The sequence below is a fragment of the Medicago truncatula genome, chromosome 4 (genome assembly GCF_003473485.1).
Source record: "Medicago truncatula cultivar Jemalong A17 chromosome 4, MtrunA17r5.0-ANR, whole genome shotgun sequence".
NCBI lineage: Eukaryota > Viridiplantae > Streptophyta > Magnoliopsida > Fabales > Fabaceae > Medicago > Medicago truncatula.
The window spans coordinates 54,120,250-54,177,946 of record NC_053045.1 but is presented as its reverse complement, the minus strand read 5'-3'; the positions used below and the strand labels follow the sequence as shown (position 1 = coordinate 54,177,946).

Sequence of the window (57,697 nt, the reverse complement as noted above, 5' to 3'; positions counted from 1 at the left end):
CACATGGCCTTAAATATATATATGTTGCTTGAAATAATTACAATGAATCTCTATAGGTACCGTTTGGAACTTCAAGTCAACGACTCTACGGAATCAACAATATTTGTGTTGTTTGCCGAAGTTGCTGAACAATTGGCACAACTAAAGCTAGATGACCTCACCCCGGATTTAGAAAATGTGTGTTACATTATATCCTAAATCTAATATGGTGTTTATCGGTGTTTTTTTTTTATTATTGAAAAAATAGAATAAAAGTTGATTGTTTTCTAAACTTACATTCCATTCCTTTTTGTTTGGATAGCAGACTGGACGTGACTCTGATCTGCCTAAACAGCTCCAGCATATCATTGGTTCAAAGCATATTTTTCAAGTTAAGCTGAGCTCTTACTTTGAACGTCGTGGAGTACAAAGCTTCACTGCACATAAGATTCTGAAGCCAGTTGTTAAGGTGTTTAGTTATATCATGTTTCCATTCTTTTATTCTTCACTGCTGGAAACCATTATATACTAAATTTTTGATGTAATTTAACAAATATCAGATTGAGAAAGAAGACAACATTGCCACTGCGTGTTCTTCCTCAAGTGGATCTCTTACCATTGAAATACCAGATTTGCCGAAGAAGAGGAGAAAATTAATGTAAGATGTATCATTGTCTAATGCATTTAACCATGTATATATGTAAGCTATAAATGTGAGCTAAAAAAAACTTGCGGATTTTTTCAGATTGCACTCCAACAAATCAGGTGATAAGGACCAGAATGAAGATGTGGAAGATTTAGAAGATTGAGAAGTTGGCTGCTAAGGATTTAAGAGGATTTGCTTTTGAAGTTGTTTTTCATGGTTTAGTTTATGTTTCTCTAATCAATAGAGATGTGGATTTCAGTTTATGTTTTTTTGAGGTTGTGTTTTTTTTTTTTTTGAGGACTTTGTCTTTTTTGTTTTTAACCTAGACTACATTGTTGGTTTATGTTTTTTGGATGTTGTGTTTTTTTAAGAATATTTTCTTTGGATCAATGTTACTTTGACCTAAATTATATTGTTGGTTTATAATGTTATATTGAGGGATTTTGTTGTTTTTAATGCTGACCTATATTTTGAAGACAAAGATTATGCATCTATATGTTAAGGTGAATGGTAATCATGTTTTCATTCATTTATTGTTCACTTAAAATAATGAAATACATAATTCTTATGTGATTTTACAAATTTCAGATTGAGAAAGAATACAACATTGACACTATATGTTCTTCCTCAAGTGGATCTCTTGGCATTAAAACGCCAGATTTGCAGAAATTAATGTAAGATGTATCATTGTCTAATCATTTAAGCGTGTAAATATGTATGCTGAAACAACACTTGGAGAATGATAAAAATTGCACTCTGGCAGCGAATCAGGTGATGATGACAAGATGGAATATTTAGAAGATTGATAGCTTGGCTGCTAGGGACAGAGGCAGATGGAATATTTAGAAGATTGATAGCTTAGCTGCTAGGGAAGGAAGAATGTTTGCTTTTGAAGTGCTTTGCATTGTTTGGTTAAGGTTCCTCTAATAAAGTTGTGGATTCCAACTATGTTGTATTTTGAAAACTCATGTTCCCATGTCGAGGATGTTAAAAATATTATTTCCTTTTGAAGTGCTTAGCATTGTTTAGAAAACTAATTGTATTTAGTATTTTAAGCTTTGCATTGTTTGAAGTGCTTTTCAAACTAATTGCATTTTTAATATTAATTTATAACAAGAGGAACATGAGAACTGTTTTTTATGATATAGTCTTTTCAATTATTTTTCTTTGGCCTAAATTACATTATTGGTTAATGTTTATTTACAAGTTTGTTGGTTTATCTGTTTTTCATCATAAATTTACTGAATCTAATGCCATAATAATTACACAAGTTGTATTGAGACATATCAAATTAACAATGACACAAATATAGATAGATAGGTTCTTCCTCAAAAAAAAAAAAAAAAAAAAAGGATAAATAAGTTTTTTACATGGGCCAACCAAAATAAAATAAAATACTAACTTAAATATTAACAAAAAGTGCTAATCTTTATTAAGATCCTATTATATTCTTTATACGTAACTATAAATTACTACCACGTTAATACCCAAAAAAAAAATATTATTACCTTTTGCCAAATAACTAATAAAATACAAATACTCCATCAATGTTATTTGAGCTCAATTCCAGTTGTGAGTTCTTACATTAACATGTGATAGACAAAGGGTGTGTTAGTTATTATCCTTATATTATTATATACTATACTATTTTTTTAGACCATTTAATTATGGTTGATGTACCACATATTGAAAGATTTATAATTAAAATTTACATTTCAAAAAATCAAAGAATATAAAACATAGTGAAATGTAATTATACTTTCCTCAACTTAGGCATAATATTGATATATAAATAAGTAACTAATATTTACAAGTTTTTTTCCAATGACGTTATATTTATATCTAAAAGCATGAAATAATATAAACATGTTCAATTTTATAATAATAATGATAATAAAATATTATTGTTCTTTTTGTTGAAATCAAATTAGTTCTACATTAGCACACAAAAAAGGAACATAGACATACTAATGAAAGATAAAAAAGAAAAATTGTCCTTTGAGTAGAAGTAGCACACCTATTTCAGCACAAAAAAATAAAAATATACAGCTACCTAGACATACTAATGATCATCGTATTAATTACTTATTATTATTATTATTATTGTTATTATTATTATTGTTGTTGTTGATGTATCCATTAATTTTTGTAACATATCATATTATTAGATATCAATTTTTCATCTGCATAACATAAAAAATCATAAATGTTGCATAAATAATAAATGCGTACATGTATTCTAAGCTACATTTTCCTTACATGTCACCTCACCAAAGCTCTCCCTTTGTAACCAATCTCTCATACTTATGCCATGTGGCTCTCTATTTCATTTTTTAGCTTTTTTCTTTCATTATTATTATTTTTTGGTAGAATCATTCATCTATTTACTACACATTTATTTGTATATAATATTGATGTTGATACATATTCAGATAGTTCTTCTATTATGTAACTTCTATTATGTAACTGTCAATTGTTCCACCGTCCATCTTCTTTTATTTTATTCAGGTTTTTAATTTATTAGCTAAAACAATAGGATCAGATGAACACATAGTCGTATTTCAACATTCAGAGGTGCTATTTCTAAAAAAGTTATTTCATTGAGCAGAGGTGCTAGGATTAGATCATCGTTTTATTTTTATTGTTTTTTTTTTTTTTCCCCGTCCATCTTTTTTTTCTTCTATTTTCTACATGATCTATATATTTATTGACTTCTTTATCATATAAATTGATGTGGCTTTGTAACATCAAATTCTCATACAATATCAGCAACTAAAACATTCATGTCACAGTTCCTTCTTTCGCTGCTTATATTGTTGGTTCCTACTCATGCAAACAATCATGTCAAGATTATATAATATTGTAGTTTAGCTTCATGATTACTTACATGTTCAGCCATGGTTGCCGCCTCTTACATTCTCACATCCAATCAGAATACTTTGCTTCTCTGTTCTCACATCTAAACTGAACCGCTGACACCTGTGTTCTCTTTCTTCAACCTTCATTCCTTTCTCGCGTCTCACCACCCCTGCGTTCAATACGACAACCTCCGTTATTTCTATTTTCGTTGTAAATATATGTTTTGTTTTTATTCTTTAATCAGTAAAGAAACATGAATCAAAGTTCAGGTATAGTATTTCAGACTTCTTTTGGATTCTCATATATCAAATGATCAACATTTTTTACACACATTAACATCTAAACCATCTCATGTATCTATGCTATGGTCTACATATGAAGTAATTAAACTTACAATTTTACAAATATTAATTTCATAATAGTCATGTCATACATAATGCTTCTATTCTTATTTTTTTATTGTTTAATGTATACCATAAACCAGTAAATGCTACAGAACATGTTGAGGTAGCGACATCGGAGAAACACAACAAAAGAAAGACAAATACAATGAATATCAACGACACATCAGAGAGGCATAACAAAAGAAAAAGATATGCGATAAATATCAGTGACCCACTAGAACTCCAACAAAAAAATGGTTAGTCGAAGCTATTTGGTGGACTCATTTTATATTTGTTACATTATCTATGTTATTAAATTGTTAATTTTTATATTTTTGCTTTTAATCTGTTCCATTTTATAATTCCCAATAATAAAAACAGAATATCAACACAAACAAAAACTTGCTGGGTTTCGACAAGCCAGGTTGAATAGGAAGCAAATGCTCAGTTTGAGGCGGAATAAAGGAAACATTGCTGCATTTTTCGGTGAAATATAAAATTTAGGACATACACATGGATTATTATAGCTCATGCTTTATAAAAACTCACTAACGTTATGGCCTAACGGCCAACTTATTTTCATTACTTATGTTGTATGCACTTACTCTTTGTCAGGAGACACTTACCAACAGTGTAACGTAGGCACATCAACAACCCAAGACATTAATAGCAATACTGAAAACGTTTGTGCCACGTTTGAGCTCCGACACACAAGTGGTTGGTTTTATGCATTTCATTTATCAATTTAACATTTAAACAACTTAAAATATTTTACTTTCAATCTTCTTATTTTTAATTGGTTCCATTTTATTGTTCTTAATGTTGTAAACAGAAGAACAAAATATACAACGGCTTGCAGGGTTTAAACAAGCCAGATTAAAAAGGAGACAAATCCTTGATTCAAGGCGCCGTTGCCCCACTTTTGCAGCATCCATAGGTGAGAACAAAATAAGAACTAAATAATTCATGAGTCATACATACTAACTTTGTAACTGTTCTAACATTTTCCAATTCTCGGTACATTCGAGGTGTCACATCAACACCACAAAATATACAACGCCTTGCGGGGTTTAAACAAGCCAGATTAAAAAGGAGGCAAATCCTTGATTTAAGGCGACATAGACCCACCTTTGCAACATCCATAGGTAAAATCAAAAATAAAACTAAATAATTCAGAGTCATACATATTAACTTTGTAACTGTTTTAACATTTTCAAAATGTTGGTACATTGGAGGTGTCACATCAACAGCACAAGACAGTAATAGGAAAAATGAAAACGTTTGTAGCACTTTTGAACTACGACACACAAGTGGTGGGTCTTATGCATTTCATTTATCAATTTAACATTTAAACAACTTCAAATATTTCATTTTAAACTTCTTATTTTTAATTGGTTTCATTCTATTATTCTTAATCTTATAAGCAGAAGAACAAAATATACAACGATGTGCGAGATTTAAACTAGCCAGATTCAAAAGGAGGCAAATCCTTGATTCAAGGCGACCTAGCCCCACATTGGCAGCAACCATAGGTGAAGAAAAATAAATAAAACTACATAGTTTTTAATTGTTCTAACATTTTTCAATTCTCGATACATTCAATGTGTATTTGGTGGAATATTTATGATAAATTATATTTTTAAATTAATTTTCATATATAGTTCATGATAGTTTAAATTATATTTAAATTAAATCTTAGAAAATTAATTTAAAATTTATCAAAGACTTTAATTTAAATAAATAAAAATCTAACATTTACTACTTCTATTACATCTGCTTACTCTTCGACAGGAAATAAGACATCCAAACCCATAACAACACATAAAAGGACAAATACCAAAAGTATTCACAGTACACATCGAATCCAACACAAAAGTGGTTAGTGTTATCTCTTTGCATGACCAATTTAATAGTAGCTTATAATATTTAAATACAATATTTAAATGCACAATGAAACCATCATAGCTGCATTTATTACCTTTTCTGACTCCCGGTGCTTAAGACTCTAAAAAACGACTAACGTGAACTGATAATATTCGATATATATACTCTCAACAGGAAACAACAACCAACAAACTGGGTCAGTCGCATCTAGAACACACGACAGAAGGATGAATCCAACAAATGGTTAGTGTGGCTTATTTCTTTAAACAACTTAGCATTGCAAAAACCAATAATCTTTCACTTTAAAATCTCATTTGCAGACCATGTCCAAACTTATATGGATCTCGGCCATCCAAATTTTGAATGCGAAAAATGTGGAAGCACAATGTGGTATAATGAGAGAGCTGATAAACCACGTCGACCAAGGAACCCAACATTCTCTCTTTGTTGCCTGAAAGGGGATGTCTCCCTAGAGTTTTTAGAGCAACCACCAGACTACTTGAAGGAACTTTTAGCTTACAAAGGTGGCAGACACTCCGTTAAATTTAGAGAAAAAATACGGGCATATAATTCTATTTTTGCATTCACATCCATGGGTGCTAAAATAGACAACACAGTGAACTTACGTCCAGGCCCATATGTGTACAAAATTAGTGGTCAAAACTATCATAGAATTGGTGGACTCATACCTGGCCAAGGAAAACAACCTAAATTCTCCCAGCTTTATGTCCATGATACGGAGAATGAGATCCAAAATCGATTGAGTTCGCTGAATGGTGGGAAGACTGCACGAGACCTTGATGCAGATATTGTCCGGCGCCTAAAGGATATGCTCGACATGAATAATTCTGTAGCCAAATTATTTAGAATGGCAAGGGATAGATTATCTGCACCGGACAACAAAGAAGTTCGCATAAGGTTGATTGGCACAAGATCAAATGATTCAAGACAATATACAACACCTACCGCAACAGAAATTGTTGGTCTCATTGTTGGAGATTTTGGTGAATCAAATGGACGAAGAGATATAGTTATTGAGCATAAAACAGATGGCCTGCAGAGAATAAAAGAATATCATCCAAAATTCATGGCAATGCAATATCCTCTGTTATTTCCATATGCTGAGGATGGATTTCACCTAGACATTTATTATTCTCAAAATCATGCAAAAAGAAAGAAAAAGAAAAAAAGAAAAAAAGTTACCATGAGAGAATATTATGCTTACCGGATACAACAGAGGCCCTGTGAAGCAAATACTCTTATTATTGGTGGTCGACTGTTCCAACAATACGTTGTTGATGCATTCACGGCAATAGAAGAAGAGCGACTGCGCTGGGTTAGACAGAATCAAACAGTGTTGCGTACGGATCTGTACAGAAATGTATGTGATGCAGTTGTGCGTGGAGATACAATAGCTGCTGCTACTGGGAAGAGAATCGTTTTGCCATCTTCTTTTACAGGTGGCCCTCGATATATGGTTCAAAACTATCAAGATGCCATGGCCATATGCAGGACATTTGGAAATCCTGATATCTTCATGACATTTACTGCTAATCCAAAGTGGCCAGAGATTCAATACATGCTTCAGAAAATACCAGGTCAATCTGTCGATGATAGACCGGACATCAAGACAAGAGTTTTTAAAATGAAACTTGACCAGCTAATGAAACACATAGTGGAGGGGCAATATTTTGGTAAAATTATATCAGGTAAAAGTACATGGAATAAATGTTCTCACATTCTAAAAAAAAAAAAATTAAAGATCAATTTGATTCAAATTGTTTATTCAATCTATATGATACATACATGTTATACTAATAAAGATTTGTTTTTTTTCTCTCTTTTCAAATTGACAGCCATTTATACCATAGAGTTTCAAAAAAGAGGTCTGCCACATGCACACATACTATTATGGTTGCACCCAAGCAATAAGTATCCCACCCCGGAGGATATAGATAAGATTATTACTGCAGAAATGCCATCTAAGGAAGATGATCCAGAATGTTTTAATGCGGTAAAACAGTTCATGCTGCATGGACCGTGTGGAGATGCAAATATAAATGCACCTTGCATGATTGATGGTATTTGTAGTCGAAAATTTCCCAAAAGTTTTTTCGATGAAACAACAATAGATAGAGATGGGTTCCCGACGTATAGAAGGAGGGACGATGGAAGACATGTGATAAAAGGAGATATCAATTTAGACAATCGGTATGTGGTTCCATACAATCGAGGTTTGTTGCTGGCATTTCAAGCACATCTAAATGTTGAATGGTGCAACAAGTCAAGGGCCATAAAGTACCTATTTAAATATCTTCACAAGGGCCCAGATAGAGCAATAATGGTAATAGAAGATAATGTTTTGGGCAACAGAAGCACAAATGCAACTCATATAACAATGGTTGATGAGGTCAAAACATTCTTGGATTGTAGGTACGTCAAGGTAGTTATAGGGAATACTCTAATAATGATCACAATGAATTTATAACCATTTCATCTTTTATGCATTATTCATTGTAGGTATGTATCGGCATGTGAAGCATGTTGGAGGATATTCAATTTTGACATACACTACAGAAATCCGGCTGTTATGAGATTGAGCTTTCATTTGCCAGAAGAACACTCAATCACTCTAAGAGATTCAGAGCAATTGTCAGACGTAATTTCAAAGGAAGGAGTTGAACATACTATGTTTACAGAATGGATGCTAATGAATTCAATGAGCTCGGAAGCACGTACATTAACGTATTCTGAGTTTCCCAAAAAATTTGTTTGGGACGAGACAAAAAAAAAGTGGAAAAAACGGAAAGCTGGAAGAACAATCGGAAGAATTTATTATGCACATCCAACTAGCGGGGAGAAATATTACCTCAGAATTTTACTGAATATTGTTCATGGTCCAACAAGCTATGAAGAAATAAAGACAGTGGGAGGGGTGACTTATCAGACATTCAAAGAAACATGTAATGCTCTTGGGCTATTGAATGATAACAGAGAGTGGAATGATGCATTGAATGAAGCATCACAGTGGGCCACAGGCACTCAATTAAGAGAGTTATTTGTTACCATTTTGCTTTATGGAGAAGTGGCAGATATAGGGAAACTATGGGAAACTAATTGGAAAACGTTGTCTGACGATATTGTCTACAAAAAGAGAATATTGTTTCAACACTCCAGATTGGAGCTTAATGATGAACAGATTCAATCATACTGCTTGATTGAAATTGACAAGATTTTGGTTCGTGCTGGAAGTTACCTTTCTGATTTTGATGGAATGCCGTTGCCAAATAGTGAATCCTTTGAAGCCACGGAAAACCGACTTATTGTGGAAGAGCTTAGTTATAATGTTGATGACCTGAAAAAAGAACACGAAAGATGTCATCCATTGTTGAACGAACAGCAGATTGATATATATAATAATGTTATAAATGCTGTCAACACTAATATTGGTGGACTCTACTTCGTGTATGGCCATGGAGGGACTGGCAAGACTTTTCTATACAGAACAATTATTGCAAAACTCAGGTCAGAAAAAAAGATAGTACTTGCTGTTGCTTCTTCAGGTAACCCATCACTTTTTCAATCCCTTATATAAATTTACATGTTGTCTATTTGTACTTATAAATATGTCAGTCCATACACCCTTATTTCTGCGCTTCATTGCAATATTTATTGTACAAATTACTATATGTACCAAATTAGCAACTATTATATGCTATAATCTATCTAATATTATATGCTTTTCTTCTACACAAAATATAAAAAAAAACATACAATTTTTATTCAAATATATAAATATATATATATATATATATATATATATATATATATATATATATATATATAGATAGACATAGACACACACATATGCTTGCATGCATAAATATATTTTCAATTTTTTTTTTAATTTCATTCTTGACAGGTATTGCATCCCTCTTGCTTCCTGGAGGAAGGACCGCTCATAGTAGATTTAAAATTCCTCTTGAGATCTATGAAGACAGCACATGCTCAATAAACCAAAATACTCATCTAGCTGATCTAATGGTTCAAACAGATCTCATAATCTGGGATGAAGCACCAATGACTCAAAGATATGCTTTTGAAGCTCTTGATAGGACACTTAAAGACATAATTGGTTTCAAATTTCCGGATAGGGCAGAGCAACCATTTGGAGGAATGACAGTTCTTCTTGGAGGAGATTTTAGGCAAATACTTCCTGTAATACCAAAAGGTCGAATACATGATATAATTCAATCATGCATCAACAAGTCTTTTTTGTGGGACTACTGTACAATATTTTCATTGTCCAAAAGCATGAGGGTCAGAAATACTACCTCTACAGGCAAAGAACATGATGTGATACGTGAATTCAATAAATGGCTACTTCAACTTGGTGATGGAAACATTCAAGCACAAAGCCGACGTGGTGAAGATTTTGCATCGTGGACGACGATACCAGATCAATATCTTATCCCACCAATGGGTGATCCACTCAAACAAATTGTGGATAACACTTACCCAGAATTAAAGAGCCATCTGTGGGATGAAGAATATTTCAGGGAAAGAGCAATACTCACTCCTCTAAATGAAACAGTTGATGAAATCAATAATTATATTGTTCAGTTTACTGATGGAGAAACAAAACAATACAGAAGCTCAGACGAGATTGACAAGACAACTGACAACATATCAGATCAAGAGCTCATGTATCCTGTGGAATTTCTAAACTCCTTAAATATTAATGGATTTCCAAGACATTGTTTGGAGCTTAAAGAAGGAATGCCTATTATGTTATTGAGGAATATCAATCCGGCATTAGGAATGTGTAATGGAACAAGACTTATTATTACGCATCTAGGAGAGCGAGTAATAGAGGCTAAAATAATTACAGGATCTAACGTTGGTTCAAAGGTGCTAATCCCCAGAATTGTTCTTACTTCTAACGACTCTAAATGGCCTTTTCTGTTGCGCAGGAGGCAGTTTCCAATTAAGGTGTGCTATGCAATGACAATAAACAAAAGTCAAGGCCAGTCATTAAATTATGTGGGATTATATTTGCCAAGACCTGTATTTAGTCATGGACAACTATATGTTGCCTTTTCAAGAGTCACTTCCCCAGAGGGACTGAAAATTCTAATTGTTGAGCGTGATGAGAATTATGTACAATACACGAAAAATGTAGTGTACCATGAGGTATTTAGTGGTCTTCCTCAATGTAAATATATTTGATGCACTGTTTTCAAATCTATCTATCATTCACAATAACTTTAGCAACTACGTTATTCATTGTTAACTAACACACTTCGATTTGTACCATTGATTTTTTACAATAATAACCGCGAATCCCAAGTAATCGGACTTTTTATAACAGAATTTAAACTTCAGAACCTTAATAAAGTAAAATCCTACAAACACAACAATAACCATTTGAATCGTTTCAATGGTGAAAAAACTTATTAATGGTTACAACCGTAAGTTTCTATCTACACATCAACTAATAGCATAAATGGTTCCAAATGAGCAGCCAATGTTAAACCAATAACTAAAATTATCATATCAATTGATCAATGTACCTTATACGAAGCAGCCCACTACTAATTGGCAAACACTATCGATCCTTTAACTCACATACCTAAAAAAAAAACATTTTATCAACAATTACAAAACTGAACTGAGTTCAACAAATTGAAACTAAATCCAAAACAAAATTTAATATAAGTAACATGTGTACAACAATAGTAGGAGGATGATTGTCGCCGAACTCGGTAACGAATTCAACAGACAGCTCAACGGAAACTAACCCAGAGATGAAGAACAAAATATTCAAATGTTTACATTTTAATAGTTTCTACATTTTAATATAACCATTTTAATAGTTTCATTGGTGGAAAAACTTATTAATGGTCAAAACCACAAAAAAAAAAAAAAAAATATCAAATTTACGCATAAATGGTTCCAAATGAACAACCAGTGTTGAATCAATGACTAAAATTATCATATCAATTTATCAATGTACCGTCTATGATGTGTTCCACTGCTAATTGCCAAACAACTTCCATAGTTGAACTCACATACCTAAAACAAATAACACAATTCATCAACACTGACAAAAATGAACAGAGTTCAACAAATTAAGAATACATCGAGAACAAAATTGAAAATAACTAAAAAAATGTGTAAAACAATATCCCGATCTCACTACCGGATTCAAGTTGGGCCTCAACCGAAAAAACCCACAAACAAGAACAAAAGATAAAGAAGAAGACAACTGACATCACCTTCTTCTCGGTGCTCAACGGTTCTGCGATTGAACCGTCGTTCGTTCACTCGACATCAACGAAGAACCATCTCGGATAATAACACTGCTGGCATCAGAAATAGGCACAAAGTGTTATCTGAGGATTATCTGCAGAAAGTTGCTTCTATTGGTGTCAGAAAGAAGCGTTCGTCTCATCAACATCATTCTTTTGGAACGAGTAGTGATAAAAAGGAACGATCCAACGATGTCTTGAAAGTGGTCAAAATAATACGTAGAGATAAGAACCATAACCTGTCAAAGGAAAATTTGCTGCATCAACAGAAAACGAATAATAGGTTGCGAATTGTTGTCCATGGAGGAGATGGATTGTTTGAAACATATAGGCTTTCGAAATCTCAATTTGATGGGGAGGATGTAACTTTCAACTCAAGAATTTCTGTAACGATTATCAAGAATATAGGCTTAAGAAGAATTGCTTTTTTTGAAACATATAGGCTTTCGAAGAATTGCTTTGCCTTTCCAAATTATCGAGGATTGCCGTGTTCATCTTGGTTGAAAGGAGTTTAAAAAATTCACGTTTTTAGGGATTCAGTTGTGTTCTCTTTTCTTTCAAAATCACTTTTATGTTTAAATATAAAAAAATTCCTTTTTATTTTATATTGTTCGTAACTTTTCCTTCTTTTTTTTAAACAAAAAAATTAAAAATCTTACTCTTTAATTTTGATTAGATATGTCATTAATAACTTTTTATTTTTTATTCAATCAACTACTACTTCAGTATGAAATTATAACACTTTTTGATAAAAACAAAAAAAAAAAAAAAAAAACCCTTTTCATATTTTCGACTAACAAAAATGCATCCAAGTTTTTACCCTTTTTTTTTTGTGATAGTCCAAGTTTTTACCTTAAAAATATGGACCTACAAACCATTAATTTTATTTTTTTGATCAGTAAACATCTGATTTTTTGGAACTGAAGAACTTTAATTGCGGTCAAATATAATCTTTAATGATGGAATCAATTTTTTTATTAAAGAACTCAATTTTTAATATACTTGATATCATTGTATCATTTACTTTAAATATTTGCTAAAATAATGTTATTTTAAAAATATAAAATGTCCAACATTTTTTTTATATAACTAAATAATGATCTGATGCATCAACTAAAACAATTTAATCAAACCCGTGCAACGCACGGGTTGTATCCCTAGTTAGTTTTAATTTAAAGGTTAAATGTGAAATGGATGACACAACAAACAAGTAAGAGCATGACGAACAACAATTTCCTTAAAAAAAAAAAAAAAAGTTTGTATGAAAATCATTTTGTTTGTTTGAAAACTCTCAAATGTTTATATTATTATTTATTATTTTAGATATAGAAATATAGATATAGATGATCACATGAGATTAACTCAACTGATTGGAACGTTGTATAAAGGGGTGGCCCTGAACACGGGCCAAGGGGGCGGCAGCCCAAAGCACCATAATTTTAGATATATTCATAGAAAGAGTATTTAATTAACAACCTGTGAGAATTTAAATATTTGATAAGCTAAAACATTTTATTTTAGCAGGTGTCTTATTTTTTTGCGGGACCTTAATTTTTGTAAAAATAAAAACGTTTCATTCAAAGTGGATATAATTACGGGTACAAAGTCAAATCAAATGAGCCAAGAGCACATGGATAATAATGGAATTAATTGGAGAGAAAATTAGAAAAATTCCAAATTCCACATATCAACTAATTGGACAAAGTCAGAGGCCACTTTGTGAAGCCATCACTCACAACAAAACCCACTTCCTCTAAAACGTGTACCTCAATGTGCTCCCTCTTTTTCGTTAACAAACTCTCTTTTTCAACTTCACTTCTCTTTTTTAAGTCCAAAGTTACCATTTCTCATAACACATTTTTCACTTGTATCAAAAGTACACTCACTAGACCTCCCTATAGAAAATCCAAATATGACTGCCATCTTCAAAGCTTCCTCACACACATTTTTCCTTTGCTTGATTCTTTTTTCTGCTTCCCAATTTTTGCTCATCAATTGTACTGAATTTGAAGTCGGTGGCAAAACTGGTTGGGTCGTCCCTAACTCAAAGGACGGTGATGAAATGTACAACAAATGGGCTTCTCAAAACAGATTCAAAATTGATGACACTATTCGTAAGTACCACTTCTTACCAATTTAATTTTAAGATACATGTATGTATGTTATGTTTGAGTTGAGATCATCTTCATTTCTAAATGCATGATATATTTTATTTTTGAAGGGAAATGCATGATATATATGTCACCATTTTATTTTTCGATCCATTTTCTAAAAAATTGTGATAGCAATTCTCGACGATTTTTCATACTATCAAGACTTCTTTATGTGTATAGATTGCAAAACTTATGTTTTTAATCTTTGTCGTGGACCTTTTTGTAAATGTAATATATAACCTTTATTTTGAATTTTTGGTTAGATTTCAAGTACGAGAAAGATTCAGTGATGGTGGTTAGTGAAGAAGAATATGAGAATTGCAAATCGACTCGTCCACTCTTCTTCGGAAACAATGGCAACACAGTTTTCAAATTTGAACGACCAGGATTGTTCTACTTCATTAGTGGTGTTAGTGGTCATTGTACAAGAGGACAGAAAATGATCATCAAGGTTTTGGATGTTGAACCTGAACCAACAGCATCCTCACCACAATCTGCAAATGAGAATGCACCAATAGCACATTCTAAAGCTGCTCAAATAACTCCTATTACTATCACAGCGTTCACACTCTTTGCTTTGTCATTCCTTGGCATGATTTATGCTTGAAGCACTAATTCGTGATCTTTTAATTTAGGTTTAATTCAAGAGTGTGGTCTAATTCTAGAGCTTTTTATTTTCTTGTGTTTTTAGTTGTTTAGTTTATTTTGTTGCTTTGGTCATTATTGTCATCACGATGGTATTGTTTTCTTTTTAGTTAGTTTATATTGACTTTTTTATTTCCCCCAAAAAAAGAAGTTTGTATTAACTTTTCCTATGTTTAATTAACGTGATTTACATTCTTCCTTTATGTTTTGTCAAAAAAAAAATATATCTTCCTTTATGTGAATTTTTTATACAGTATGAAATTTTTTCATAATGAATGGATGATATAATGAAATTCCTCTCTCCCTAGAGGTCACTTGGTCGAGAGTATCTCTTGCGTTGAAAAACTCGTTCAAAATTCGACACTAAAAGATGATATTATGAAATATTGATTCTGATTTTAATTAAAGAAACCAATATTTTTTTAGGGAATGAAAGAAACCAATATGCAAGTGATGGTTTTTTTGAGTGTATTAAATCATATGAAACATATTTTTATATAATGCATAAAATATGCAAGGCTGGGGTTCGAACCCCGGCCACCACAAAAAAAAATTGTCATACAAAAAATATTTCTAAATTATATATTTAAATAAGGAACAAAACCTAAGAGTATTTTAAATAGATATATAAATTATAAATCCTAATGATATCTTATTTTAAATATAATCTAAAATATATCTAAATGTAAAATCTTCAAAAATATATTTAGGCATATTATTTTCAACACTTCTCTTGACTAAATAACTTGTGTGCATCCAATTTGATCTTCAAGTTGGAAATTCATCTTTCTTCTTGTTTTCCCTCCAATTTTTTTTTGCTAATCTCTTCAAAAAAATTGTTTTGATTTACCCCTAATAGGCCAAACAAAAATGAAAATTTCTTGAAAAAAAATAAAATAAAATTGATTTTTGTTTGACCTATTAGGGGTAAATCAAAATAATTTTTTTTTTACAGGGGGTAAATTAAAATTACAGGAGGGACAATCGAAAATGACCTATATTATAGGGGTAAAAAATCTACTTATGAGATGACAATGATTATTTGGTCACATTTAATATTCATATTAGCAAAAATATATTTAATAAACATTTCAACAAATTATTTCATTGATCTAAACTATATTATTTCGTTTTAAAGTTATTTTCAATTAACCAGTCTAATCAATCACTTTTCAACAAATCACTTGAGTTTACTTGACATGCAACTACATAAAAGTTTAACAAGAGCATTTAAAAAACTTAGACAAGTGTATACACAAAATGTTAACAAGACTCTTATTTATACACTCTTTTTGTAACATATTGTAAACACATTCAAAGAGATGAAAGGAGGTGAAAGAGAAGAAATGAGAGAAAGGAGGAGAAAAATGAATAAAGAAAAGAAAGAAATGAGACAAAGGGAAACCAACAATAGTTAAAGAAACTTCAGTGTCGATGAAGAAAAGGAGAGTTAATTTATTCTCACCCGTCTAAAGCGCTACACAGTGCGTTCAAAAGCGAAAAGTATTACACAATCTATCAAATAAGAGGACACTATAACGTTGAATCTGACGCAATCATTTTGTAGCTCGTTAAACACGTTTTTTTAAGCATGTTAAACATGTTAAATGCGTATCTTAAATTATGTTTCTATTAATTAATGTGATATTGCTTGTATGTTATTATTTTTCGGTTGTTGTTGCTTTGAATTTTGAAGATAGAATCTTTTAAAGGGGTAGAATGTAACATCCCAAAAACTTAGAATCCCAATTAGTATCCAATTATAAGTGATCCAATTCCAAAGTGTATTAAAACAAAAAAGACAGGTTGTATATAGAATTAATTAGAATTGGAGACTTGTGAGCATTTGTTGGTAATTAGATACAAGAGTATGAGGACAACTTAGTAACTTAGAATTGGAGACTTGTGAGCATTTTCCAGATTTTTTTCATTTATTTTTTATTTTACCAGATTTTTTAATCATTATTAATTTTTCCTTTTTTTTAAATTTTTTTTAGTATTTTTATTAATTTTTTTTCGTTTTTTTTTTTTTTTATTTAAAAAAAATCACAAATGCCACATGGCGTTCATTTACACGCGTGGCATGAAAAAAAGTTGACACGTTACTGCCACGTAGGAGATTCTGCTGCCACATTGGGGTGAGGGGTCAATCCTGAAGAATTTTTATTTTTCAAGGGTGGAATCTAAAAAAAAAATACGGGGGCTAAAACCAAAAGTGCACTATATTACAGAGAAAAAAAACACTATTAACCCATTGTTTTATTAATGAAATTCATTTTGGTTTTAAAAAAAATGTGCCACAGAATCTCGGATTGTGATTGACTGCAGTCAGCAATTTACCGCATTCACACAGTCATGCATTCTCGGCCGTCCAATCATGACCGGATGGTCCTAATTTGAGAACAGAATTATAAATAAAAATTAAATACTTTTTTCCTGAACTGTTTGATCAAGATCAAACGGTTATTAATGTAATAAATGAGTGACTGTGTGAAAAAATTAAATGCAGTGAATCATAATTATAAAATCTCATGTTTTGGAATCTTCTCTATTGCTAGACATCTTCTCAGTCTTGAAATTAGTCGTGTTTTCTCTATAAGCTCAATTGTATAAGATACATACTTTCATAAAACATATGTTTACGTTTCATAAACCAAGACTAGAGATAATATCGAATGGTGATTGTTCTAATCAAACTGTGGGAGTTAGTTAGATGGACAAAGGTCCAAATAGTAATTTGCAATTGAACACATTTTTGTCCAAATAATTCAGAAGTTTTTATTAGAGAACCAAATTTGCAATAGTGTTTAAATTATATTAACTATAAATTTGAAAAGTGTGTAAACATATGCAACCAAAAGATATGACTCTAAACATAGATGTAATGTAAGGAGGGATAAGAACCTAAGATAGAAAATAGAAATCTTTCAACAATTTAAACTCTTTAGAGAATTGAACATCTCACAAATACACACACTACAACACAGTATCCTTGTTTCACTCATGAATCTGAACAACCTCAAATCCTCTTAAATTGAAACTTTTACAGCATAAAAAACAAGTTGTTTCTTTCCTATCAGTCATTAACCACTTCTTCTCAGCTTGAGTTTTTAACTTTAATTAATTTCTCCCACCAAACGAGCAAATTGTGTAACGAAACTACATAACCACTGAACCACTGATCCTTCCAGACTAGAGTGTGGGCGTTGAGCAACAGCTCATATTGTTCCTCAAGAGGAGGATGACAACTGCATCTTAACCAAATTGAAATAACAACAACAACAACTGAAAATAATGTGAAATCGATGAAGTAGATGAAGATGAAATTAGATGAAGTAAAATTGAGATCAAATTAAGAAAAAACTATTCAGAAATTCAAAATCAAACTGCATTTAAACCTGATTGAATAAAAGTTAATGATAGAACTTACAATAAAAAAATAATTACAAACTAAATCATAAGAATGGAGGGCTATTATTCAGGTACAAGGCAAGAGAATGTGGAAACATATGTCCAATTGTACAAAATTTTGATCTCTTGAATAATCATATGTTGACTAATTTGACTAAGTTACAAAACCTGGTTGTATAAAATTCTACCAAAACTTTTTGGTTATAATGGCCATGACATGCTTGCTTTTAATGCCTCACAAACTGCCGCTTATCATCAGCATTTCGCTTTCCATAAGGATTGTTAGGATTGAACCCATGTCTACTTCCATCAACTCTGCGAGTTTTCTTCCTTTGCTTGCTCATGTTTATGTTTAGACTCACATTTGGAGGGTTCGAAAAACAGAATGAAGCAGCAACAGCCTGCTCAAGGTATAAAAACGAACTGGTATCATGACATTGTATACATGTTTTAGAATCAAAATAATTTAAGCTCAACAAATATGATACTTTTCTCTGGCCAAGCTATCATGATCATGACTATACCATAGTACTTGATGCATTTTGGATTATAGCTTATTTGAAAGCAAAAAAAAACTATACAGCTTTCCCTGAGAAATTTTAGAAAATGAAATGATTATTTCTCCAGCCTACCCCTCAATACACAGGGGCGTCTATGACATCTTTCTCATTAAATTAAGACAATAATTCATTATTTTTCGTGTTTCTTCAACTAATATAAAAATCCTGAATTAAATGAATCTTCTGATCGCTCCTATTAAATTAAGACAATAATTCATTCTTTTCCGTGTTTCTTCAACTATTAAAATAAAACAAAGGAAAAAAAAAAACTACGAATGGTGATACCAATTTTTTGGGATGGGATTGTCTACCTTTGGTGACTTTGTCTCTCCCTCTCTCTTAACTTAACTTTCTCACTCGTCTAAATAATTTATTTTAACCATCAATCTATCTACAAAATACACTAAAGTCACCAAATAGTAAAGGTAGAGAATCCTTTCCCCAATTTTTTCAGATCTAACTCAATCAGAGCCCTTTCCAGTCTCTATCTAGATCTACGATTGATGAACTTATCTTAAAAAATGGTTTCGTAAATGATGTTATCTTTTAACTAGGAATTCAAACATAAAAAGCTTCCTTTAATCTATATGTTGCCACTCTGATTGATTGTGTTCAGTAATTTATTCTTACCAATCAACCATTCATTTTGCCCCTATCCTTGAAGCTTTTAATCAAAATGAAAAGAACATATAGAAGTTCCCAGTAACAGGTGATTTAAATTATCAAGCAGAGGAATAAGTGCTTAACTGCAGAAGATCTATTTAGACTATATATTTCATTAACATGCATATTCATGAAAATTGTAAAATATAAAAGGCTAAAATATGGTTTTAGTCCCTGCAAATACGTCTCGTTTTGGTTTTAGTCCCTGCAAAAAAAATTTGTTGTTTTTGGTCCCTGCAAATATGCCTTATTTTGGTTTTGGTCCCTGGCTCCACTTTTGTGATGATTTGCACACGTGGCACATGATGACTAAACCCATTTATTAGAGAAATAGTCCCTGCAAAATCTTTTGATTTTGAAAAAGGTCCCTGCAAAATATTTTGTTTTTGGAAATAGTCCCTGCAAGGACTATTTTCAAAAACAAAATATTTTGCAAGGACCAAAAACAACAAATTTTTTTTACAGGGACTAAAACCAAAACGAGGCATATTTGCAGGGACCAAAACCATATTTTAGCCAATATAAAATACTCTAAGAGCTGTACCTGCATATCAAGGCGTTGAACACTGAATATATCCTTTGAAGAATGTGAATTGTATGCTAATATGTATGATTTATAAGCTTCTTTAGCCATTTTATTCAAAAAATAATTTTCAGCAACCAAATTCTCCTACACAATGCAGAAGTTCCTTTGTAACATCAGCTGCAGTTGGTTACTATAATAAATAAAATTCTATTAAAACACAAGGAAGACAGAATATACCAGGTGAGACTGTATGTTTGCCACCTTCTTTTCATCATAAGCGTATTCTTTCACAGGGACCTTAGCTTCCTGAAATAAGCATAAAATATTAAGATTTGGGATGATTCAAGAATAATTTTTTTGCAAAAAAGGGACAGAGTCCTGGGCTTAGGGAAAATAGCAATCACTGCACATCCCATTCCCGTTTATCATGTACTCTAGGCATGAAACTCTCAAGGTTTCCTCAAATAATCCCACACCTCTGGTTTTAGGTGACATCAAATTATGCCTTCCCCATGTCCGACACACATTGGAAACCAACACCCATACAACACTTGTACTTCGTGTGTGTCATTGTCGATGCTTCACATTTTAGACAATAGTGGTGTGACAGGTGTCTATGTGTCCATGTCTCATAAGTCACAATACTTAGAGTTGATGTTCTGTAAGGTAAGGCTGGCCAGTCTTAACATTAAACCAACAACAGATTAAACTCTTTTCTGGACCCGGCCATGAGAGGTCTTCATAGCACTATGTTTCCCTTTTTACTTGGATACTTTCTCAGATGAAGTAAATGTATACATTATCAACTTAATAAATTTGGGTTCAGCGTCAGCTAGCTTACTATCCCTACTGTTAAGTGAGAGAAACTGACCTTCAGATAGCGAAGAAATTGCAATTCTTCAGGAATCAGGAAAAGTAAAGCATTGCCTTTTCCATCTTCCCCACGAGCTGTTCTACCGACCCTGTGGATATATTCCTGGTAGCATAATAAAATGTATTATAGTGTGAGTCAATATATGAAACTGCTAAGAAAAATGATTACTGCTCATCAGTAGAAGAACAGGTAGTACCTTTGGTTCATCAGGTGGATCGTACTGCAAAATCCAGTCCTACAACATAAAGAAGAGAGAAAAAGATAAAAACTTTTACCTTTAATGATTTTCAATCAACAGAATATATAGCTGCATCAGCACAATAGTTCATTTAAATTTTGTTTAATGTTAACTGTATACAAATCTAAATAAATACACACACATGGAGGACTAATCTACGCAAGAATCCAAACTTTGGAAATCCAGGTCGCCTTATTAGATCAAATCTTTCATTTGAACAACAGTACTGTTTACTTAATATATTTATGGAGTAGTTCACTGAAACTTTGCAGGCAGGAACAAGTTTGTATTCCCATATTCAGAGACTGGTAGCCATTTACCTTCCATCCCCTAGCTGCTAGGTATTTCTGGTGTAGACTCATGCTTTTGTGAGTAATGGATATGTCTTGAAAGTTGTGCACACTTTCTTAAATGTCATTGAGAGCGTGCACATTGTATTGTGAAATTTGGTTATGATTGAAAAATAAAGCTAAATGACAGAATTTTCAAGTATAGCTTTTGACATTGCATCTTTTTTGCAGGAAAAGTTTATCTTCTTAGCCTCGCTTAACCACGCAGTTAGTGGTTAGAGGTTTTGTCATTAAATAAGCAGATAGAGCAACCTTTACTGAGTTAATGTGACTTTCATGTGTATTCTAATTTTTATATAGTTGTATGTGGGAAGATTTTCTATTCTTTGCTCCAATGTTTCTTTTTCTGGAGGTGTCGTAGGTTAGGTTACCCCAATATTGTATCCTTTGTTAATATTTACTCTCTTTCTCTTATACTTATTTTCTATAGGTAGTACTTAGATTAGATTATCTAACTTTATACTTAATACTAGGGGAGAAGACTTAATAAACCTAGTAGAAATCAGTCATATTTTACTATTTAAAAAATTTCATGTAGGTAGATATGAAAGATGTATATACCACAGAAGGTATGTCCAGTCCACGAGCAGCAACGTCAGTACAGAGCAAGATGCCCTTTTCTGCTTGGCAGAAGTCAACAAAAGTAGTTGTCCGGGTCTGCTGCTTTTGTTTTCCGTAAATACTTGAACAATGCAAATGAATGTGATTAAAAATGTCTGCATGGAATTTGACACTGTTGCATGAAGAGAAAAAGACCATCACTTTTTTCGATTTGTGCCTCTTCAAGAAGGAATAAAGAACCATAAATCGCTTGGCACAGGGAACAACAACATAACCCTGAAGCAACCCTTCATTTGTAACCTGCATTTATGCGTTTCTCTCAGGTAAGATAATAATGTTGATGAACAAAGTTCAAAGACTATAATAAATTCAAGTGGACACTTCACCTTCTTTCTCCCATCGTCTACATCAATATAGATAGGAGTCGTCTGAAATGACAGGCGAGCAAGATCTTCAACCTAGAATTTGAGGGATAATATGATTCAGAACCAAAACTGCAAGTATACCGCTCACTATCAAGTATCGAATTCTAATAGATTGAGCCAAAAATTACTGATGTATTTCAAGTACAGTGTGTATCAGAATTTCAAATTAAACAAAAAAACTTGTATTAAAATTCTTATAAATTGAGATTAGATTAAAATAAACTTTTGGCGAAAGAACTAGACAGAAGATGGAAAATGAAGAACAAACCTTCTTTGTTTGTGTAGCTGAAAATAAAGCTGTCTGTCTGTTCTGTTGAATGAGAAGTAGATCAATTAGCCAAGCCCACAGACATCAGTTAGAAACACACTAAATATTCACTTATAATAAGTGTAAATTATTGAAGCAAAATCAAACAGGAAATATAGCAGCACATCTCAGCCTAAAATTGTTGGCCATAATTTAAAAATATGATCTCCAAGACCATGTATTTTTAAGCCAACTGCAAGCAGCTGCTGACATTCGAAGGCAACAGACTTTTGGGTAGAATTTATAGCTGTACTTTTAATCTATGGTAAGAAATAGATAATATTTGTAAATTTTAAATTATTGAAGTCCTCTTTGCTAGGGGTTTTCTGGTTCAGTCATCCAACCCTTGTAAGGAAAATGGGCTGGACAAAGCAACTTGAAACTGCCACTATAATTTCACAGGCTCATGCATGACAGAAAGGGAAAGGAGAAGGGGGGGCAACATTATAGATACCTTTGGGAGGAGCTTGATAATCTGCTTCAATTCATCCTCAAAGTTTGCTTCCAATATCCTGTCAGCTTCATCGATAATGAGGCACTGCCAAAGAATTCAGGAATTTAAGAGTAAGAGCATAGCCTGAATCTACAGTAATATGCATCCATGCTATTTTCAAGAGCCAGTGAAGGACAAATGAAGAATGTTACAATACAACGCATGTGAACATAAAATAAAATCAGCAAGTATACATGATGAATGAACTTCTGATTAAACACTCGTGTGGACAATCTACGAGCAATGCTGGCATTACTGATAAGTGATAAGCATCAAACACTCACAAAATATTCTGATGATAAAAAATACATCAATAATAAGTACAAGATGTAAGATTGCAGGAAAATAATGTATGGTATCTTGATCTTAAAGTGTTTCAGATTATCTCTTAGGAATGTTTTTATGTGTTTATTCTATCTTTATTGGTTTTTATATTTAATTAGGATTAGGAGCCTAGAAACTATAAATATGGATCAGTGTTTAGTCTTGTAAACTATTAAACCACAATTACAAGTCAAAGTTTTTATTCTTCCTCTTCTCTCCTTCCTTATCTAAAACACTAAAACTCAATACCAGCATCAGCAATGAAATATATTCATTTTTTAGTGGAGCAAAATAGAGAAACAATTATATGAATGAACAACTCATAATCTACCTTCAGGTTATTATATATGAATCTCTTGGTATTTTGTAGATGATCCAGAAGACGACCAGGAGTAGCTACCACTATATTTATCCCTTTAGCAAGGCTTTCAGCTTCAGTTCTTCTAGCTGAACCTCCAATAACCAATCCAAGAGTTTGTGAATGACGATGATGCTTTAGAAGCTTCTGAGCAACCTCGTGTGTCTTAAAGAAATAGACAATCAGCAAATAATTATCAGCACATAGCAACTACGTTATTCATTGTTAACTAACACACTTCGATTTGTACCATTGATTTTTTACAATAATAACCGCGAATCCCAAGTAATCGGACTTTTTATAACAGAATTTAAACTTCAGAACCTTAATAAAGTAAAATCCTACAAACACAACAATAACCATTTGAATCGTTTCAATGGTGAAAAAACTTATTAATGGTTACAACCGTAAGTTTCTATCTACACATCAACTAATAGCATAAATGGTTCCAAATGAGCAGCCAATGTTAAACCAATAACTAAAATTATCATATCAATTGATCAATGTACCTTATACGAAGCAGCCCACTACTAATTGGCAAACACTATCGATCCTTTAACTCACATACCTAAAAAAAAAACATTTTATCAACAATTACAAAACTGAACTGAGTTCAACAAATTGAAACTAAATCCAAAACAAAATTTAATATAAGTAACATGTGTACAACAATAGTAGGAGGATGATTGTCGCCGAACTCGGTAACGAATTCAACAGACAGCTCAACGGAAACTAACCCAGAGATGAAGAACAAAATATTCAAATGTTTACATTTTAATAGTTTCTACATTTTAATATAACCATTTTAATAGTTTCATTGGTGGAAAAACTTATTAATGGTCAAAACCACAAAAAAAAAAAAAAAAATATCAAATTTACGCATAAATGGTTCCAAATGAACAACCAGTGTTGAATCAATGACTAAAATTATCATATCAATTTATCAATGTACCGTCTATGATGTGTTCCACTGCTAATTGCCAAACAACTTCCATAGTTGAACTCACATACCTAAAACAAATAACACAATTCATCAACACTGACAAAAATGAACAGAGTTCAACAAATTAAGAATACATCGAGAACAAAATTGAAAATAACTAAAAAAATGTGTAAAACAATATCCCGATCTCACTACCGGATTCAAGTTGGGCCTCAACCGAAAAAACCCACAAACAAGAACAAAAGATAAAGAAGAAGACAACTGACATCACCTTCTTCTCGGTGCTCAACGGTTCTGCGATTGAACCGTCGTTCGTTCACTCGACATCAACGAAGAACCATCTCGGATAATAACACTGCTGGCATCAGAAATAGGCACAAAGTGTTATCTGAGGATTATCTGCAGAAAGTTGCTTCTATTGGTGTCAGAAAGAAGCGTTCGTCTCATCAACATCATTCTTTTGGAACGAGTAGTGATAAAAAGGAACGATCCAACGATGTCTTGAAAGTGGTCAAAATAATACGTAGAGATAAGAACCATAACCTGTCAAAGGAAAATTTGCTGCATCAACAGAAAACGAATAATAGGTTGCGAATTGTTGTCCATGGAGGAGATGGATTGTTTGAAACATATAGGCTTTCGAAATCTCAATTTGATGGGGAGGATGTAACTTTCAACTCAAGAATTTCTGTAACGATTATCAAGAATATAGGCTTAAGAAGAATTGCTTTTTTTGAAACATATAGGCTTTCGAAGAATTGCTTTGCCTTTCCAAATTATCGAGGATTGCCGTGTTCATCTTGGTTGAAAGGAGTTTAAAAAATTCACGTTTTTAGGGATTCAGTTGTGTTCTCTTTTCTTTCAAAATCACTTTTATGTTTAAATATAAAAAAATTCCTTTTTATTTTATATTGTTCGTAACTTTTCCTTCTTTTTTTTAAACAAAAAAATTAAAAATCTTACTCTTTAATTTTGATTAGATATGTCATTAATAACTTTTTATTTTTTATTCAATCAACTACTACTTCAGTATGAAATTATAACACTTTTTGATAAAAACAAAAAAAAAAAAAAAAAAACCCTTTTCATATTTTCGACTAACAAAAATGCATCCAAGTTTTTACCCTTTTTTTTTGTGATAGTCCAAGTTTTTACCTTAAAAATATGGACCTACAAACCATTAATTTTATTTTTTTGATCAGTAAACATCTGATTTTTTGGAACTGAAGAACTTTAATTGCGGTCAAATATAATCTTTAATGATGGAATCAATTTTTTTATTAAAGAACTCAATTTTTAATATACTTGATATCATTGTATCATTTACTTTAAATATTTGCTAAAATAATGTTATTTTAAAAATATAAAATGTCCAACATTTTTTTTATATAACTAAATAATGATCTGATGCATCAACTAAAACAATTTAATCAAACCCGTGCAACGCACGGGTTGTATCCCTAGTTAGTTTTAATTTAAAGGTTAAATGTGAAATGGATGACACAACAAACAAGTAAGAGCATGACGAACAACAATTTCCTTAAAAAAAAAAAAAAAAGTTTGTATGAAAATCATTTTGTTTGTTTGAAAACTCTCAAATGTTTATATTATTATTTATTATTTTAGATATAGAAATATAGATATAGATGATCACATGAGATTAACTCAACTGATTGGAACGTTGTATAAAGGGGTGGCCCTGAACACGGGCCAAGGGGGCGGCAGCCCAAAGCACCATAATTTTAGATATATTCATAGAAAGAGTATTTAATTAACAACCTGTGAGAATTTAAATATTTGATAAGCTAAAACATTTTATTTTAGCAGGTGTCTTATTTTTTTGCGGGACCTTAATTTTTGTAAAAATAAAAACGTTTCATTCAAAGTGGATATAATTACGGGTACAAAGTCAAATCAAATGAGCCAAGAGCACATGGATAATAATGGAATTAATTGGAGAGAAAATTAGAAAAATTCCAAATTCCACATATCAACTAATTGGACAAAGTCAGAGGCCACTTTGTGAAGCCATCACTCACAACAAAACCCACTTCCTCTAAAACGTGTACCTCAATGTGCTCCCTCTTTTTCGTTAACAAACTCTCTTTTTCAACTTCACTTCTCTTTTTTAAGTCCAAAGTTACCATTTCTCATAACACATTTTTCACTTGTATCAAAAGTACACTCACTAGACCTCCCTATAGAAAATCCAAATATGACTGCCATCTTCAAAGCTTCCTCACACACATTTTTCCTTTGCTTGATTCTTTTTTCTGCTTCCCAATTTTTGCTCATCAATTGTACTGAATTTGAAGTCGGTGGCAAAACTGGTTGGGTCGTCCCTAACTCAAAGGACGGTGATGAAATGTACAACAAATGGGCTTCTCAAAACAGATTCAAAATTGATGACACTATTCGTAAGTACCACTTCTTACCAATTTAATTTTAAGATACATGTATGTATGTTATGTTTGAGTTGAGATCATCTTCATTTCTAAATGCATGATATATTTTATTTTTGAAGGGAAATGCATGATATATATGTCACCATTTTATTTTTCGATCCATTTTCTAAAAAATTGTGATAGCAATTCTCGACGATTTTTCATACTATCAAGACTTCTTTATGTGTATAGATTGCAAAACTTATGTTTTTAATCTTTGTCGTGGACCTTTTTGTAAATGTAATATATAACCTTTATTTTGAATTTTTGGTTAGATTTCAAGTACGAGAAAGATTCAGTGATGGTGGTTAGTGAAGAAGAATATGAGAATTGCAAATCGACTCGTCCACTCTTCTTCGGAAACAATGGCAACACAGTTTTCAAATTTGAACGACCAGGATTGTTCTACTTCATTAGTGGTGTTAGTGGTCATTGTACAAGAGGACAGAAAATGATCATCAAGGTTTTGGATGTTGAACCTGAACCAACAGCATCCTCACCACAATCTGCAAATGAGAATGCACCAATAGCACATTCTAAAGCTGCTCAAATAACTCCTATTACTATCACAGCGTTCACACTCTTTGCTTTGTCATTCCTTGGCATGATTTATGCTTGAAGCACTAATTCGTGATCTTTTAATTTAGGTTTAATTCAAGAGTGTGGTCTAATTCTAGAGCTTTTTATTTTCTTGTGTTTTTAGTTGTTTAGTTTATTTTGTTGCTTTGGTCATTATTGTCATCACGATGGTATTGTTTTCTTTTTAGTTAGTTTATATTGACTTTTTTATTTCCCCCAAAAAAAGAAGTTTGTATTAACTTTTCCTATGTTTAATTAACGTGATTTACATTCTTCCTTTATGTTTTGTCAAAAAAAAAATATATCTTCCTTTATGTGAATTTTTTATACAGTATGAAATTTTTTCATAATGAATGGATGATATAATGAAATTCCTCTCTCCCTAGAGGTCACTTGGTCGAGAGTATCTCTTGCGTTGAAAAACTCGTTCAAAATTCGACACTAAAAGATGATATTATGAAATATTGATTCTGATTTTAATTAAAGAAACCAATATTTTTTTAGGGAATGAAAGAAACCAATATGCAAGTGATGGTTTTTTTGAGTGTATTAAATCATATGAAACATATTTTTATATAATGCATAAAATATGCAAGGCTGGGGTTCGAACCCCGGCCACCACAAAAAAAAATTGTCATACAAAAAATATTTCTAAATTATATATTTAAATAAGGAACAAAACCTAAGAGTATTTTAAATAGATATATAAATTATAAATCCTAATGATATCTTATTTTAAATATAATCTAAAATATATCTAAATGTAAAATCTTCAAAAATATATTTAGGCATATTATTTTCAACACTTCTCTTGACTAAATAACTTGTGTGCATCCAATTTGATCTTCAAGTTGGAAATTCATCTTTCTTCTTGTTTTCCCTCCAATTTTTTTTTGCTAATCTCTTCAAAAAAATTGTTTTGATTTACCCCTAATAGGCCAAACAAAAATGAAAATTTCTTGAAAAAAAATAAAATAAAATTGATTTTTGTTTGACCTATTAGGGGTAAATCAAAATAATTTTTTTTTTACAGGGGGTAAATTAAAATTACAGGAGGGACAATCGAAAATGACCTATATTATAGGGGTAAAAAATCTACTTATGAGATGACAATGATTATTTGGTCACATTTAATATTCATATTAGCAAAAATATATTTAATAAACATTTCAACAAATTATTTCATTGATCTAAACTATATTATTTCGTTTTAAAGTTATTTTCAATTAACCAGTCTAATCAATCACTTTTCAACAAATCACTTGAGTTTACTTGACATGCAACTACATAAAAGTTTAACAAGAGCATTTAAAAAACTTAGACAAGTGTATACACAAAATGTTAACAAGACTCTTATTTATACACTCTTTTTGTAACATATTGTAAACACATTCAAAGAGATGAAAGGAGGTGAAAGAGAAGAAATGAGAGAAAGGAGGAGAAAAATGAATAAAGAAAAGAAAGAAATGAGACAAAGGGAAACCAACAATAGTTAAAGAAACTTCAGTGTCGATGAAGAAAAGGAGAGTTAATTTATTCTCACCCGTCTAAAGCGCTACACAGTGCGTTCAAAAGCGAAAAGTATTACACAATCTATCAAATAAGAGGACACTATAACGTTGAATCTGACGCAATCATTTTGTAGCTCGTTAAACACGTTTTTTTAAGCATGTTAAACATGTTAAATGCGTATCTTAAATTATGTTTCTATTAATTAATGTGATATTGCTTGTATGTTATTATTTTTCGGTTGTTGTTGCTTTGAATTTTGAAGATAGAATCTTTTAAAGGGGTAGAATGTAACATCCCAAAAACTTAGAATCCCAATTAGTATCCAATTATAAGTGATCCAATTCCAAAGTGTATTAAAACAAAAAAGACAGGTTGTATATAGAATTAATTAGAATTGGAGACTTGTGAGCATTTGTTGGTAATTAGATACAAGAGTATGAGGACAACTTAGTAACTTAGAATTGGAGACTTGTGAGCATTTTCCAGATTTTTTTCATTTATTTTTTATTTTACCAGATTTTTTAATCATTATTAATTTTTCCTTTTTTTAAATTTTTTTTAGTATTTTATTAATTTTTTTTCGTTTTTTTTTTTTTTATTTAAAAAAAATCACAAATGCCACATGGCGTTCATTTACACGCGTGGCATGAAAAAAAGTTGACACGTTACTGCCACGTAGGAGATTCTGCTGCCACATTGGGGTGAGGGGTCAATCCTGAAGAATTTTTATTTTTCAAGGGTGGAATCTAAAAAAAAAATACGGGGGCTAAAACCAAAAGTGCACTATATTACAGAGAAAAAAAACACTATTAACCCATTGTTTTATTAATGAAATTCATTTTGGTTTTAAAAAAAATGTGCCACAGAATCTCGGATTGTGATTGACTGCAGTCAGCAATTTACCGCATTCACACAGTCATGCATTCTCGGCCGTCCAATCATGACCGGATGGTCCTAATTTGAGAACAGAATTATAAATAAAAATTAAATACTTTTTTCCTGAACTGTTTGATCAAGATCAAACGGTTATTAATGTAATAAATGAGTGACTGTGTGAAAAAATTAAATGCAGTGAATCATAATTATAAAATCTCATGTTTTGGAATCTTCTCTATTGCTAGACATCTTCTCAGTCTTGAAATTAGTCGTGTTTTCTCTATAAGCTCAATTGTATAAGATACATACTTTCATAAAACATATGTTTACGTTTCATAAACCAAGACTAGAGATAATATCGAATGGTGATTGTTCTAATCAAACTGTGGGAGTTAGTTAGATGGACAAAGGTCCAAATAGTAATTTGCAATTGAACACATTTTTGTCCAAATAATTCAGAAGTTTTTATTAGAGAACCAAATTTGCAATAGTGTTTAAATTATATTAACTATAAATTTGAAAAGTGTGTAAACATATGCAACCAAAAGATATGACTCTAAACATAGATGTAATGTAAGGAGGGATAAGAACCTAAGATAGAAAATAGAAATCTTTCAACAATTTAAACTCTTTAGAGAATTGAACATCTCACAAATACACACACTACAACACAGTATCCTTGTTTCACTCATGAATCTGAACAACCTCAAATCCTCTTAAATTGAAACTTTTACAGCATAAAAAACAAGTTGTTTCTTTCCTATCAGTCATTAACCACTTCTTCTCAGCTTGAGTTTTTAACTTTAATTAATTTCTCCCACCAAACGAGCAAATTGTGTAACGAAACTACATAACCACTGAACCACTGATCCTTCCAGACTAGAGTGTGGGCGTTGAGCAACAGCTCATATTGTTCCTCAAGAGGAGGATGACAACTGCATCTTAACCAAATTGAAATAACAACAACAACAACTGAAAATAATGTGAAATCGATGAAGTAGATGAAGATGAAATTAGATGAAGTAAAATTGAGATCAAATTAAGAAAAAACTATTCAGAAATTCAAAATCAAACTGCATTTAAACCTGATTGAATAAAAGTTAATGATAGAACTTACAATAAAAAAATAATTACAAACTAAATCATAAGAATGGAGGGCTATTATTCAGGTACAAGGCAAGAGAATGTGGAAACATATGTCCAATTGTACAAAATTTTGATCTCTTGAATAATCATATGTTGACTAATTTGACTAAGTTACAAAACCTGGTTGTATAAAATTCTACCAAAACTTTTTGGTTATAATGGCCATGACATGCTTGCTTTTAATGCCTCACAAACTGCCGCTTATCATCAGCATTTCGCTTTCCATAAGGATTGTTAGGATTGAACCCATGTCTACTTCCATCAACTCTGCGAGTTTTCTTCCTTTGCTTGCTCATGTTTATGTTTAGACTCACATTTGGAGGGTTCGAAAAACAGAATGAAGCAGCAACAGCCTGCTCAAGGTATAAAAACGAACTGGTATCATGACATTGTATACATGTTTTAGAATCAAAATAATTTAAGCTCAACAAATATGATACTTTTCTCTGGCCAAGCTATCATGATCATGACTATACCATAGTACTTGATGCATTTTGGATTATAGCTTATTTGAAAGCAAAAAAAAACTATACAGCTTTCCCTGAGAAATTTTAGAAAATGAAATGATTATTTCTCCAGCCTACCCCTCAATACACAGGGGCGTCTATGACATCTTTCTCATTAAATTAAGACAATAATTCATTATTTTTCGTGTTTCTTCAACTAATATAAAAATCCTGAATTAAATGAATCTTCTGATCGCTCCTATTAAATTAAGACAATAATTCATTCTTTTCCGTGTTTCTTCAACTATTAAAATAAAACAAAGGAAAAAAAAAAACTACGAATGGTGATACCAATTTTTTGGGATGGGATTGTCTACCTTTGGTGACTTTGTCTCTCCCTCTCTCTTAACTTAACTTTCTCACTCGTCTAAATAATTTATTTTAACCATCAATCTATCTACAAAATACACTAAAGTCACCAAATAGTAAAGGTAGAGAATCCTTTCCCCAATTTTTTCAGATCTAACTCAATCAGAGCCCTTTCCAGTCTCTATCTAGATCTACGATTGATGAACTTATCTTAAAAAATGGTTTCGTAAATGATGTTATCTTTTAACTAGGAATTCAAACATAAAAAGCTTCCTTTAATCTATATGTTGCCACTCTGATTGATTGTGTTCAGTAATTTATTCTTACCAATCAACCATTCATTTTGCCCCTATCCTTGAAGCTTTTAATCAAAATGAAAAGAACATATAGAAGTTCCCAGTAACAGGTGATTTAAATTATCAAGCAGAGGAATAAGTGCTTAACTGCAGAAGATCTATTTAGACTATATATTTCATTAACATGCATATTCATGAAAATTGTAAAATATAAAAGGCTAAAATATGGTTTTAGTCCCTGCAAATACGTCTCGTTTTGGTTTTAGTCCCTGCAAAAAAAATTTGTTGTTTTTGGTCCCTGCAAATATGCCTTATTTTGGTTTTGGTCCCTGGCTCCACTTTTGTGATGATTTGCACACGTGGCACATGATGACTAAACCCATTTATTAGAGAAATAGTCCCTGCAAAATCTTTTGATTTTGAAAAAGGTCCCTGCAAAATATTTTGTTTTTGGAAATAGTCCCTGCAAGGACTATTTTCAAAAACAAAATATTTTGCAAGGACCAAAAACAACAAATTTTTTTTACAGGGACTAAAACCAAAACGAGGCATATTTGCAGGGACCAAAACCATATTTTAGCCAATATAAAATACTCTAAGAGCTGTACCTGCATATCAAGGCGTTGAACACTGAATATATCCTTTGAAGAATGTGAATTGTATGCTAATATGTATGATTTATAAGCTTCTTTAGCCATTTTATTCAAAAAATAATTTTCAGCAACCAAATTCTCCTACACAATGCAGAAGTTCCTTTGTAACATCAGCTGCAGTTGGTTACTATAATAAATAAAATTCTATTAAAACACAAGGAAGACAGAATATACCAGGTGAGACTGTATGTTTGCCACCTTCTTTTCATCATAAGCGTATTCTTTCACAGGGACCTTAGCTTCCTGAAATAAGCATAAAATATTAAGATTTGGGATGATTCAAGAATAATTTTTTTGCAAAAAAGGGACAGAGTCCTGGGCTTAGGGAAAATAGCAATCACTGCACATCCCATTCCCGTTTATCATGTACTCTAGGCATGAAACTCTCAAGGTTTCCTCAAATAATCCCACACCTCTGGTTTTAGGTGACATCAAATTATGCCTTCCCCATGTCCGACACACATTGGAAACCAACACCCATACAACACTTGTACTTCGTGTGTGTCATTGTCGATGCTTCACATTTTAGACAATAGTGGTGTGACAGGTGTCTATGTGTCCATGTCTCATAAGTCACAATACTTAGAGTTGATGTTCTGTAAGGTAAGGCTGGCCAGTCTTAACATTAAACCAACAACAGATTAAACTCTTTTCTGGACCCGGCCATGAGAGGTCTTCATAGCACTATGTTTCCCTTTTTACTTGGATACTTTCTCAGATGAAGTAAATGTATACATTATCAACTTAATAAATTTGGGTTCAGCGTCAGCTAGCTTACTATCCCTACTGTTAAGTGAGAGAAACTGACCTTCAGATAGCGAAGAAATTGCAATTCTTCAGGAATCAGGAAAAGTAAAGCATTGCCTTTTCCATCTTCCCCACGAGCTGTTCTACCGACCCTGTGGATATATTCCTGGTAGCATAATAAAATGTATTATAGTGTGAGTCAATATATGAAACTGCTAAGAAAAATGATTACTGCTCATCAGTAGAAGAACAGGTAGTACCTTTGGTTCATCAGGTGGATCGTACTGCAAAATCCAGTCCTACAACATAAAGAAGAGAGAAAAAGATAAAAACTTTTACCTTTAATGATTTTCAATCAACAGAATATATAGCTGCATCAGCACAATAGTTCATTTAAATTTTGTTTAATGTTAACTGTATACAAATCTAAATAAATACACACACATGGAGGACTAATCTACGCAAGAATCCAAACTTTGGAAATCCAGGTCGCCTTATTAGATCAAATCTTTCATTTGAACAACAGTACTGTTTACTTAATATATTTATGGAGTAGTTCACTGAAACTTTGCAGGCAGGAACAAGTTTGTATTCCCATATTCAGAGACTGGTAGCCATTTACCTTCCATCCCCTAGCTGCTAGGTATTTCTGGTGTAGACTCATGCTTTTGTGAGTAATGGATATGTCTTGAAAGTTGTGCACACTTTCTTAAATGTCATTGAGAGCGTGCACATTGTATTGTGAAATTTGGTTATGATTGAAAAATAAAGCTAAATGACAGAATTTTCAAGTATAGCTTTTGACATTGCATCTTTTTGCAGGAAAAGTTTATCTTCTTAGCCTCGCTTAACCACGCAGTTAGTGGTTAGAGGTTTTGTCATTAAATAAGCAGATAGAGCAACCTTTACTGAGTTAATGTGACTTTCATGTGTATTCTAATTTTTATATAGTTGTATGTGGGAAGATTTTCTATTCTTTGCTCCAATGTTTCTTTTTCTGGAGGTGTCGTAGGTTAGGTTACCCCAATATTGTATCCTTTGTTAATATTTACTCTCTTTCTCTTATACTTATTTTCTATAGGTAGTACTTAGATTAGATTATCTAACTTTATACTTAATACTAGGGGAGAAGACTTAATAAACCTAGTAGAAATCAGTCATATTTTACTATTTAAAAAATTTCATGTAGGTAGATATGAAAGATGTATATACCACAGAAGGTATGTCCAGTCCACGAGCAGCAACGTCAGTACAGAGCAAGATGCCCTTTTCTGCTTGGCAGAAGTCAACAAAAGTAGTTGTCCGGGTCTGCTGCTTTTGTTTTCCGTAAATACTTGAACAATGCAAATGAATGTGATTAAAAATGTCTGCATGGAATTTGACACTGTTGCATGAAGAGAAAAAGACCATCACTTTTTTCGATTTGTGCCTCTTCAAGAAGGAATAAAGAACCATAAATCGCTTGGCACAGGGAACAACAACATAACCCTGAAGCAACCCTTCATTTGTAACCTGCATTTATGCGTTTCTCTCAGGTAAGATAATAATGTTGATGAACAAAGTTCAAAGACTATAATAAATTCAAGTGGACACTTCACCTTCTTTCTCCCATCGTCTACATCAATATAGATAGGAGTCGTCTGAAATGACAGGCGAGCAAGATCTTCAACCTAGAATTTGAGGGATAATATGATTCAGAACCAAAACTGCAAGTATACCGCTCACTATCAAGTATCGAATTCTAATAGATTGAGCCAAAAATTACTGATGTATTTCAAGTACAGTGTGTATCAGAATTTCAAATTAAACAAAAAAACTTGTATTAAAATTCTTATAAATTGAGATTAGATTAAAATAAACTTTTGGCGAAAGAACTAGACAGAAGATGGAAAATGAAGAACAAACCTTCTTTGTTTGTGTAGCTGAAAATAAAGCTGTCTGTCTGTTCTGTTGAATGAGAAGTAGATCAATTAGCCAAGCCCACAGACATCAGTTAGAAACACACTAAATATTCACTTATAATAAGTGTAAATTATTGAAGCAAAATCAAACAGGAAATATAGCAGCACATCTCAGCCTAAAATTGTTGGCCATAATTTAAAAATATGATCTCCAAGACCATGTATTTTTAAGCCAACTGCAAGCAGCTGCTGACATTCGAAGGCAACAGACTTTTGGGTAGAATTTATAGCTGTACTTTTAATCTATGGTAAGAAATAGATAATATTTGTAAATTTTAAATTATTGAAGTCCTCTTTGCTAGGGTTTTCTGGTTCAGTCATCCAACCCTTGTAAGGAAAATGGGCTGGACAAAGCAACTTGAAACTGCCACTATAATTTCACAGGCTCATGCATGACAGAAAGGGAAAGGAGAAGGGGGGGCAACATTATAGATACCTTTGGGAGGAGCTTGATAATCTGCTTCAATTCATCCTCAAAGTTTGCTTCCAATATCCTGTCAGCTTCATCGATAATGAGGCACTGCCAAAGAATTCAGGAATTTAAGAGTAAGAGCATAGCCTGAATCTACAGTAATATGCATCCATGCTATTTTCAAGAGCCAGTGAAGGACAAATGAAGAATGTTACAATACAACGCATGTGAACATAAAATAAAATCAGCAAGTATACATGATGAATGAACTTCTGATTAAACACTCGTGTGGACAATCTACGAGCAATGCTGGCATTACTGATAAGTGATAAGCATCAAACACTCACAAAATATTCTGATGATAAAAAATACATCAATAATAAGTACAAGATGTAAGATTGCAGGAAAATAATGTATGGTATCTTGATCTTAAAGTGTTTCAGATTATCTCTTAGGAATGTTTTTATGTGTTTATTCTATCTTTATTGGTTTTTATATTTAATTAGGATTAGGAGCCTAGAAACTATAAATATGGATCAGTGTTTAGTCTTGTAAACTATTAAACCACAATTACAAGTCAAAGTTTTTATTCTTCCTCTTCTCTCCTTCCTTATCTAAAACACTAAAACTCAATACCAGCATCAGCAATGAAATATATTCATTTTTTAGTGGAGCAAAATAGAGAAACAATTATATGAATGAACAACTCATAATCTACCTTCAGGTTATTATATATGAATCTCTTGGTATTTTGTAGATGATCCAGAAGACGACCAGGAGTAGCTACCACTATATTTATCCCTTTAGCAAGGCTTTCAGCTTCAGTTCTTCTAGCTGAACCTCCAATAACCAATCCAAGAGTTTGTGAATGACGATGATGCTTTAGAAGCTTCTGAGCAACCTCGTGTGTCTTAAAGAAATAGACAATCAGCAAATAAGGAGAATTAGATGATAAAATTCGTATACTTCAAACATGATAAAACACCCAAGAGAATAGAAAGAATAACGAAATCTGAGGAACATCAAGCAAAGAAAAGAAAGAAAGAAAAAAAACAGTTTGGATAAACTGCAAAACAAGCAATTTTGAAAATAGAAAATAATATCTTGCAATAATGAGTTTTTCAAAAAACAGTTTCCCGTATAAGTTGAGATTATCTTCCAAATCCCAATATTTTCAGAAACCCTGAGTCAGTTTGATTAAACTTCACAACAAGACTGGTGAAAATTTAAATATTATAAGAATCTTGTAAAAACTATTGAGGCTTTTAATTAATAGTTTCTCATGTAAGTCAAAATGATCTTCTGTATCTCTATTATTTTTCAAAAGCACTTTATTAAACTTCTTCATATATACTTACAAACTGTAAACTTCTCCGTACGGAATTTCCATATGAGAAAGAACAGTAAAGTAAAGTTATTTTAACTGAGAATCTTCCAACCTATAAACTGGTCCAAATTGTATATCTAAAACTTAACTTGTCCATGCACACCCACAAGCTTGTCAAGACCAAAAACATATTTTAATTGAGAAGCTCTCAGAAATCATAAGCTAGAAACTGATCCAAATTGCACCATAATTCCAACAGCAAAGTTTATGATAAGTATAGCGCACGAAATATAATACCTGAATGGCAAGCTCTCTAGTAGGGCATATGATAACAACACCGGTTCCACTTCGCTGATTAAACTTAAGCTTGTGCAAAAGCTCCACAGCAGGAATTAAAAAGGCAAGAGTTTTTCCAGAACCAGTCCTTGCAGCACCAAGAACATCTTTTCCACTCAAAAGTGGTGGAATCGCTCTTGCTTGAATCTACATCAAGAACAAACTGGTCAATTCTATCTCTAACATACCACACCCTATAAGCCATAATCCACTCTACTTAAGAACTCTTTGAATTGACTAGTTTGAGTTTATCTACTAGCATAGGCACTTATGAAAACAACTTATGATATACTCATAAGTTGTTTTCAGCTTATTTCTATAAGCTCTCAATCATAGCTTATGAAAACAGTTTATAGCAAGTATAAAAATGGCTTGACTTTATTTCATCTAAAATTATAAAAATACTAAAATAGCTTTTACAATTTACATGACAAGTGATTATGCTATAAGGACTTCAATTAAGCTCTATATCAAAACAAGGTCTAATTTTTCTTCAAACACAATTAATTTAGAGTAAAAAAAATTGCTTAATACATTATCATTAGAAAAGGGTTATCTTACAAGAAATTAAGAGAAAAACGTTGATTTACTTTACCTGAGTTAAGTGTTGAAATCCCATATCCACAATAGCTTTAGAAGTATTTTCAGATAATTCAAGAGAAGAAAATGATTCAGAACTCATAATTCCAGAACCTTTGTTATTCTTCACTTTTTTCTCTTCCAATTCATCTTCTACTTCAACAACATCTTCTTCCTCTTTATTCTTCTTCTTCTTTTTTGAGGACTCTTCGTTGCTATGAGTATCATTCACAATCTCTTCGGCGTGTTCCTCTTCTTCAACGATATCACGGGTTCGCTTCTTATCGTGCTTCTTCTTCTTCTTGTTTTTGTTTTTGTTATTGTTATTGGTTTCGTTCATTGGTGAAGAAGCTTGGAGATTGATTTCAGGGTCTGCCATGAATTAATTGATACGATTTTGCTGAAACTTTGAGACTTTGTTCTTCGTTGTTTCAACTCTTTTTGCTTTGTCGTTAAACCCTAACTACGAAATGTTTCGTATGTGTGCGTGCACGTGCGTTGTAGAAGGACGAATTTGGGCCTGTTATTTTAATCAACGCCATTATTAGCAGGTTGTTATTATTTCAACCCCCGATTTACTTTTTCGTACAAAACTGAAAAATCTCTTTCCTAACTTAACTTTGAAATGAAGAATTATTTTGAGCTTCGGATAGACTTTGATACCATGTTAAACTCGTACTCCCTCCGATCTCAAATGTAGTGGAAAAAAAAAAAAGCACACCAATTAAAAAAATGAATTGATTACATTGAAGTCATGTTAAAAAATGTACAACTTTCCAATTTTGCCCTTGTCATGTTTTAGTAATAATTAATGAAAGTGACTTTTGAACTCATGGAGATAGGGTAAAATTGGAATAGTAGCATTTATTAGGTTGCTTTTACTATACTTTTTCTTACATTTGAGACCACAATTTTTTTTGTTTTTTCCCTACATTTGAGACCGGAGGGAGTATATTAAATTTAATCATTTCTGAAGAATTGGCTTGTAATGAGAGGGTGTCACGATCTGTAAATGGCTTATCATGTGAGACTAGATTTTTTTTTTCCTTTGGATAACTGTTATGGTAATTTATTAGTATGGAAAATATGACAAACGTTTTTATGAAATGAGGTGGTAACATGTAGTTGACTCGTTATCACTCAATTATCTACGATTTCCAGCAGTTTTTTTTTTTTTTTGCATCGGTTTCCGACCCATCAAAAGTGGACGACTAATCTGGCTCATGCGTAGAGGCATGCGCACTAGCCAAATGTTGTTCCCCTGGTGATAACCCGGTATTTCCCGGATACTACTCAGCAGGTTTTGAATTACACGCATTTTCTTCCATGGAGAATATGACATTATTGACTCTTTAGTGATGAGATTTGTTTGCACATAATAGCATTGATCTATTAATATTAGAAAGTTGTTAAAGAGTGTCTTTAAACAAAGAAACAATTATAAGTTGAAAAAATATTTAGTTGATTAATAATTTAGAACTAAATGGTGAGAGAGTAATGATTTAAGAACTAAGTTAACTGTTTATTTTTTATAATAAAAAAAAAAAAAGAAAATAGTCCATAATATCTAGTTCATCTCATTACTTGGGTCACAATCTTCATCATGACGACTGTGCTTCATTGTATTACTACCATTTTCCTACCCACAATGCACAGTAACCAAAATACAATTAAATATGGAAAAGGACACAAATAAATTAAATAAGAAAAGGATAGATAACTGGACAATTTTATTTCACAAATACATCACCAACAGGCAACAACATTGTTGACCCCATTACAATGTTTTCTCGTAAACCGAAAGGAAAAAAATGAAAATGATACTATCAACTGCAAAGCAATGCTGACTGCTGAGTAGTATTAAGTAATGAATGCCTACCACCATAGAGATAGTTAATCGATGGATGTTCACATAATTCATTCAATTCAATTCAACCCAAAAAAAAGTTCATTTCACTCATTGTTAAGTTTAGTGGATCAACCCCTCTCATTAAAAATAATCGTTGGATCAACAACATTTAGCATGTCCCACTAGCTTAGCTTACCCAATCAAAAGAAGAATGTTCATGGGAAAAACATTATAGGACTAATAATTGCACTATTATCTGCATAATTATTTTAGGGGGCATGAAATGATTATTATCGGTATACCTTGCTTTGAAGATTCGTTGATAACATTCAATTGTTAACTCAATCTTAAGAGATATAAAGAGGGTTGGTGGTTGGAGTGGGGGATTTAAGAAGGTCGAAAATTCAATCTCACTTCTTTTTCTAATATATTAACAATCGTTAATAATACTAACATTAGTTGTTTTAAGAAATATTTTATAGCACTCTCTCATACTTATTTATCAGTAAAGAAGAATCATAAAAGTTATCAATTTCAATTATATTAAATATTAGGGAAAATGTTAACAAGGTTTCAAGGAATTGCTTAAGACATTTTTTTTGTTGGTAGATAGAAGAGTTGGCAAATTCATCATAAATTCACACACATAAAGTGGAGGTATCGGGGTTCGAATCTCGATCATGACGTCTGATCTAATAATTTTGACATTTTTATCAGTTGAACTAGGACTGATGGGACATTGCTTAAGACATTTAATAGGTCATTTTTGTTTTTAGAAAATAATGTATTTATTACTTTGATAAGTTTTAACTTGGTGTATTTTTAGTTTTTGTGTAACGTGCATAGATAAATTAATTTTCCATCAAGTTTATTTTTTCCATTGAATTAATAAATCACATATGGTAAAAATAAGCAATTAAGAACTATGACACTGCCTTTTTTTTTTGGTCAAAGTAGCCTACTGGATAGAATTCACATTTTTTAGAGGGAATAAGTGAAGTGTTCGGGGTTCGAACCCTAACCCCACATATAAGAATGCATGTCTCAGTCAACTGAGCCATCCTCACGAAGATTAACACGATATTATCAATTGACCCACAAACACGCATGTAGTTAGATATTTTAGTTACTTTACTATATAGCTATTATGGGCTCATTTTATATATATATATATATATATATATATATATATATATATATGGGGTTTGCTAGGATACACCCACTAGTTTTTATTAAAGTGTGTTTTAGCAAAGATATAACTAAAAAATTGTTAAATACACCTTAAGGTGAATGTTGCTAAAACACACCTCCTAAAATATAAGTGGGTGTATGTTAGCAACTCCAATAGGCATTTGCTAGGATACACCCACTTATTTTTTAGAATGTGTGTTTTAGCAAGTTATAACTAAAAAGTAGTTGAATACACCTTAAGGTGGAGCTTGCTAAAACACTCCCACATAAAAACTAGTGGGTGTGTTCTAGCAAATCCATATATATATATATATATATATATATATATATATATATATATTATTGTAGGGCCTTCAATTTAATCTTGACGACAATCGTTTTATTTTTTTTAGGGAATATTGACGACAATGGTTATATGTTAATAAACACATTTTAAAGTAGACACGCGACCTTGAACTTTCGTGTAAACTAGTTAAAACCGTGCTTCGCACGGGTTGAATAACGTATTTTTTTTTTTTTAATTTAGCTCCGAACGAGAAATCTTATAAATTACGGAAAATTGTTGTCATTTATAAATGTGAAAATCAAGGCTGCGTAAACCAAAATTTTGCAACACAGAGCCTAAAGCACTACATAAAAAATAACATAACAACTATTGTAATATCATATTCCTTAAAGTTAATCCGAACACAAAATTTTGCCCTAGATTTAACCTAACTTCTTTGCTTAATTTTACTGTATTAACCCTATTTAATTTAATCAAAATGTTAACGTTAATTATTAGGGAAATCAAAATAAACAAATCACACATAATTTTTCTCCTTAATTTTACTAAACAAATTATATTAACTCTAGATTTAATTTATGGAAAATGTCATATCTTATTTATAAACGTTAACCCGTGACACAATATAACCCTAGATTTAACCTAAATTTTTCGTGTGACTTTACTATATTAACCTTATATTTAATTTATGCAAAATGTCATCTCTTATTTTTAAATGTTAACCCGTGACGCAATATTAACCCTATAATTAACCTAATTTTTTCGTGTGACTTTACTATATTAACCCTAGATTTAATTTATGCAAAATGTCATATCTTATTTTTAAATGTTAATCCGTGACGCAATATTAACCCTAGATTTAACCTATTTTTTCGCGTGACTTTACTATATTAACTCTAGATTTAATTTATGCAAAATTTCATCTCTAATTTTAACCTAATTTTTCCCTCCACACTTTTGCATTTAATGTTTTTTTTTTTTTTTTTTGGTCAAGTAGCCTAATGGCTATAGCTCACACAATTTAATTGTGGAGAAGTGGAGTGTCCGGGGTTCGAACCCCGGCTCCTGCATATAATATGCAATATCCCTACCAACTGAGCTAAGCTCACGGGGATTGCATTTAATGTTTATCTAAAGTAAAATAAAATGATGTTCCCAATTATATGCTGTTTTTTTGGAAAGGAATAACCGTTAACCCGTCTCGCTATACTTAACATAATCTATTACTTATAAATGTTAACCTGTCTTGCTATACTTAACCTATTTTATTTCTTAAAGTTAACCCGAACGCAAAATTTTGCCCTAGATTTAACCTAACTTCTTTGCTTAATTTTACTGTATTAACCCTATTTAATTAACCCTGTTTAATTTAATCAAAATGTTAATGTTAATTGTTAGGGAAATCAAAATAAAAAAATCGCTCCTAATTTTTCTCTTTAATTTTACTAAACAAATTATATTAACCCTATATTTAATTTATGCAAAATGGCATCTCTTATTTCCAAATGTTAAACCATGACGCAATATTAACCCTAGATTTAACCTAATTTTTTCGTGTGACTTTACTATATTAACCCTAGATTTAATTTATGCAAAATGTCATATCTTATTTCTAAATGTTAATATGTGACGCAATATTAACCCTACATTTAACATATTTTTTCGCGTGACTTTACTATATTAACCCTAGATTTAATTTATACAAAATGTCAGCTCTAATTTTAACCTAATTTTTCCCTCCATACTTTTACATTTAATGTTTATCTAAGGTCAAATAATAACCTTAAATAATCACGACATAAAAAAAAATTCTTCGAAAGAAAAGATGTTAAAACAACGGAACATTGTGATTCATTATAAAATATGTATGGGCTGATTTAGAGATAATATAATCAGTTTATGAGATTAGGAATTGACATAATGTTTAGGATGAAAATAATTGAAACAAAAAAGGAACCAATGATGTGTGAATTATGATTACATATTATCCAAAAATAATATTAAAAAATAAAATAAAAGGTTCCCAACGTGAATTGAAGAGAGATATTTGTGAAATAAATTGTTGAGAAATAGTTTTTTGAAGTAGCATTCAACAACTTTTGGCCAAAGCTCATTCCATTCAATTTTTTGAAGTAGCATTCAACAATTTGATATTGTATTTGGCCTAACTTCTCCTAAAAATGTAGAGAAGTTTGTCAAACGATACCTTAATCTCCCACAACAGCAATGTAGAAGCAACTGAATTTGGGGGAAAAAATTTAAAAATAGTTAAAAATATAAAAATTGGAAAATAATTAAAAGTTATTAAAAATTAGAAAATAATTAAAAAATTGGTTAGGGGCAAAAATGGAAATTCATAGGCCAACCTTTTAAAAAAAAACTCAACCAATTTGTAATTTACCAAATTGCCCCTCATTGGGGCAAAATGGTAAAATCAATGGACATTAACTTTTATATTAGTATTAGTATTAGTATATAGAAGATTTAGTCTTTAGATAAATCAACGAGTATATAATTTAGAGTGAGTTTAAAATCTTTAATGTAATTTTCATTTTCTTAGTTTTGTCAAAATTTTGATACAAGTGTTTATACCTTTTTTTTAAGAAAATAAGCGTTCATACCTTTGTTATTTTAATATTTGTTGTCTAACATTTTGGCCTTTGTTGAAGTTATAAGGTCAGAAATCAGAAATATGGATTGATAATCTGGTTGTCACGTGTTGATTATGACATGGATCGTGACGTGGTAGTAACATGGCTTTGAATCTTGATAGAGCAACTATGTAACTGTGACATATGTTGTTATTTTGCTCCCTATAAAAACATAGGTATTTTTAGTTTAGATTATTTTAGGATAATTTACACTTTTGAAAAATGGAAAAGTTATTTTGTGAAAAATTATTGGAATATTTGTTGGTGAGTATTCCCTATTACATTGATGAGAATTAAATTCATCATTTAAGAGAAACAGATGATTCTCGTGCGTTGAGATATTGTGGAAATACATGTAGGACCACTGAAATAATATGTAACCGTTTCAAAGCTCAGATTTGACCGTTGCATCCAAAGTCCAAACACTCCACACTCAGTGTAAGTGTATCATCATTCAAATCTTACCCCTCTTTCTTTCTTCTTCTAAGGCCATGTTTGGTTAACAATAATCGATTCTAAAAAAAAATGCCTGTTTCAACTCGATCTAAAATCACTTCTGAAAACGACTTAAATCCACACCATGGACTCAAAGAAAAACTCAAAACCCTCACTCTCTTATACGAACAACAGAAACAACAATCTCTCACCGCCATGCGTGATAGAAACTCCTCAATCCCTACCACAACAACCGTTACTAAAACCTTCGTCTTACCTCAACCACCTAACCAAGATTCCAAAGAAAATCATAATCTCACCGTTGGATCTGATCGCATTGTTGCCTTTTCCTATCCAAAAAAAGTTACATCAACGAAAAATGCAGTTCCAGTGGTTGCTCGGAGACTGTCAATGCCGGCGAAGGTGAAAGAGGAAGAGATAGGGAAATGTGGGAGCAGGATAATGGTGTTTGTGAGGGTTAGACCGATGAATAAGAAGGAGAAGGAATTGAATTCACGGTGTTGTGTGAGAATTGTGAATCAACGTGATGTTTATTTAACGGAGTTTGCTAATGAAAATGATTATCTTAGACTGAACAGGGTTAAGGGTAGACATTTTACTTTTGATGGTTCATTTACTGATTCAGCTTCTCAGCTACAAGTTTATGCTACTACGTTAGTTTCTCTCATTCTCTCATTTTATTTCTAAATTTGGAGTTTAATTCATAATTTACTTTCTATAATTGTAGCTATTTGCATTAGTTGTTTTGGATCAATCATTTTAATTTTAAGATAGAATTTCGTTAATTTAGTTTTATTGTTTTTAATTGCTTGCAGTTTCTATTTATGATGATGTGTCCTTAAAATTGAGGATAATAGTATCGTTATTGTTGATCATATAGTTTATAGTTTCTATTTATGATGCTGTTCACTATGAACCGTTGATAGAGACACAGACATGGACACGTCGACACTAGTGATAGTTTGAAAACGTGAATTGTTTGAATGTAATCACTTTTGTCCATGTATGTATCTGTGTCAGACACAAACATGTGTTGGCCACGTCCGGACACACCTTCAATCCGAAATGCCGGTGCTCCATAGGCTGATCATATACTTTCTATTTATGATGCTGATCATATAGTTGATTAGGGTACCTATATGTTGGATATGTATTCATAGTTGATGATGCTGTGTCTTTAGAGGTGTGTTGTATATAGGTTTAATTTCAGCTTTTTTTCAGAACCTCGGACCTTGTGGAAGCGGTTTTGCAGGGGAGGAATGGGTCGGTTTTCTGTTATGGTGCAACGGGAGCTGGAAAAACCTATACAATGCTTGGTACTGTGGAGAATCCAGGGGTGATGGTTTTGGCTATTAAGGATCTTTTTGGTAAAATCAGGCAGAGAAGCTGTGATGGAAGCCATGTGGTTCATCTTTCGTATCTTGAGGTTTACAATGAAACTGTCAGAGATTTGCTGTGCCCTGGAAGACCTTTAGTCCTTAGAGAAGATAAACAGGTTCACTTTCTTTCATTATTAAAATGAAAGTTTAACATTTCGCAGATTTTTGCTTTTAAGAAATGGTATTTACAAGTATTCGATAAATGCATCTGAAGATCATGTAAATCTTTACGTAATTTAATAAGTAATATATGACAAATTTGCATTATATTTTAAGTTGTAATTTGGAATGATAAGTTTAATGAATAGCTTGGTTTTGTTATAGGGGATTGTGGCGGCGGGTCTTACGCAATATAGAGCTTCGTCTGCAGATGAGGTAATTAATATTCTGATCGTTTTTAGAAGAGTATAACTTTAGAGGGGTGTTTCTAATCTGAACCTTGATTTAGCATGTTTTTCTTTTCTTTTCTCTGGTTGCTTCAGGTGATGACATTGCTTCAACAAGGAAATCGGAACCGAACCACAGAACCAACTCGTGTAAATGAAACATCTTCGCGTTCCCATGCAATCTTGCAGGTGAATCATTTAGGATTTTGAGGGGAAAAAAGATCCATTTAATGTTGTGATTGTGAGTTGTTGCAGAATTGTGTTAACTAACCAAATGCACATTGTTTTGTTACATCTAGGTTGTGGTTGAATACCGAGTTAGAGATGCTACAACAATGAGCATTGTTAACCGAGTGGGCAAACTCTCATTAATTGATCTTGCAGGGTCTGAGAGAGCTCTTGCCACAGATCAAAGAACACTTAGATCTCTTGAGGGTGCCAATATAAACCGGTCTCTTCTTGCACTCAGCAGCTGCATCAATGCTCTTGTAGAAGGAAAGAAACACATACCGTATCGAAATTCAAAACTCACTCAACTTCTGAAGGATTCACTTGGAGGAATTTGCAATACTGTCATGATTGCAAACATAAGCCCAAGTAGCCTCTCATTTGGTGAAACCCAGAACACCGTTCACTGGGCTGATAGAGCCAAAGAGATACGTTTGAAGGTTGAATCCCCGTACCATGTCAAGCTAATATTTATTTTGTCAAGGGCCTTAAGGCATAAGCTTGACATGCTTTTATGATGAAGTTGAATTATTTAATTTGTTCTTTGTCTGGGTACAGGTAAGTGACACCAATGAGGATCAATTGCCTATGCCCGAGACAGAAACTGACCAGACCAAGCTAGTACTTGAGCTGCAAAAGGAGAACCGTGAATTAAGAACGCAACTAGCACAACAACAACAAAAGCTCTTGACTCTAGAAGCACAGTCCTTAGCTTCACAATCCTCTTCAACTCCGAAACCTTCTGCTGCAACTCTTTCCACTCCAATTTCTTCCCAACCTAGTGAAAAACGAAGGACTAGACCCTCTTTCTTGGCTGGAACTTGTTTCACTCCAGAAATCAAGAAGAAAGGAGCTGAGGCAACTGTGAGGACACTACAACAGACGGTGAAAGCACTGGAGGCTGAGATAGAGAGAATGAAGAAAGATCATAGCTTACAACTAAAGCAAAAAGATGATCTCATTCGTGAGGTTTCTCAAAAGTGTGGAAAACAGGCATTAACAAACGGTGAAGTTGGAAAGAAAGTGGCAACCAGGGCTGCTAGCGTACAGGAAAAGGAGCCAAACAATGGTGAATTGAAGAGCCACCGGCTTCGATCACCAGCTCCAACTGCAAAGAAACGAAGCTTTTGGGACATAACCACCAATCATAGTCCATCAGTTACTACGTTAAATGGGAGAAAAACCAGAAGTCATGTACTTTCAGAACCTACAGCTACAGCACCTCCTCCATCCATGCTTCTTCAGGTAAATTGATATTTAATTCCTTCCTCATTCCTTACTTACCAAGCAAGTAACCGAAACATCTAGTTGACCATATTTTTCATTTTCATTGTTCAGCCTGGTTTTGCTCGGCAACAAGCCAATAGTTAAGAGTGTTTTATGAAGGAGTGGAAGAGGAAGTTGCCAGATTACAGGGAAGCTCTGTGTATAAAAGCTCCTCCTTTGTGGCCATCTTTTATGCAACTGCTCAAAGGATAATAGTGCAGTCATCTGCAAACCCGAGTGTCCTTTGCATGCTTCTTCATTCACCACCACTTTCATATCGGGTCAAGATCCTCCTCTCCTTTTCTCAAAAGAAATGGAGGGCTCCATTTATCTGAGAGGTAGACACAGATGAGATTGGTGTAAAACTCCAAAAAAAAAAAAAAATTCATTGTAGATGTACATTCATTGATTTTTATGACATAGGTAGATTTATTATTACAGAAAACCAGATGCCATGAGTTGGTAAATTCACGATTGCCTTGATATATAAATTATCATGCACTTACATTATAAATTTATAATAACAAATTACAGCTCTCTAATGCTCTCCAAAAATGAACTTGGAATTGGCTTGATATATATTATCATGCACTTTTTAGTTGGAAAATTCTTGCTCAACTATATCATTTTTAATGTTTATCATAAAATATAGTGGTCATTTTATTTGAATCAAATGTAAATGCAGCCAAAGTTTTATGTCCATATTATTGAACCGTGAATAAATTTTCACTGTTTCAAACACTAATTTAATTTAATTATTTAATTTTAAATAAAGAAACTGTTGTCAAGCGATAGACCTATCAACTTACTCTCAATGTTTTGCAGTCTCTTGATTGTGATTGTGTAATCAAACTTAAAACTACAAGTGACTGTTGTAACCTACATCCATGATGGAGAGTTGGAGAGTTAAACATCTAATCATCTTTGAAAATAAAGTAAAAGAAAACAGAAGTTGATAGAATCACATATTACATTTGTGGCAGATATTATACATCTTGCAAGCAATCAGTTACGAAAAGACAATATAATGGATAAGTTGTCATGTCGTTCACAACCCAAGAATGCCATCAATTTCATCTATCAAATACTAGATTTATTATGATCAATGTATTCTGTCTGCATACCCTTAACTCACGGAGTCCTCACATCGGTGACTATTGGGCAAGATGGACATTATTAAGCTTGGTGTTTAGAATTTTCAAACAAATATTAAGATCAAAATCTGCATATATTGTAAACTGTCCTGCCTAAATCCAACATTCACCATGCTGTGTAAACGCAAATATATTCCAACACTAATAGTTGGGTAAACATTTTCCAAACTCTCTTATATACTTTTTACTATTATTTTGGCTTGTGTTTTATACAAAAAATATATATCTCTATATATTATAGGAACGGATTATTTCTGAGAGTGTAAAGGAAATAAAAGAATAGACTTTCAATTTGATCATTAATCTATCGGTCTCTCAACCATTTGGTTCATGAACTATCGAAATATAATAAATAGTCATGGACTGTTAAAAATCAATCAAATCATATCAACCACTTTCAAAATAGGAGAGAGTGTGAAAGTCTAAGGACTAAATTGATGGATTGAGAATAACTCACATTCTTATAGTTTAGGAATCAAATTTGTATAACAATGATAATTTAAGTGTGAAATTGGTGGTTTATTTCGAACCAAAATGAAAGAAGAACTCTCAGTTATGCACTTTACATGATTTGAATCTTTTATCATTTTCTTAAGTGACAAGAATTTTCACCATTCAGCCTAAAATTATTTTATTTGGTAATACTTGATTTTGTAAATTTGATTTGGTTACGAGTATATTTGAAGTAAAATGACCTATGTTTGAATTTCATCCACTCAAACCAAAAGTTATATGGAGTTGCTTTACTTCTATCAAAACCACCTTTCAACCCCTAAACTTTGTTTGAAAAAATAATGTAACTGTGCTTGTAAACATTTTCAAAAATCACAAAAGAACATTTTGAGTCTTGAAGATGTGATTTGGGTCCAAACATATTGTTAGTCACTCAAGTTCAAACTGGTTAGGAGAGAAGTCCACCCTGCCCTACCAAACATAAACATACAAAAACTAACTCCTTGAACAGCATAAACCTGAGATGACAGGGAGCCTCACACTCACATCAGGGGCATATCACACATAAATAAAATAATTATCCATTAAGCTTATATTGGTTGAAATGAGAATGAAGGACCACACAATCCAATTATTAAAAATGCAAAAGATGTAACCAGTTGACCTGTGGAGATGTACCTTAGACAACCTTAATGCACTCTTTTAAATTCTATATTTATGTATCTTTTCTTATTGGTGGTGGGTTAATGGAGTTCTTGGTGCATTTTTAAGAACAATAGTGATATAAACCAGTGACCCAACTTTATGTGAAGCAATTAGCTTTTACTCATTTTGGAAGAATGATGACTATATGATTTTATTTTATTTAAAAAAAAAATAAGAAATCTTTGGTTTGGTGAAAGATATATGCTCACAACTAATAGTCCTAGCTGTAAGCAATATATCCTCATCTTTTCTTTCTCTAGTAATTACCTAATTTAGAATTTGTTTTAAAATCCCAACAAAGCTCAACATAAATCATGGAATACAAATATCACAAAATATATACATTATTACAAAATACAAATGTGTTGTCATCGGCTACAAAATAAATTAGTTCCTAGGATTTTCAACAAAAAAAATTAAGCCATATATGATTAAACTATTTAGCACCTAATCTCAACACGTTAAAATCTTTTGTGTGTCTTCTCATCCTATCACTGTTTGTCTTCCTCTTTGTGTCGTCATCGTCACCATAGCTCTATTAATTTGGTTTGGTGAAGTATGAAATCATATTGTTCTTATCTTTGATTCTAGGTTTTTTGTCATACCTCGTTGTTTCTTGCAATTGTTTTTACTTTTGGTATTGTAATCGTTTTGTTCTTTTCATTGTAATTCGGGTTTTGCTTTTTTCTGGCATTGAATTGAGGCTTATTTAGGTAGTTTAACATTGCTATGAAAGAAAATAGTTTTAAAGGTATATTTGCATCGATTTTTTTTGTTTGGACGTCCAAATGCCAATTTACATCTAGAGAGCGGTAAATATAGAAGATGTAAGAGAGGGAAGTGATGATTGTAATAGCTAGATGATGGAGAGCATGGAGAAAAGAGAATTGTTGTTGATACATTGCATAAGGCTGAGACACACGAGTAAAATGGTGTTGATCGATTTGTTGGATGTCTAAATATATCACAACTGATTTGAATAATTCTCTTTTGTTTTCTTTATGTCTTTTCTTCCATCTACAATCTACACTATAAACAAATGAAAACCCTTCTATTCTCAAATACTTGCATCAAACAAAGATTGTGATCAACCAATTGCACACTACTAAAGCACTTGGATGCTTAAACCTCCTTTTATGTTTACAATTAGTGATTCAATTGCACACTTCAACAATTGACACATGCTACATTCAAAAGATGTTACATTGATGCAAAACAGAATTCATATACCTCAAAATCAAGTTCCCTAATCTTGCAGCATCATGTAGCAAGCAAACACAACAGTACAATATCATGAAATAGCAACAATCCTACCATCCAAGAAAAAAGGGAATATAATATGTACATTGTACATGATAGAATCATACTTCATGTAGTTTTTGTAACCTATAATGGCCAAACCCATCAAATTTAAGTCCTTTGATGGTGACTACGCTTAGTGAATCTTTAATTATTAATCATCACTAGGTATATAACCCGTGCGTTGCACGGGTTTGATCAAAATACTGCTTGCAATTTGCCCAAGAACCATACCCAAACAATATTTTTAATTGGATCCACCAATTTTCCTACATTATCCATCCTACCTTAAAATATAATATTGTTTCTAATATTTTAAATGCACCATATTGTTGCCAATCAAACCAATTGCTTAAATTTCTTTATATGACTTTTATAACAAAGCTCTAAAATGTTCTCTCGTATTGTTATGTATAGAACCTAAAAACAAAATTAAAAGAAAAACAACGTCAATCTTGTTAAAAATAATAGAGTAAATTACACTCCCCTCCCTTCAAAGATGCTTGAATTACACTCCCTTCCCCTCTTAAGTTAAAATATACACTTTACTCCCTCAATATTTTTTTTATGTTAAAATTTATACTCTCCTCTCTTATAAGATGCTTGAATTACAAACTTTTCCCTTAATAATTAAATATGCACTACACTTTAATCTATTTGAACATAAATAAATATTCTTATAATATATATATATATATATATATATATATATATATATATATTAATTTTGAATCACCATTTAAGAAAAATTAATTCATTTCTTTATAGTTTAAATGTCATGATAATTAAATTTAAATATATTGCTATTGATTTTATAAATTAGAGTATAAAATTAACTTTTAAATAATCATGTTTTAATGATTTTAGTAATTTTTCACATATTTTAATTTTGTTTTGGGTTATTTCATGTTTTATAATAGAGTTTAAAACTACATGTTAATGAAATTGTGAATAAAAAATAGCGAAAAATATGTATTCAATTTTTTATTATATTAAAATAGACCCGCAATAATATTTTTTTAAGTGTGTTAAATTATTATTTTTTGCTAGATTATTAGAAATAATAAAAAAGAATATTGAGGGAGTAAAGTGTAGATTTTAACATAAGAGGGGAGGGGGAATGTAATTCAAGCTTCTCTTAGGGGAGGGGGGTGAAATTTTTTCTAATATGTTTTGAATAAGAGGGGAGGGGAGTGTATATTTTAACTTAAGAGGGGAGGAGAGTGTAATTCAAGCATCTTTGAGGGGAGGGGAATGTAATTTACTCAAAATAATAATGTGCTCTCTCTAAAAATAAAACACAGCAACAATCTTGTTAAGAAAATAATGTGCTCTTTCAATATATAATGATACAAAATTGAAGAATATCATCCAAAAGTTGGTTGAAGAAAGTGATAATGGTGATCCAAAACCAAAACAATACCACCGAAATTTATACACAGAAGGATATGACAATAGCCCCTAATTAAAATTATAACCAACCAATTTTCAACAAAAGTGTAAAGAAGTATTTGTTGTGAAATTGATATCAATAGAAGGCATGATGGAAACATCCCGGGATTGACTGAAAATGAATGTGGCATAAGTTGTGGTTATAAACGGTGAGTGGGAATTATAAAAAAAAAATACACTTTAAATTTTTCCATTTTGTAGGTTATAATTGAAGGAATGTTAAGATACATCCAATGATGATGGTGTAAGAAATTACAGAACATTTGAATAGTTTGTAGGTGCATAAACCGTTACTATTAGATTCTTAAAACATGGCTATAGAAAAACAATGATGTTTATGCTCATTAACGTAACATCTTTGTTATTTTTTGTCTAGAGTGAGATCATAACCCATTGTATTCTAATGCATTGTATAATTGAGTTAGCATTATTGTGAAGAAAAAAAATGTGAGAGGTTACGTATTAGATTAGTTTATTAGATAGAATGATTAGAGAATAGAAATTAAACCTTTTTTAGAGGTGTCACATAGGCACAATCCTAGCATTAGAGATAGTCAAGTTTAGTTTACAAAGAGAAGAAGATATAGATAGATAGATGCTCCAAAGATGCGACACCCATCTTGTTCCTCAGCTCCTTAAACTTGTCATGCTTCACAAATTTTGCTGGAACGTCTGCTTCATATATAGCAGTAGGACAATGTAACGGTTGTAGTCTCATTTTATTTACTTGATCTCGTGATTCCTTGTCTCACTGTGTTTACGGTAAAATGTCACAATATTTTTTTAGATAGGTAAAGTTTCATATTGTTTAATTTAAGTTTAACAATTAGATTGGAGAAAAATATGACAACTTATAATTTTTTTCTTGATTTACATTGTATTTCAAATGGTTCAAGTAAAAAATAATAATTTATTTATGGGTTAATAGGTCTTTACCCTCTGTAATATAGGTCATTTCCGGTTTTTCCCCCTGTAAAATAATTTTTTTGATTTACCCCCTTTAAAATTTTTTTTTGATTTACCCCCTAATATGCCAAACAAAAACGAATTTTTTTTCCAGAATTTTTCGTTTTTGTTTGGCATATTAGGGGGATAAATCAAAACAAAAAAAAATTACAGGGGGGTAAATAAAAAAAAATATTTTACAGGGAAAAAAACCTATTAACCCTTTATTTAATATGGTTTCTAATCTTCACACATTCTTTTCCCATAACTTATAATATATTAAAATAGAGCTCGAAATTATTTGTTTACAACTCATCAATTATACGCTACATGATTACCTCACATTCTCATTCTCTTTTTTTTTTTTTTCTTTTTTTTAACTCTTTCTCGCATTTTCTACTCTTTATGCCTTTTTTAATGGAGGATAAATAATAACTACAAATATATTAAGAAAGGATGATAAGTTTTGTAACTTAAACTTAGATAGATTAGATAGAATAAGAAAGGGTGAGAAATTATTATACTATATGGGAGAATGATTTTTTAGAGGTGACGCATATGCATAATCATAGCTTAAGAATAATGAGTCATATTTAATTTATGGGAATATCTTTGAGGTACCATATCATCACAATGCTAGATCAAGAGTAACTCAAACTTACTTTACAATATAAATATAGAACACAAATATATAATTGATATAAACACTTATACATTCAACCTTAACCTCATACTTTCAAATATATAAAATCCATATAAACTTTCTTAAATTAAATCTAAAAATATTGCTAATAAATTTATTAAACCTTAATTAAAAGAAAACAACTAAATGGCAATAATGCCATTTAATTATCCTTAAAATAAAGTAATAATAAAACTTCCCTAAAAGAATGTGAGTATAGTTAGACAATTTCATAAGATGCACCCAAATTTACTCTTATTGTAGGAAACTCAATTGATGGAAAGTATGAAGGTCAGCCAATTCCATGATCAAAGGTTAAATTTCCATGTAAATCATCAAAACATGATTTTGACTCTCCAATTTCATGAAGATCAAGAACATTCCATTAAAATTTTGAATAGATGAGTGCTTCTACAATTAGTTACCTAGGCCTTGAATAGATGTGTGTTTCTACAATTAGTTACCTAGGATACGTGATCTTATAAGAACCTATTCAATTAAAAATATAATAAGAGTATTTTCACTTATTACAAAGACACGGATACTTGATCAAATTAAACTAACATCTATGGATAAATATTCTTACTTTCTCTTATTCGACCTTTAGGATTTTTGGTGTTGAGAGTTTTGAGTTTCTTGTAAGATCCAACCAAATCCTCCTCCATCTTATTGCAATTAGTTGAGAAGGAAAAATCTCTAATAGTTATAGCAACAACCACATGTTGGCTTGGAATAAAAATGAATAAAAAAATATTCATTTTTTATGCATTTTTAATATGTTTCCTTCCACATGTTTAGTGAACTCTTGATCTCATAACAATGTTAAATAAAAAATAATAATGAAAAAAACTTTAATTTCAATGAAAAATATACAATCACCATTTCATATATGAAGTGTCTTTTCAACAAAACTCTCTCTTTTCCAAAACCTGTGTATTTGAAATCAAAGAAAAAATATCTATTAGAGAATACGAAAAATTATAGAAATAGAAACACACACACACACACAAAGCTTAAAGAGAAAATCAAAACTATCAAAAAATGAAATGGAAGAAGAAATGAAAAGGATAACATAAGCAACATATATATAAGCTTAGAAAAAAATGAGGAGCTTTATAGTAATAAACTTGTGTGTGTAAGAGGATTGATTAAGAATATGAATAATTTTAAAATGTAACCCCTCAATATTAATAAAATGGATTATAATGCATTCATTGTGTAACTTGCATGAAGTGAAGTAAATGGCAAGTTTTTGTAACCGATGGAAAATGAAAGATAGATAGGAAATAAAATTCATATGAAGAAATAAGAATTATTGGTGAGGTGACACATAAGCAAAGTGTAGCTTAGAATGAGAGAGAATGCATATAAAGAGATAGTTAGAAAAATAGTTTGAAAGGGGGATGTTTGTGAGGTGACACATAGGAAAAATGTAGGTTAGAAAATAATATCTTTGGTTTGGTGAAAGATATATGCTCACAACTAATAGTCCTAGCTGTAAGCAATATATCCTCATCTTTTCTTTCTCTAGTAGGTTGTAGGGAACGGTAGGAAGCTTTTGAAAGCCTGAAAACTAGGAAAAGGGAAGGTAAAGGACTGTCACTGATATGATCAAATTATCCAGGAAAAAGAATTGTTTTCCTTTGGGTTAAATCAATGTTTTCAAATTGAAAAGAATATCGACCCGACAAGATCTCTGAATAATGATTCAACCAATTTAAATTGCTTGAATCGGTATAAAACAAGACGAAAACTCAATTTAACTGTAGTTAAAATCAATACAATGCTTAACCAGATGAAATTCCCGATTCGGTTTTTAAAGTATTAGGTTAATTAGTTGTCATATATGTTGACGATTATGGTTTTCTTGGATGAAACGGCACATCACCGACTCACAATCTTCTTCGAAAAGTAATCGGACACGAAATGTATGAGTATCTCTCAATACAAGAGATTTGAACAGCAATTCATCTCATCAGTGTGAGTAAGACTCAACCACTATTGTATGGTGGTGGGCTAAAGTCTACACTTTGAGACTCATGCTGCACAAGTTACTATGAGTCACAAATTGGTGAGAATATAACATATTTGAATCAGGCCAACAAAAATAAAGCAGTCAACAAAAGGAAAAGCAAATGGTAGAGTGTATATAAACAAAGAAAAAGTGAGGAAAAGATGAGGCTCCTGCTGTCACATTGTAAGTAACTGGATATAGATTTTCTTTTTCTTTTCCCATACTATTGTTTTTTGATTGCTTCCATGATTAGGCACTAACGAAAAATTCTTGGGATCACTTCACAAACAAAATCATGCATAAAAAGCAATGATTGGAACAATCTTAACTTAACCTTTGGACAGAATACTGAAATTTTGTTGAATTAAAATAGCATGTTGATGAAGGAAAACTAACTAAAAACAGGTGGGAAAGAGCATCAGAAAGAAACAAGTAATAATGAAGTTATCATCAAACAGACACCAAAAAACAAGCAATCTTCTTCTACACAAAAGCAAAGAAAGTATCATTTGTAGAATCTGTAAGAGTAGAACTTGCAGCATGGAATAGAATCCAAATGAAATAAAGTCCAACACATGAATATCGTGAAAAAGTAAATCACAACTTAATTAAACGTTTATCTATAAACGCTTGTGTATGAGTTATTTTTGTAACAAAAACATACATAAAGTGAAATTGTTTTCATAAAATCTAGAAGTTATTTTCACAAGCTATCATGGAGAGCT

At 31.8% G+C, this 57,697-nt stretch overlaps 7 protein-coding genes and 1 long non-coding RNA gene across 9 annotated transcripts in view; 5 read left to right on the top strand and 3 right to left on the bottom strand.

Annotated features, from left to right (window-relative positions):
- LOC120580096 (replication protein A 70 kDa DNA-binding subunit C) overlaps positions 1-918 on the top strand; it is a 3,547-nt gene extending 2,629 nt beyond the window's left edge. Inside the window, exons 9-12 of one of the 2 annotated variants that reach the window (XM_039833074.1) lie at positions 57-177; positions 305-448; positions 540-637; positions 725-918. In XM_039833074.1, coding sequence (XP_039689008.1) covers positions 57-177; positions 305-448; positions 540-637; positions 725-788 — 427 coding nt within the window. In that variant the 3' untranslated portion in view covers positions 789-918. Of the gene's footprint in view, positions 1-56; positions 178-301; positions 449-539; positions 638-724 lie in introns of both variants that reach the window. The other variant, XM_039833073.1, reaches the window with a different exon arrangement.
- A 5,701-nt stretch (positions 919-6,619) lies between these two features.
- On the top strand, positions 6,620-10,980 carry LOC112420871 (uncharacterized). Its single transcript, XM_024780628.2, has 4 exons — positions 6,620-7,460; positions 7,608-8,184; positions 8,272-9,314; positions 9,674-10,980. Exons 1-4 carry the CDS (start codon positions 6,620-6,622, stop codon positions 10,978-10,980), a joined length of 3,768 nt encoding a protein of 1,255 aa, XP_024636396.2.
- An 87-nt stretch (positions 10,981-11,067) lies between these two features.
- Positions 11,068-12,601, bottom strand: LOC120580099 (uncharacterized). Its single transcript, XR_005645714.1, has 3 exons — positions 12,030-12,601; positions 11,768-11,826; positions 11,068-11,383 (listed from the first exon to the last, which is right to left on the bottom strand). It is a non-coding gene; the product is annotated as an uncharacterized lncRNA (long non-coding RNA).
- Positions 12,602-13,897: 1,296 nt separating this feature from the next.
- On the top strand, positions 13,898-14,993 carry LOC11444385 (mavicyanin). Its single transcript, XM_003609082.3, has 2 exons — positions 13,898-14,176; positions 14,479-14,993. The coding sequence occupies exons 1-2, from the start codon at positions 13,975-13,977 to the stop codon at positions 14,820-14,822; spliced, it is 546 nt and encodes a 181-aa protein (XP_003609130.2). The 5' UTR covers positions 13,898-13,974; the 3' UTR covers positions 14,823-14,993.
- A 3,241-nt stretch (positions 14,994-18,234) lies between these two features.
- On the bottom strand, positions 18,235-24,945 carry LOC11441584 (DEAD-box ATP-dependent RNA helicase 27). Its single transcript, XM_024780783.1, has 12 exons — positions 24,903-24,945; positions 24,215-24,291; positions 23,924-24,115; positions 23,230-23,313; positions 22,737-22,778; positions 22,430-22,501; positions 22,044-22,343; positions 21,091-21,129; positions 20,892-20,996; positions 20,258-20,326; positions 20,039-20,164; positions 18,235-18,672 (listed from the first exon to the last, which is right to left on the bottom strand). Exons 1-12 carry the CDS (start codon positions 24,943-24,945, stop codon positions 18,499-18,501), a joined length of 1,323 nt encoding a protein of 440 aa, XP_024636551.1. The 3' UTR covers positions 18,235-18,498.
- A 2,086-nt stretch (positions 24,946-27,031) lies between these two features.
- Positions 27,032-28,127, top strand: LOC11439158 (mavicyanin). The gene is made up of 2 exons (XM_003609025.3): positions 27,032-27,310; positions 27,613-28,127. Exons 1-2 carry the CDS (start codon positions 27,109-27,111, stop codon positions 27,954-27,956), a joined length of 546 nt encoding a protein of 181 aa, XP_003609073.1. The 5' UTR covers positions 27,032-27,108; the 3' UTR covers positions 27,957-28,127.
- A 3,238-nt stretch (positions 28,128-31,365) lies between these two features.
- On the bottom strand, positions 31,366-39,057 carry LOC11438740 (DEAD-box ATP-dependent RNA helicase 51). Its single transcript, XM_003609085.4, has 12 exons — positions 38,593-39,057; positions 37,959-38,144; positions 37,053-37,244; positions 36,359-36,442; positions 35,867-35,908; positions 35,560-35,631; positions 35,174-35,473; positions 34,222-34,260; positions 34,023-34,127; positions 33,389-33,457; positions 33,170-33,295; positions 31,366-31,803 (listed from the first exon to the last, which is right to left on the bottom strand). Exons 1-12 carry the CDS (start codon positions 38,953-38,955, stop codon positions 31,630-31,632), a joined length of 1,752 nt encoding a protein of 583 aa, XP_003609133.2. The 5' UTR covers positions 38,956-39,057; the 3' UTR covers positions 31,366-31,629.
- Positions 39,058-44,893: 5,836 nt separating this feature from the next.
- Positions 44,894-48,778, top strand: LOC11442818 (kinesin-like protein KIN-8A). The gene is made up of 7 exons (XM_024780387.2): positions 44,894-45,662; positions 46,231-46,504; positions 46,713-46,763; positions 46,871-46,963; positions 47,074-47,442; positions 47,561-48,247; positions 48,341-48,778. Exons 1-7 carry the CDS (start codon positions 45,079-45,081, stop codon positions 48,371-48,373), a joined length of 2,091 nt encoding a protein of 696 aa, XP_024636155.1. The 5' UTR covers positions 44,894-45,078; the 3' UTR covers positions 48,374-48,778.
- The last annotated feature ends 8,919 nt before the right edge of the window (positions 48,779-57,697 follow it).

Excerpts from the sequence above, each read along its gene's own strand:
- LOC112420871 (XM_024780628.2), top strand. The coding sequence starts at position 6,620 with ATGGCAAGGGATAGATTATCTGCACCGGACAACAAAGAAGTTCGCATA. Across the intron at positions 7,461-7,607 it reads TTTTGGTAAAATTATATCAG|CCATTTATACCATAGAGTTT; the intron begins GTAAAAGTACAT and ends TCAAATTGACAG. Across the intron at positions 8,185-8,271 it reads AAAACATTCTTGGATTGTAG|GTATGTATCGGCATGTGAAG; the intron begins GTACGTCAAGGT and ends TATTCATTGTAG.
- LOC11444385 (XM_003609082.3), top strand. The coding sequence starts at position 13,975 with ATGACTGCCATCTTCAAAGCTTCCTCACACACATTTTTCCTTTGCTTG. Across the intron at positions 14,177-14,478 it reads CAAAATTGATGACACTATTC|ATTTCAAGTACGAGAAAGAT; the intron begins GTAAGTACCACT and ends ATTTTTGGTTAG.
- LOC11441584 (XM_024780783.1), bottom strand. The coding sequence starts at position 24,945 with ATGGAAGTTGTTTGGCAATTAGCAGTGGAACACATCATAGACG. Across the intron at positions 22,502-22,736 it reads CAGCTACACAAACAAAGAAG|GTTGAAGATCTTGCTCGCCT; the intron begins GTTTGTTCTTCA and ends CTCAAATTCTAG. Across the intron at positions 21,130-22,043 it reads GACTGGACATACCTTCTGTG|GACTGGATTTTGCAGTACGA; the intron begins GTATATACATCT and ends TTTATGTTGTAG.
- LOC11439158 (XM_003609025.3), top strand. The coding sequence starts at position 27,109 with ATGACTGCCATCTTCAAAGCTTCCTCACACACATTTTTCCTTTGCTTG. Across the intron at positions 27,311-27,612 it reads CAAAATTGATGACACTATTC|ATTTCAAGTACGAGAAAGAT; the intron begins GTAAGTACCACT and ends ATTTTTGGTTAG.
- LOC11438740 (XM_003609085.4), bottom strand. The coding sequence starts at position 38,955 with ATGGCAGACCCTGAAATCAATCTCCAAGCTTCTTCACCAATGAACGAA. Across the intron at positions 34,261-35,173 it reads GACTGGACATACCTTCTGTG|GACTGGATTTTGCAGTACGA; the intron begins GTATATACATCT and ends TTTATGTTGTAG. Across the intron at positions 34,128-34,221 it reads ATCCACCTGATGAACCAAAG|GAATATATCCACAGGGTCGG; the intron begins GTACTACCTGTT and ends TTATGCTACCAG.
- LOC11442818 (XM_024780387.2), top strand. The coding sequence starts at position 45,079 with ATGCCTGTTTCAACTCGATCTAAAATCACTTCTGAAAACGACTTAAAT. Across the intron at positions 46,505-46,712 it reads TCCTTAGAGAAGATAAACAG|GGGATTGTGGCGGCGGGTCT; the intron begins GTTCACTTTCTT and ends GTTTTGTTATAG. Across the intron at positions 47,443-47,560 it reads CCAAAGAGATACGTTTGAAG|GTAAGTGACACCAATGAGGA; the intron begins GTTGAATCCCCG and ends GTCTGGGTACAG.